The sequence below is a fragment of the Vulpes vulpes genome, chromosome 11 (assembly GCF_048418805.1).
Source record: "Vulpes vulpes isolate BD-2025 chromosome 11, VulVul3, whole genome shotgun sequence".
Classification (NCBI taxonomy): Eukaryota; Metazoa; Chordata; class Mammalia; order Carnivora; family Canidae; genus Vulpes; species Vulpes vulpes.
Genome location: NC_132790.1, coordinates 7,320,823 through 7,392,911, shown reverse-complemented (window position 1 = coordinate 7,392,911; position 72,089 = coordinate 7,320,823). Strand labels below are relative to the sequence as shown.

The following is a 72,089-nucleotide window of genomic DNA, read 5'->3' as shown; positions in this document are numbered from 1 at the left end:
AAAATTGGAATGATACAGGAAAGATTAGCTTGGATGACACACAAATTTGCAAAGCATTTCCTATTTTTTTTTAAAGTTATGTAAATATTAAACGGGACTCTCTGAGTGGAAAGGAAAGACCAAAAGTGACAGAGACAGGAAAGAGATAGAGAAAATCTACAGAAACAATGATGAAACAAGTAATAGAATGTCATATACATGGACCTATACAGCATGTATATGTAATCAGCCCTTTCTGATTTCTTTGACTCAGCATGTTGCTTTTGAGATTCATCATGTCGTTACATGTATCAGTAATTCATTTATTCTCATTGCTGAGTAGTATTTTTCATTGTTGAGTGGTTGGATTTAACAAACTTTGTTATGTATTCACCAGTTGATAAACATATGGGTTATTTCTGACTTTTAGTGACTATGAATGAAGTTGGCAGCAACAGTCACCTATAGGTTTTATATGAATGAATGGTTTCCTTCCGTTTGGGTAATAGCTAGGAATGGAATTGCTGGGTCATGTGATATGCACATTTTTAACTGTATATGAGCTGTCCAGTTGCTTTCCAAAGTGACTGCACTGTTGCATGTATTCACCAGCAATGTATGAGAGTTCCATTTGCTCCATATCCCCACTTGCACTTCCTATTGTCAGCATTGTTTTCTTTTAGCCATTCCAATAAGTAGCATCTCTTTGTTGTTTTAATTTGCATTTCCTTGGTAACTGATGATGTTAATTTGTTTACATGTGCTTATTAGTCATCCAAATCTCTTCTTTGGCGGTGTGAATGTTCAAATTTTTTGCTAATTATTGTTTTTTCTTATTATTGAGTTTTAAAGAGTTCTTTAGACATTCTGAATGGAAGTCCTTTATCAATTTTTTTGCAAATATTTTCTCTCTGTGCCTTGATTTTTAAAATTTTTCTTAGTAATGTCTTTTAGAGAATAGAACCTTAAATTTTTTTTAAGCCCATTCAACCAATTTCTTCTGTTGTGATTCATGGTTTTTGCGTCTTAAATTTAAGAAATATTTGCTTAATACAGAATCATAAAGATATTTTCCCATGTTTATTCTAGGAATTCTGTAGTCTTAGGCTTTACATTTGGGTCTATGACCATTTTGGGTTAAATTTTGTTTATATGGTGAATAAAAATTGAGATTTTATTTAATTTTAATTTTATTGGCATATAAATGTTCCATTTTTCCAGCACCATTTACTTAAAGTACTGCACTTTGTCCGCTGAATTACCTGGATAGGTTTATCAAAAATCAGTTGACTATATCTGTGGCAAATATTTAGATCCTCTATTCTGTTTTGTTGTTGTTGTTTTGTTTTCTAAAGATTTAATTTATTTATTCATGAGAGACAATGTGAGAGAGAGAGAGAGAGAGGCAGAGACACAGGCAGAGGGAGAAGCAGCCTCCATGCAGGAAGTCTGATGTGGGACTCGATCCTCAGACCTGGGACCACACCCTGAGCCAAAGGCAGACGCTCAACCACTGAGCCACCCAGGCATCCCCTCTATTCTGTTTTATTGATCTGTATGTCTATATTTGCTTGGCTAACTCACTGCCTTTATTACTGTAGCATTATAGTAAGTTTTTTAAAGTATAATTGACATACAGTGTTACATTAGTTTTCAGATTTAAGAAGTTCATATGTTATATTCATCTTAAATGTAGCTACCATCTGTCCCATCACACCCTATTAGAATATCATTGACTGTATTCCTTCTACTGTGCCTTGTATTCCTGTGACTTATTTATTCCCTTACACGAAGGCTATATCTCCCTCATCCTTCCCCTATTTTGCCCACTCTCCCACTTCTCTTTACCTCTGGTGACCATCAGATTGTTCTCTGTATTTATAGGTCTGATTCTGCCTTTTTTTTGTTTGTTTATTCGTTTGTTTAATTGTTTTTAGATCCCACTTATGAATGGAATCATTTGGTTTTTGTCTTTCTCAGTCTTATTTCACTTAGCATAATACTCTTTAGGTCCATCCATGGTGTTTCAAATGGCTCGGTCTCATCCTCTTTATGGTTGCATAATATTCCACTGCCATTGTTTATATATACCATGCTTTTCTTTTCCATTTGTCTGTTGATGGACACTTAGGTTGCTTCCATATCTTGGCTATTGTAAATAATGCTGCAATAAATATAGGAGTGGGGCAGCCTGGGTGGCTTAGCAGTTTAGCCCCATCTTCAGCCCAGGGCCTAATCTTGGAGACCTGGGATCGAGTCCCACGTCAGGCTCCCTGCAGGGAGCCCGCTTCTCCCTCTGCCTGTGTCTCTGCCTCTCTCTCTCTCTATCTCTGTGTCTCTCATGAATAAATAAATAAAATCTTTTTAAATAAATAAATAAGTAAATAAATAAATAAATAGGCGCATTTATCTTTTCAAATTAGTGTTTTCTTTTTCTTTGGGTAAATATCCAATAGTGGAATTATGGTCTATGGTCTATTATATCTATGGTCATATGATATTTCTATTCTTAATATTTTAAAAAATACTCTTTTTTTACAGTGGCTATACCAATTTACATTCCTACAAACAGTGCATGAGGGTTCCTTGAAATCAGTAGATATTCTACTTTTTCAAAGTTGTTTTGGCTACTTTAGTTGTAAGGTTTTCTATATTAATTTTAGAATAAGCTTTTAATTTATAATTTAGTATCCTAAAATAAAAAGGATAAAATATCCTACTGTGATTTTTATTGAGATTGAATTAAATATATAGATCGATTTGAGGAGAGTTAACATCTTCCCAATATTGAGTCTTATAATCCATGAATATGGTATATCTACTCATGTAGGTACTTAATTTCTCTCAACAGTGTTTTATAGTTTTCAGCACATAAATCTTGTACATATTTGGTTAGATTTATTTTTTTCATGTTTTTTGATGCTATTACAAATAGCATTAAAAAATCTAATTTCTGATTGTTCCCTGCATTTTATATATTGATTTTTGTATATTGACTTGCATATTGCAATATTGCTAAACTCGCATTACTTCTAATACCATTAAAAATAGATTATGTGGATTTTCTACTTAGATGATCATGTTGTCTGCAAATAAAGAGTTGTATTTCTTCCTTTCCATTGTTTTATTTCTTTTTTTTGCATCTTTGCACTGATTACAATCACCCAGTATAATGTCAAATAAGAGTAGTAAGAACAAATATCCTTGCTTCCTTGATTTTAGTGAGAAGAACATTCCATTTCTTACCACAAAATATGTTAGCTATAGGTTTTCATGGATAACTTTTATAAGATTAAGGAAGTGCTTTTCTATTCCTAGTTTGCTGAAAATGTTATCATATCATTAACGGTTGTTGGATTTTGTCAAATACTTTTTTTTTGCATCTATTGATATGAGTACAGAGCATTTTGTTTTTAATTCGCTGACATGATTGGTTAACTTTCAAATATTGAGTCACTTTGCATTTGGGGATAAACTCTATTTGATCATGATGTATAATCTTTTATATATTGATGGATTCAATTTGACAAAATTTTGTTAAGGATTTCTGTATTAGTATGAGATTCTTTTCCTATAATGTCTTTTTCTGGGTTTGCTTTCAGGATAATGCTGGCCTCATAACATGACTCAGGAAATGTTTTCTCCTCTTCTGTTTTATGTAAGTGTTTGCATGAAATTGGTATATTTCTTCCTTAAATATTTGGTAGAATTTGCCAGTGAACCCATGTAGGCCTGAAGTCTTGTTTATGGCAAAGTTTGGATAACAAATTCAGTAGCTTTAATCAATAAAAGATGGGTGCCTGGCTGGCTCAGTCAGTAGAGCATGTGACTCTTGGTCTCAAGGTTGTGAGTTCAAGCCCCATGTTAGTCATGATGTCTACTTAAGAGAAATAGATAAATAATTAATTAAAATTTTTTAAATGGCACTGACTAAATAGATAACTAAGGGCCTGCCATAATTAAGACATTGTAGAGCTGTGGGAGACACCAAGAATATAATGTAGGGTCTGCAATAAGCTGGATAGTTTTGTGCCTGAATTTTCAGAAAGTAATAAAGGACTATTACGAAATAGTCCTTAATACTTAAGAAATTAAGACTATTTCTTCTTGAGTAGTTTATATCTTTCAAGGATTTTTGTTTATTTCTCCTTCTAAGCTATCGATTCATTGGCATAAAAATGTTTATAATATTATCTTATTATCCTCTTAGTTTCTGCAGGGTCTATTTTGATGTCCTCTTTTACATTGTTAATATTGGTAATTAATGTCTTCCTTCTTTTCTTTTTTCTTGATTAGCATGGCTAGAAAGTTTATCAATCTTATTGATCTTTTCAAAGGATAACTTTTAACTTTATTGATTTGTCTCTATTTTTTTAATTTTATTGATTCCTGCCCTTTACTATGTCCTTCCCTTTGCTAGCTTTGGTTTAAATTTGATCTCTTCTTTTAAATTACATAAATGGAATCTTAGATTATTGATTAAAGAATTTACTTGGTTTCCAGTATAAACATTTAATGCTGTAGATTTTCCTCTTGGCAACATCAATATTTAGTTTTTAATGTGAAAAAATGGACTTGCTTCATGCTTAGGCTAAATTTATAGATTTCTAAATGCTTAGACAGTGTCTGCATTTCTTATCATGGATTGGTCATAAACATTTTTGTCAGCAGGTCACATTTGCATATCTCTGCTTTAGATGATGGGACCTGGGTTCTAACCCAGGTTTGCTCACCACAAGGATTCAGAGATGAGGGCTGGAAGAAGAGTATAGTACCTGTGACCTGTGGGCCAGTCAATCAAAAAGAGAAAAGGACAGGCCTTGTGAAAACAGCAACCTTTAATGCTGGATACCACCCAACAGAGAGAAGTGGCTGCAAGGAATCAGACTCAAGCCCTCTTCCACCTTAGGGAGCAGTCATTAGAATGAAGGGCTAACTGTTGTTCTAACATCCAGAAGAAAATAGAAATTCTGGTTCTACAAACCTTGATAAATAAAGAGAAAGAAAGACAATGTTTCTACTCTCTTTATCACTTTCCCATTACCATCCATTTTCTTGATTCACTCATCTTAGACATAAACTACATTTGTTAGTTTCCTAACTAAACTCACAGAGCTTAAGTGCTATCCATGCATAAACTCAACCAGCTTGTCAGTGTTAACGACAGAGAATGAAAGATTTCCTGACTCTTAATCTAATATATTCTTCCTGCAGTGGTAAGTTTAGATTATCTTTCCCTTGCCTTTTAGTTTATAATCAAAGTGAAGGTGTGTGTGTGTGTGTGTGTGTGTGTGTGTGTGTGTGTGAGAGAGAGAGAGTGTGTGTGTGTACACGTGCACTTGTGTGAAAAGAGAGAGAAAGAGTGAGACGTGGATTTTCATTATTTAAAGGTTAAGATTAATCAAAGTCTGGTTAATAGAGATAAATGTCATATCAAAGATTTCTGTATTAAGAAGTAGGAATTTGAATATGACATATTGTCAACAGTGATATATGTTAAAGTCACTGAATTTTGGAGCTGGGATCTGTCTGACTCAAAATTCTGTGCTCTTTTCAGTTTGTCTCATTGCTTCTCACATGTGATTACAAGCCCAAGTCATAAAGGCACTTGGCTTTCATGTCCCAAAGGCATAATTTTCTTGCTGTTTTCTCAATTGCAAACACTTGCCCCCAGAGTACTGACCCTGGGACATAGGGCTCTAATTGCCCTTATTTTCACTTTACAAGAGGAACGAAGGTTTTCATGGAGTAGTGTTTGAAGTTGAAACTCGTGTTGAAAGAGCAGTTGCTCCTCTTACTAAATTGTCCCAAGAGCAAGGAGTCAGTTTGCTCTCTCCTCCCGGCCAGCCTCCCACCCCCAACCCACACCCCTTTAACCAAAGCAAAGGAGTATGCATCTATCTGCATAGTCATTAAAATGCACCAAGTCTCAGAACTGGCTTTCTCTCCCCCCATTCTACTGCCTGACAAAGGATTTGTGACAAAAGACCTTCTTCCCGGTTTGTAAAACAGTTGTGTAAAACTCGGACTGTAAAGTCACAGTTGACTGCTTTAATGTGGAACAGCTGGGAGGGTGTAGACGCACTGGCAGGTTGAGACAGGGACTGGGAATGGTCCCCCATTCTGCGAAGGGTCGACTTAGTCACACCACCTGCTGCCCCTATTATTTCAAGAGCAAACCAGTCATGACAGCCTCAACAGACGGACACACGGCACCAGACGGTGCAAGGGAAGTTAAGAAAAGATAAATTAAGTGATCAATAAAGATAAGGGACCTGCTCAGCAGTAAATGGTGCTGACAGACCAGACAAAACATGAAGCAAACGGGCATTTGATAATGTGGGGGTGTGTGGAGCTTAGCGTCAACCTTCATAGTATTGACATTTCGGAGACCACTGGGACATTGGCAGTGGATTTTCCTGACTGGGCTGACTTGAGTTGGAGATGGTTGCCTTTATCTTTCCATTGTACATGTGGAAGGGTTCAGGGTCCGTTTTAGAAGTGTACTAAGCCATATACATGGAGGAGGTCACAGCTGGCTTTGATCTAAGCCAAACTAGATAGTGCATGGGGTTGAAATTTGAAGTCAAACGTCCACAAAGATGGCTCTTCTTTGGACTTATTTGTTGAACATTCACCAATTTCTTCATTGCATCTACTCTTGAACAAGCATCTATTACGGATGCTAGGCATAGTGCTAGGCCACATTGGGTATGGGTGTATGATGGTTGTAATGATGATGATGGTGCCAAATTGCAGTCATTTCCCTGGAGAATGTTATAAACTAATGAGAGATACAGCTGTCCCACTCCCAACACCCCACCCCCAAACCAGTTTAGACATAATCTTTAAAGTATTATACTGGAGGGATGTACAGCATGCCAGAGAGTGACTCAGTCTGCTTGAAGGAATCAAGAACATGTTTACAGAGGAGGTTATGAAGGAGAAATTTCAAGGAAAAACATTTCTGGCAGAAGAAATAGCACAAAAAACACAGAGATATGACAAATGTGGCCTTCCTTCCCAGATCTGGATATGAGTTCTCAAAACCACAGGTTACTCAAGGGTAAGTGATTTAAATTGTATAGTTTTATTAACATAAACATGAGTATATAGTAAAGGAGAACAAAAATTCAAACTAATTTTTTGAGATAATATCTAATGCTTCCAAGAAATTCTGGGCTTTTCTATAAGGTGTCTTCAGGATTTGTCCTCAGATATTCCTGGGGTTTGTGCTTATTCTTCTCTGCCATAAGTAGAAAAAGTTGAGACTAATGCACGAGATGTTCAGTTTGGTATAACTAGAATATGAGATGTCTGAAATGAGAGGTTAGGATGGACAGGAGAAGAGAGCAGGAACAAGGCTGGTTGGAGGGGGTGCTGCCATAGTGAGAAGGGTCTCCATGCCTCCTGTTTAGATGGAGTTTTACAATGTACAAAGTACTTTTACAAAAGTATTTCATCTGACCTTCATCATGACCCCATCAAAGACTTTGAAATGAGCATATCTGTGGAATTTGTTGTTTAATATTTGAATTTAAGAAAGGCTTTCTAGCTTTTGTAAGAGGAATGAACTTGATGGAAAGATAAGAGAAGGAAATTAAAATTATCAAGGGCCTACAACGTGCCAAGCACTTTAATATTCATTATCTTATGTATGTTTGGCCACAGTTGACAGAAAACTCAAAATAAAATTAGCTTAAACAGGTAGATTATTTTTAATTAGTCATTTTTAATTAGTCATTATTTTTATTTAGAGGTAGTCATGGGTGCCACACTGTCTCAGGATTTAGACTCTTCTAGCTCTGTTCAATCATCCTCAGGGGCCAAGAAGTTGTTGAGTTCCAGCCATCACGCCTTTGTTCTAAGAAATAGGAAAAATTAAAGGGCCTGGAACACTCCTAATTAGATATCAATGGCCCAAATTCAGTCATGTGAACACAGATAGCTGCAGAGGAAGCTGGGAAATGTAGTCTTCTAATCAGGCAGCAATATGCTCAGATAAAAAGGAAGAGTATGGATCCTGGGGTTGACAACTAGAAGTTTTGCCACACAATTATCATCTAGGTGAGAAAGCAATTCAGAGAAGGTAGATGATTTGTTCCAAAGCACAAAGCCTTAAAACTGCAGAGCCCAGGTCCAATTCTAGTTCTTACTGAATCTAAGTCAGTTGCTACTTCTACTGTAGTGCTCCACTTGGACATGGGGTGGTGGTGGGTAAAGAATGATAAACGTAAAGATGAAAAATAGGAGTACATTGAATAGCATAATGAAGGTATGAATTGATGATAAATTCTTATACCATATACTTGATAATAACAATGAAGTGCCATGTCTGAATCTTGGTCACCTATAAAACTTTATTCTGCATTAGCTCATTAATTCTCCCAAATTTGAGAGCCAGTTAACATTAGTTCTTATTTAAAGATGGGGAGACTAAGATTCAGAGAGGCTAAATTATATGCCCATGTAGGATATTTTTGTCATGATAGCTCTCAATGTATCCCTAGAAAATGAATTTTGATTTATATAGGTTTTTATTTATCTACAGTTTTTCTGAAATATTGCTATAATTAATTCAGAGCTGAAAGGAACCTTAGTCCTTACAATTTAATTTCTTTTCCACTGGTAGTGGGGACACTAGAGCACAGGAATGCAACAATGGCAACCGCTGATTATAGTTATAGTGTGCTTGGTGCCATAGGGTAGGTGAGTCTCAAACCTTGTCCTCAATGCCTACCTCCACTCACTGTCTTCCATTTCCTCTGACAAGTGGTGAGCAGACCCAGACAGGGCCCGGCACATCAGCATGGGCTCAGTCATTTCTGTTTTCCTCTTTTTCTTCTTCTCCCTGCCCCCTCCTCCTCCCTCTGCTGCTTCTTTCTCTTTCTTTCTCTCTTCCTTGTTTCCCCCTCTCTTCTTTCCAAATCTGGGCAACTTTTTCTTTCTCTTTTTTTGACTTCCTTTTCTTTTAACCCCTCCAGAAGGTAGATGAGTCTGAGATTGGGAGGAGAGGAGAGTGCAAAGTCTCTCATTGTCACCCTCTGAAACTATGTGCTCCACCAGAGCTTTTCTGGAACTCAGAACAAGGGTGTGCCAGCAGGTAAGGCCAAACGGGCCCTTTGATTTCCATCTGCTTTTGTTCCTTATGTGGTTAGCTACCTCGGAAGGAAAGGAGATTGCAGGGCAGGATTGGTGATGCCTAGGTCCATCATTCTGATATTATCAATTCTTCCTTCACCAATAAGAAGAGTTTACCATGTGCCAGGCACCATGCTCAGCACTTTATGTGCAGGACTTCGCACACTCCACACATCAGCCATCTAAAGGTGCTCTTACTGCTGATGAGGAAATCAAGATTCACAGAGTGAAGGACTTGCCTGGTGCATGGCCACGCCACCAAGATCAAAATCCAGGTCTGTCTGACTCCAACCCTGCTCTTTCTGATGGCATGTATTGGTCCCCTCCAATGTGCAGAGGAGCCCACATGTGCCAGCCAACCCTGGACTAGAAGCTATGGCAACCCTCAATTAAATGGAAGATCCCCAGTTTTTCTAAAGCTGTTCTAGTTATGACTAACCTAGTCTTTGATTTGCTTTGCATCTGCGAGCTGATTACAGACCAAGCTGGCCATGGAACTGTTTCCCTTTATGAACTGGGCTCCATGACTAGTCCTGAAAAGGCTATGATCCATTAATGTTGTCATGGTCCAAGTCCCTGCTCTGCTGTGTTGGGTATACTTGGACCCAAGCTCAAGCTTGTAAATAAACCCTCGTGTGTTTGCATTGGTGTCAGCTCCTCGGTGGTTTCTCGGATTCACGATCTTGGGCACAACATTTGGGGGCTAGTCCGGGATCCGAGAAACCCCCAGGACCCCATCCGGAGGGTTTCAGGCGTGGTGAGTGCACTCAACTTTTTCCACCTTTTGTGCGCACATGAATGTTGTCATATCTGCTCAGTAGGTGTGCCATCTCCAAACAGGATCTCAGCAAACAACTGCACGTGTTATGCCAAGGAGTGGAAGGCACCAGAGGCAGCCATCCTATGCTTCATTTGGTTGTTCTCCCTTCAACTAGCCACATTTTTCTTAGCAATTTCTGGGCATCTTTTTCTTCCCCCACACGACAATTACCTGTCTAAGTAAGTGAGACTTTGGGATGTCATGGAAGAGCTTATAATGGAGTGCCGGAAACACCAGTCCTCGTGCAGGCTCTTCTCTGTGCTAGCTGTGGACCTCTTTGAGGCTTAACTTCTCTGTACACCAGTGTCTTCAGCTACTTACTGGGGGTGACAAAATGCTGTTGAGCCCCAGGGAGTTAGTAATGCACAGCAGTGTCTTGTGAAATAACCAAGCAAATGTCATTTTTTGATAGTGATTTTCACTCTAGAATCTCAGCTTTTTAAGAAAAGAGATCATGTCTTATTCACCTTAGTTTACCCATCACACCAGAGAGAGTAACACTTAAATGACCAGATTCTTACCAGGATTAAATGAAAAACTTTCTGTAAAGCACCCAATGTGGGAAATGAATATTAAATGGGAAATAAATAGTAAATCTCTCCCACTCAACTCCTTTGTTTTGTGTCCCCAGCTCTTAGCACATACTGAACATTAGCAAATATTGAGATAGGCTGTACAACATGTGGATTATTAACAACAACAATTATCATCAACAATATTTGTACAGACTCTGTATTAGGCAGTATTCTAAGCATATATATATATATACACATCCACTCATGTAGTGCTCGTAACTACCCTTCTAGGAGAGTCCTATTATTATTATCCTCATTTTACAGATGAGGAAACAGACAGGAAGAGTTCAGTTACGTTTCCCAAGGCATCAGGCTAACACCTAGCAAAGCCAAGATGTAGACATAGACTCTCTGGCTCTAGAGTTAAGAGCACAGATCGCAGACCCTGTGTTTGATTGCAAATGGCCAACAATTCCTTACAGCTTTTCCCCTCAAGAGGTAGAATCTATTCCCCACCCCACCCCCCACTGAGCCTGGACTGGCTTTGTGACTTGCTTTGATCAACAGAATGCAGGCAGGGAGGTAACTATGAGTTCTGGGTCTAGACCTCAGGAGGTCTAGGAACTTGGAGCTTCTGTTCTCACTGTCTTGAGAGGCTGCCACCATCTGAGCAAATTAGCATTAGCCTCCTTAAGGGTGATGTGGAGAGAGGACCAGATATCCTCGTCATCCCAGTTGAGGCCCAGACCTGTAAGTGAGGCCATCCTAGACCATCTAGCCCCAGCCACCCCGGCCCAGAGCAGCATAACCTCCCAGCCAAACCACAGAATCATGAGAAATAATAAAATGGCTGTTGTTTTAAAACATGAAGTTTGAAGTGGTTCGTTACGTAACAGCAAGTTGATCTGCTTAGAGGGTTGTGTGTCCTTGGGTAGGCTGCTTAGCCTCGCTGACCTCAGTTTCACTATTTACAAGTGAGATGATTGTTCCCACTTCACAGGATAGTACATGTTGGCATGCTGTATGGTAAATAGATGTTCAAAAAATGTTAAAATTTTCCCCGTGAAAAATATATTATGCAAAGATAAGCTTTAGTGGGACGCAAAGTGGCTTGAAGATTAATTTGTAGGTCAGGATTACAAAATTACAAAAATGCAAGGACATAATAGGACACAAGTGCTTGGAACAAGTAAGGGGGTATATTGAATTTTTGCTAAGAGGGGATTTAGTGTTGGTTGCATGGTTGGATTTGAGGACCTTTAAAATTCATTTTTCCTTGACATTCGATGAATCTCTGGCATCAAGGATCATCTGAGCCAGGTTAAAACTTTTTCCTCTTCTCTTTAACTCTCTTTCTAGCTACATTTCCTTGAAGACACACTGGTAATCCCGATTGTAGCATGCTTTGTTGAGTGAGTGCGCTTCTCCTCCTTCTCCTACTCCTCCCCTTCCTCCTTCCTTCCTCCTTCTTTCTTCCTCCTTTTCCTCCTCCTCCTCTTCCTTCTCCTCCTCCTTCTTCTTTTTTGGAGATTTCATTTATTTATTTGACATAGAGCAAACAAGAAAAATAAAGAGAGAACATGAGTTGGGGGTAGGGACAGAGGGAGAAACAGAGTCCTGGCTGAGCGGAGAGCTGACACAGGGCTCAAGGCTCAGTCCCAGGACCCTGAGATCATGACCTGAGCCAAAGGAAGATGCTTAACCGACTGAGTCACCCAGACGCCCCAGAGTGAGTGTGTTGCTAACTATAACTTAAACTCGAATTGAGCGTGTAGCCCAGAACATCCATGCTTTTACTAACAATGTTACCAGGAATGGACAGAATAATTAAAATAATAAAGACAGAGGGAGATAGAAGTGTAGAGTCTTGTTTTGCAGATTGGTAAAACACACAAAAAAACGTGTCCATAAGATGATTACGTGTTTTTAGTCATCTATTTGTTTTTCTGTCTGTCTTGTTTTTAAAGGTTTGATTTTACTATGGGAAACTTTTTATAATGACTGGTATTGCTGATTCTCTGTTGCTTATGGGGGTCTCATTTGAATCCCTTACTCTTGCTAAACAGTTTATCACTAAAAACCCTGTTAGGGACCCACCTCAGACACTCAGACTTGCATTTGGTGGATATTTTAATGTGTCCCTTCAGTAAAGGCATATAATAGCATAAACCCAATTGAAATGGGGTATTTCAGCAATTGATAAAAGTATTTGCACTGCAAGTTTCACATCAGGATTTGGGGGTGGAGTGGGGTGGGGGGCTCTGTGTAGGGGCTGTAGCTTTTAATGAAGAAAACTAAAAATATAAAATAACCCTTCATAGAATCTAAGTAAGTTGAAATATTCTCTTATATTCTCCAAAATTTCTGCGGAAGACAAATGAAATGCTTCATCCACATTTCCCTCCTAGATTCCCTGGCTTCAAACTCTGGCCTTGTGATCCGCCCACATTTCCCTTCTTCACTCTTTGCTGGTGCAAGTCATCTCCTGGCTTTGCAAACCCCGGCACTGCTGATGAATAAACATGGTTCTGTCTGTGGCGCCCCATACACTTTGGAGACAATGTTGAGCTTCAAAGTTTTCAGAATTGCCCGGTCCGGTTTTGTTAACGACATTAGTGGGACCGCATTGTTGGGGTTAGGGGCGACACAATGGCGCATCTCTTACATCATCAAGTACAAGGAGCTCTGTCTCCAGCTGTACAAACAGCACAGGAAATGGATTTTTTCTTGGTGTTATTTTTCGTCTATTAAAATTATGCAAACCCGGCAAATACAACAATTGCTTTGTTAAGACTCCCGAAATGTCTAACCATTCATTTCCCAAGTAAGAGCCTGCGGTGCGTTTGATGCTGAGGATTGTTAATCCCAAACGAGGAGAACTAATAAAATAATCAAAAAAGGGCCCTAGAAGTGTTGATAAATTTCAATTATCTCTTGCTCTGTATCCCAGGATTGGACTAGCAGGATGGGACTGCCTTCAAGTAGTACTTGAGTCGGGGCTGCATTTTCTCCTCCTCGGGCCCCTGGGCACCACCACGTCTGTCCTTTGTGGCTGAATCGCCTTAGCCAGGCTGGGTTGGGAGGTGCTCAGGGCCGGAGGAGACAAAGCAGGCCCGCAGCACAAAGGCGAGGGAGCCAAAGAAAGCAAAATTGAATCTCTAGCACCCTGCTCCTGAGTAAACAGACAAAACTAATGGGTCTGCCATTTCTCCTCCCATCCAATTACTGGGTTCCAGTAGAGAGAATATGGCAACATCAGCTCACACAAATCCTAATGCTCTTAATCCCTTCCATACATATAAACCTCACATCCACCCACATGACTTCATTACCCAAACCACCCAGGCAGCCAGTGTGAAGGAATGGGCCCACCAGCTGCAGAAACCTGCCTTCTTCAGGTTTTAATCAGCTAATGAGGGATATGCAAATGAAAAGCTTATGGGATTATGGCTTGTCCGACAGCAGTTCACCCCCAGTGATAGAGGACTAATACAGGTGTTAGTAAACGGGTTATTAGGCCCGGCCTAATTTAGACCCATTCATGCTGCGCTGGCACTCTTAGCCCCAACATTTGTCCTCGTCCTGGGGGCCCAGCAGGAGCCATCTTTAGGCCTGTGGTAGGTCTGACATGAACTCGTCGCTAAAGATATGAAGTTAATAAATCCGGCCATTGGGTGTTTAGGCATACACAGTGACATGAGAGCGGCCTCCGGTAGGGGCTTTCTTCTTTCCCCACAGGAGGAAGGGCCTGAGAAACTGCCTGGGAGCAGTGAGAGGGAGTTTTGCTCAACATCCTTCACCGCTTACCCTGATTCACAAAGAAATAGGAACCTAGACAGTGGTGCCCTGATAGACCTTTGACAATCAGCTCTCTGGAAGACAAAAAAGACCCTGATATGTAAGTCCACTGATTTCCGTGGGGTAAACGCGTGTACCATGGATCATGGCAGATAGCTTATGTGACATCAAGCCGCATGCAAAAATTCTCCAAAAAATTGACCATCAGCTCTTGCAAGCCAGTATGAGCTGGCTCCGGTGAACCACCAGACACAGGTGTTGCCCTCATGTTACCCACAGTCTAGCACAGTCATTCGAAGTGAGTCTGTGAGGTCAAAACTATTTTTACTTTATGCTAAGATGCTGTTCAGCTTTCTTCCCAGGTTGACATTTGCCCCGATGGTGCAAAAACAATGGTGGTAAAACTGGAGGCTTAGCACAAAGCAACACACAGCATGGCTAGAACAATCTGTGTGTTCTTCACCACCACTCACAGGAAAACCAAAAAATTCCAGCCTCTCTTAAGAATAAAGAGTAAAAATCATTAATTCTATCAAATCCTGACCCTTGAATACATGTCCTTTTAATATTCTGTGCGATGGCCTGGGAAGTGTACATGGAGCACATTTTCATACCAAAAACATAATGGTTACAAGCACTGTGTGGTTGTTGCTCAAGTTCTGAGCTGAACTAGCAACTCTTGCATGAAATGTCATTTTCACTTGAAAGAGCAACAAACTATGTTTATTCAGACTTGGGTATTTGACAGACGGTTTCTTGCAAAGGAATGAGATGGGCCTGTAATTTCAAGAAAAACAACTCACAGTATCTGTTGCTAATGGTAAAATTTGAGATTTTAAGCCAAAATTAGACCTTTAGAAAGCTGTATCCCCACATTGTGAATTTGACACATCCCAATATAAAGACTTTTTCAGTGAGAATAGTGGTGATATTAATGCAAGTGGTATTTTAATGTCGTATAATGAAATGTGTGAACATTTGGAAGATTTGCATAACTAGTATGAACCAATATTTTCCACACGACCAGTGCATGATGTTACAAAATCAGGCAGTGATAAAAAAAAAAATCCAAACAGAGTGCCAGATAGACCAATGAGTTTTACCGTAGCAGAGTATGAAAATCCATTAAAATAGTTTTGAATTCCATGTTGCAACTAACCTTTAAGAAATCGCTAGTTGTTGGGATGCCTGGGTGGCTCAGTGGTTGAGGTCTGCCTTTGGCTCAGGCCATGATCCCAGGGTCCTGGAATTGAGTCCCACATCGGGCTCCCCTCAGGGACCCTGCTTCTTTCTCCCTCTGCCTATGTCTCTGTCTCTCTCTCTGTGTCTCTCAGGAATAAAATAAATAAGTAAATAAATAAATAAAAAGAAATTACTAGTTGTTTAGTTTAAATATAATATTAAAGAATAAAGTTCAGTTGTCCAGAAATGGTTATTAAAATCTCATTTTAGTATCTGTGAGGCCAGATATGCTTCATATACTTCAACCAAAATAACATGTCCCAACAGATTGAGTGTAGAGGTAGATAGAAGAATTCAGCTATCTCCTACTAAACCCAGGCACTATTGGGATTTGCAAAAATGTGAAACTCAGTCACTCTCTTTACCAAATATGCTTTGTTTTAAAAAAGAGTTGCTTTTCATAAAAACTTGCTATTTGTTGTTCTTATTTACATTTTTAATATTCAGAAAAGCTTTATTAACAATAGTAAAAAATAAAACAACTCCAATGTCTACTGACAGAATGGATAAATTGAAGCATATACATAAAATACGATACAGCAAAGCAAACAACTCTCAGATGTAATGTTGAGTGAATAAAGCAAGCCCAGAAGAACATACATGTTTATAGAAAGTTCAGTTATGAGCAAAGATGAGCAATATATGGGGTAAACCAAATATAAAATACTAAAAGGTCTAGTGTAACATCAATATTTGGCTCAAGCCAAATATCACCATCATGGAACAACCTTGTGAGATACAAAAATAAACCCGAAACTTCAGTTTTAAAATTATTTATTGCCACATTTCCATTTGTAAGCGTTTTAATTTTTTAATTTTTTATTTTTTGTAAACGTTTTAGTATTCAAATTTGGTTAGTTTTACATTCAGAAGAGGAAAATGATTTTTTTAATATGGATAAAACACTACCAACTGCCAGTTTCTGCCTGTGGACACTGAACTACACGTTTATGAAACCACATAGATGCTCACTGTCAACTGAGGTCAGTGCAGAAACAAGATATGTTTAGGGTACCCTCATTTTCTTTAGCATCTTCGTCTTCATGAACTTCTTTATAGTCTTTATTATATAGGAGATTGAAGATGATTTGCCGTGGATGTGTTATATTTTTTTAATGAATAAACATTTTAAAACTTTTCAGTTTTAACTTTTAATGCTGCACCTATCAAGAGATATAACCCTTACAAACAAGAACCTTTGGGAGTCTCAATAATTTTTAAGAGTGTACAGGGATCCCGAGACCAAAAGTTTAAGAACCAATGGTCTGGGGCGCCTGAGTGGCTCAGTTGCTTAAGTGTCTGCCTTCAGTTCAGGTCGGGATCCCGGAGTCCTGGGATGGAGCCCCATGTTGGACTCCTTGCTCAGCGGGGAGTCTGCTTCTCCCTCTCCCTCTGCTACTCCCCCAGCTTGCCCTCTCTCTCTCTCTCTCTCTCTCTCAAATAAATAAATAAAATCTTAAAAAAAAAAAAAAAAAGAACCAATGGTCTAGTGCACCATTACTTTTTGTCTTGGAGAATGAGTCAGAGTTTGCTTGATGGAGATGATAGGAGGGGGAGGTCGACAAGATGTGTAGTGTAAGGCCAAGAAGAAATGTACTTGGGCTTCCATAGAAGAGTCAGCATGGCTGGACTTGAGATATGGGGCAAGCACAGCTGCAGGAGTATGTGGGAGCCTTGTCCCCAACCTCCATATTTTGTGGCCTCCAGGAACCACAGGAAGCCTTTAAGCAGGGCCATGACCTGATCTACAACTTAAAAAGATCACTCTGGCTCCAGGCATTTTATCCAGGGGCCAAAGGCTAATGAGTGAGAGCCCAACCTCAGAAATTTTCTTTAGCTGGCACTGCGTTTTGAAAGTTTAGGATTTGACAACTGGAGTGTTCCCCCCACTTCCCTGTGGTCTCACACTCCCCTGCCCCACTCCCATGTTTGTGATCTATCTAGTCCTGAGGATGGGGTAAACCTGAGAACACCCCCAAAGGGCAGATGGTGAGGTCCTTAACCACAGGTACGCTCTTGACTGGGCAAAACTGGGAACCTCTCCGTTCTTTGCAAGGGTTCTCTTTGGCCTGAGGGCTTTTGAATTGCCAGCAAAAGAAAAGGAGGGTTTGTGTAAAGAGCAAAATCAGGCTGGGAGATTTTTAGATGTCTTTAAGATTTCTCTCATTTTCTCTTAGTGAAGAAAGACCTTTACCTGTTATGATTTGATTTTCTCCAAACTCTTCTGGGAAAATAGTAAATTTACATGCCTGTTATCATAAGGGATATCTCTTATTCTCATCATCCTACATTAAGTTATACTTTTAAAAATTGTAACTCCTTTTTACTTTCCAGGGTTCAGTGGGACTTAATAAAAACCCTAACGGGGGCGGGGGGGGGGGAGAGAAGAAAAGGAAGAAAAATCACCTCTAATCCCCCTATGCACAGTTCTTATTATTTTTTAATGGTCTCTCTCAATGTTGGCCCAAAAGCATGCATGATCATTACATAGCTGTCATCACAGCATGGAGATAATTTTATATTCTATCCTTACTTTTCTTGAAGGCAAAGAGAAAAATGAACCTAGCGAAGTGCCTGCGGGGCGCCAGAGATTGCTAGAGGTTGTAGCATCCTTTCTCTTATGGGTGCTTACAGGTACTTGTTAAAGTGGGTATTAGTCAGACTTTGACACGGAGATTACCTGACATAAGTAGAGGCTACGCTAATACTAATTGGTTATCAAGTTAAACAGCTTGTGAATGACAGAGGAAGGATTCGAACCTCCTTTCTCTGGCTGCACTTCCCCTTCTTTGCATTGCTCCATCATCTCCACTGTAACTGGTGTTGGCTTCACTGTAATCTAGTGGATTATAAACTGCCTGAAGGCAGAAACCGTGCTTTACTCGTCCTTATTCCCGGAACCTAGCGCGGTGTCTGGCAGGTCTTAGGTCTTTAACCAATATTTGTTGAATAAGTGCAGCCCCTGCACCCACACTTTCCCAGGCCTCCTGAAGATTTTAGGGCTAATGAGGGCCTTCTCCTCCTTGTTTACTTTGTTTAACAAAATTTAATCAAACTGATGCAGGCAGGGCAGTCCGAGGACCCAGGGGAGGGTCTCCCAGAACCAGCCAACAGGGATAGAAATCAAATGCAAGCCAGAGAAAGTGGAAGCAGTGTATTGAATAGCATGAGTGATAGGGAATAGCACGAGGTGTGTGGGAGACTGGGAAAGGAGAGAAGAATGAGTCTCATTATTGTTTGGGGTTAGGGATTTATATTGGAAATGTGTCCTTTTGGGGATTTAGGGTAGCGTCCCATCAAAGGTGAGGTGTTATTTCATAAATTGCTGAAGGTAGGGGTGTTGGTGTCAGTGTCAGCTAAGGTTTGTTTGAAGCTAAAGTCTTGGTACATGTTTGGGATCTGACTCTTCTTAGGTGTTACCAGGTGTTTGGGGTTTAGGACAAAACTCAGAGAATGATTAACTTTCTCGCTTCCTGCTTGATGTGGGAACATCTTCTGTGGCTTATTCAGAGGCAAAATATGGAACATGAGTAAATGGGGCCTAGCAGAAAAACAGCAGAGATGGAACTTTCCTTTCCTAAAAGGGGAGTCCCTTCAGCTCTGTACTTCAAAACTAGTATGTACTGGGCCCTTGACCATAGGTTTCGGGGAAACAAAGACCAAAACCCCCGCTGGGGGTAGGAAGGCAGGATCCTGGGAGGGAAGTGTTCTGTGCAGGTCTCTGTAGGCAGCAACAAAGGGAGAAAGCATCTGGGACGGCTCTCCAGGAAAGGTGGCTTTGTTCCATCTTCTACCTCCACCAGCCATCTTTTGAAAATGTGTACTTGGTTACAAGAGGCCAGAGATGAGAAGGATTTCGTGTTGCTAAGGGTTGGGTTTCAGGCTTGTCGTTTGCCTTTGAGGCATTTTATTTTATCTTACACAGAAGGGCATAATTCACATTTTTGTTCCCTATATACCATATTTAAATCCAATAAGGCATCTTGCAGTCTGAAAGAATTCTATTCACCGTTCCTTCTGTAAACTAAATAATCGCTACCACCACCACCCCTCTGCCATTTACCTTTTTTTGGATCTATACACTAAATTTTCTTTTTATTTTAAGATTTTATTTTCTTATTCATGAGAGATACAGAAAGAGAGGCAGAGTCATAGGCAGATGGAGAAGCAGGCTCCATGCAGGGAGCCTGATGCAGGACTCAATCCCAGGACTCTGGGATCACACCCTGAGCCAAAGCCAGATGCTCAACTGCTGAGCCACCCAGGCGTCCCTTTACACTGAATTTTCTAAATTTTGTAGTTTATATAGTTTGGAGCGAGTGTCATGTACAAAAACTTTGTTTTTTACATTTTTCTGGCCTGTCGTTGCAAAATCGAGGTAAACTCTTATTCGATTGGTGGCAGTTTCGTGAATTTGCTAATGTGATTCTTTGTGTTTTATCTGTGCCAACATCTTCAGAGTTCAGAGAGGTGATATGAGAGTTCCGGTGCTAGATGAAATTGGCCAGGCGCCTTTTCAGAGTATGTGGTACAAATGCCTGAAGAAATACTTTTCTCTCCCTTCAAAAATGTCATTTTGCAGGCACATGATCTCATTGCTATAGAATTCCATCTTTGAATAACAACATAGCCAAAGCCAGTGCTTGAATACTTTGCAGGATGACTGTAGAAAATTTTTCCGGCCTTTGGAGTGTGTGGGGTTTTGGGATGGGGGCAGGTGTCCAATTACACTCCTTTCCTCCAGCTCTTAAATTGTCTCTTTCTTCCTGCCCTTGCTCCCAACCTGGATTTCACTGGAGAATTCGTTGTCCTAAAATACAGGAAGCATATTGGAAGTATTTAGAGGCCAGAGTATCAGGCGATCGTGGGTACTTCTTGGTGGTTCTACTTGGTCTTGGTGGAAGAGTAATTCCAAATGAAAGTTGTTGAACAGGGAGCCATACCAACTGATGTTCATTCTCAGAACACAAACCAAGCTTTATTGTTTTTGTTTTTTTTTTTAATTTGTAATCATCTCCTTGAAATAGGGGGGTGGTTTTTAACATTTTCGTTTCCCCTGGAGAAGGGAGGACCCAACTAGATTTCTTGAATTCTTCCTTACAAAAGTCTTTTTTTGTTCTCTAAATACTTTTGCTGTTGGAAATAAAGAACTCTGCAGACTTAAGTCCTTCAGCAAATGTTCTAAACACCTAATTTGGGCCAACACCTTGTCCTGGGATTGGCCTGTTAACCTTTCACCCTTTACCCGGGCTGCCATGAGGGAATGATCCTCTTAGAATCCTCCCCAGGCAAGGCCACAACATGGTATTCTTAAGTCTATTTAACCTGGGGATTTGGGGAGGCAGCTTTTCCACCCTGCATTGTTCATCATTGCCATTTGTTTTCTATAGTTCCTCCCAATTAGTTGGCCAGGGCTTTGAAAATGCATGTGATTTTAATGCCTTGTAGATCATGCCTCTGTTCTGACCGGGGGAAATGAGAGCAGGCTCATGACACTTTATAAGATGTTGTCATGCTTACAGATCCAAACATAGTCCATGAAGAAATTATCCCACATACTGCAGCATATGTGGACAATAACTGACACTTGTAACACCATTTAGAATTTACAAATTATTTTTGATGTCTAACTTCCTTACCTACTCACAATAAACCTGTGGAGTAAATGGCAGTTATAAATGCCAAGTTTACAGACGAGCAAACTAATGGTGAGGGAAATAAAGGATATTTCCAAAGTCACTTAGTTAGGTATACCTGACTGTTTTCCATTTCCTTTCTCATTTGAATAATAAACTTTTAAAATTTAAATAACTTGCTGTTTCACATGACTCACTCATTTTTCTTAATAAATAACAACCAGCCAAGGAAAGTAGGACTTACCCTAAGTCTACTGTTCTCACAGTGTAAGATTGGCAAGAGCGTAGAAAAATGAAAGGAAAAGAAAAGCATCAGAGCCAAATGGAAAATATATTTTTAAAAAAGATCTAGTACATTTAAGAACCTAAGATATGAGATGGGTGGTGCACCTGGGTGGCTCAGTCAGTTGAGCATCTGATTCTTGATCTCTGCTCAAGTCTTGAGCTCATGGTTGTGAGTTTAAGCCCCGTGTTGGGCTCCAACACATGCTGGGTATGTTGCTTACTTAAAAAAGAAAAAGATTTGAGATGTGGCATTCTATTTCAGGAAGAATAGATGTTTCATCTTATAAATGGTATTGACTACCTTCCTGGAAGAGAAAGACCCCTTAACTCATACCTTATTGCAAAATTACAGATGGATTAAATATTTCAATGTTTTAAAATAAAATTAATATTTTAGAAAACTTGGAAAAATATATGTAGAAACCTATTATGAAGGAAACCTTCCTGTTCACAGGAAACCCTGAAGCCATGATGGTAGCGAGATGTTTTTTAATGTGACAAATATACCATGACAAAATTAAAAAGCAGTGGTAGCCTAGAAAAATATATGAAATGCAAGGCAAACAAAACAATATTTTTACTATACTTTATGCTCCCATAAATCTTAAAAGGCAAACATTAGAATTGGGTGAATAATATAAACAGAAAATTCGCATAAGAGGAAATCCAAAAATTCTGAAACATGAAAGACTTAATCTCAGCAATCAGGGAGGTGGCAAATATGGTAACATTTTGACTCATCAAATTGGCAAAACATAGAAAGAGCAATACCATTGTGAATTGGAGAGGATGCTAGAAAACTGCTATTCCCATAAATCAATGGAATGTGGGAATTTGTCTATTCCTACAAGCTATTTGGAAAGTAATCTGGCAATATATATTAAAATGTATTTCATTTTAATGTATTAAACTTTCACTAGCTGTGGCAATCCTGCTTAAAAAAATATATTCCATAGAAATAAAAACATTAAAATAAGTTTCTAAGTTCACAGGTGCTTATTTTAGCAATTTTTATGATCATAGAAACAAAAATAAAACAAAGTATTCATTAATAGTGGTATCTGATAATTGAAAAAATAAATGAGTATATCTGCTCTATAGAATATTTTTTAGTCCTTAAATTACATTATATCTTTATCTCTTAACCTAGATGGATCTCGTGTATTTATTAAATGAAAAAAAAAAAGAGAGAGAAATGAATCCGGTATGATACATTTTTACTTTACAAAATTTTACAAGTGTGTGCGCGTGCACATGCACGCATGTGAATCTATTTGTGTGTACTATGAACTTAGATAAGCCAATTTAGTCATGCACTAAATATGACTAGCGTCACAGTAGTAAATATTAACCTCTTAAAAATGTTAGGTAGGTTTGGGGCACCTGGGTGTCTCACTTGGTTAAGAATCCAACTCTGGGTTTTGGCTCAGGTCGAGATCTCCTGGTTGTGGGATGAAGCCCCACAGCTGGGCTCTGTACTCAGTGCAGAATCTGCTTCAGATTCTTGCTCCTCCCCCTGTTCCTCCCCCTTAGTCCCTCCCCACTCAAGCAAGCATGTCCTCTCTCAAATAAATAAATAAAATATCTTTTTTAAAAAAGAAAGTTTTAGGCAGGTTTAGTTAGCAAGTCTGAGACTCAATCCCACCGCATATATGAACATTTATAACAACCAAGCACACACAGGTCACATCGCTAGTTCTGGAAGCTCAATCCAGCTCATCCTTTAGTTGTTTTACTCACTGTCTTGCATGACAGGTTCCCAGAACCAGATGTGACAATTTGGCAGGGGCAGCATTCTATTCTCCTTATGGTCTATATCAGGCCATCAGAAATCCTCCCAAGCAAACTGAACCAGTACTCTTTAGGATTAAGTCTTAGACACCATCCCTAAGGGAGCAGCCTACAGACTTTGCTTGACTTTTAAACCCTATCCATGAAAAAAGTGGAGTGTCTCTTAAAGAGTTTAGATAAGTCCTATATAATCGAATATCACCAATTTCACCAGTATGAACCCGTCTTAAACGTCTGTCATGCTAACAAGCTTCTAATTTCACCTCTGAAAAACCCACTTCTGACATTGACTCTACTAATCAACAAAACATCTTTGTGTTGATCAGAGATGAAGATTACTGATGCAGTTATAGTAGCCACATCTGAATTAGGGCAACTGACTTTTCTTGGCTTGTGACTTAAACCGACTAACACACACTAATATCCCATTTTCTGGGTTCAAGCGTTTTGAAACAAATTAGCTACATCCTAACAGCATTATGGGGAGGAGGTGGAGTGTTCACACAAGAACAATTCCCACTGGTTGAGTAGAAATGGGATGAGGATGGAGCTAGAATATTGACTTATTCTTTATAGACCTTTATATCATTTCCTTTGACACAACACACTCATTTTTGTACTTTAAAACTCTTAGTAGAAACATATTTTTAAGAGAGGCAGTAACTTTTTAAAAGTAAAAGCAAGGATCACCTTTGCACATGCTCTTATTTCTACATAGAACATCTCCCTCTTGTTTTATGTTAGCCGTGGTCTGCTTTTCCTTCAGTTCTCATTTTGAACACCATGTCCTTTGGGAAGGCTGCAGATAGTCACATGCTTGCTCTCGATGCTCCTAAAGCACCCTAAATATTTCCTAGCATAAGATTCATAATAATTCCTATTTGTTTTTCCTGTTATGTTATACATTTTATACATTGCCTCATTCAGTACTATGTCTCCTAGCACCATGCCTTGCAATAGGAAGTGCTTGCAAAATCTGTGCTGAATTCATGAATGAATGAAGGAGTGAGTGAACCTTGAGATCCAGCATTTAGTTTGCTTGTGGGACTTTTGCCTTTACGATGCTTATGAAATAGGTTCAATAAGATTTCAACTTTCTTGCTCAGCCAGTTTCTTATCATCATTTCGTGCAAGAATATATGCGTCACTGGCATAATTTTCAATACTAACATCTGCAATCCATAAGGAAGGAATAAAAATCTCCTCCTATAATAAGTTGTCAGGCATCATGGAGGTGAAATTATACTACTCCAGACCTACATTTTGAGTCCTGGACTCACCATTTATTAAGTGTGGAATTTTGGAAGAGACTTTTAACAGCTCAGTCTGAGTTTCAATTTCGTCATCTGTAAAATGGAATAAAAATCGCTGCTTCAAAGATTTATGGTAGGGATCAAATGAAATAATATATGTGAAAACACTCCGTGAACTATAAAGTTAGAGGTACATATTTTTGATTGTAATGAAGGTAGGACGAAGTCACATTTCCTTCTGGAGCATTAAGGTTTTTCCATTGTTAGAGCTAGGTGCACCACATTGACTCTTTTGGGCACCTCAGACTCACAGGATCATAAACTATTAGAGTCTGAAGGGATCACAAAATCCTAGGCCACCCTCCCCATTCTGTAGCTAGGAAAATTAAGGTCCAGAAAAATGTTCTGACTTTACTCGGGTCATAGGGCAAGTTGGTTCAACTGAGGTCATCATATGCAAAGGATCGTCTTAACATCTTTTCACCAACTTACTTTTTTTGTGCTGCAAAAAGAAACTCATTTCAGGCAGAATTTGCCTTGCTTTGACAGAAAGAAGTACTCTTAATCCCAAGCACAACACAAAGACTTCTTTGAGGAATTTATTCATGTGTTGAGCAGTGAATTCAATTATTGCAATGACAAATGCAAATTTCCTTGAAAAAAGATGTGTCATCTGTTGGCCAATTCATAAACGAGTCTTACTGCACAGTCTCCATGAGCTTGTGCAAGCCTTGTGCAACTCCAGGGAAACAAATATTAATGGCTATGAAAAAAAACCACAAAAACTCTAAAGTCCAACACAATAAAAAGAAAGACTGTGAACCACAACTCTGCCTTCCCATTGATGCTGTGTTTGGGGAATTGTTTTGGGACGAGAGCTTGCGGTTTTGTTTTTAGTATGGTGACAATAACGATCCCTTACATTTCTGAAGGCCTTCAGAATTTTCAAAGCGAGATCACGCACATTCCCACTTTGATCCTCACAACAGCCCTGTGATGGAAGCATGCAATTTTCTAAGAAAATCCACTCATGTTTTTCAACTGATCTCCTCTTTTGTTTCAGGCATATTGCAACTCAAGGAGCTACAGGTCTCAAGTGCGAAGAGTCAGAATAATTCAGAAAGACAAACATAATAGTTGAGTTTTTCTAAAGGAGTTGTGTGTGTGTGTTTATGTGAATGATAAAGAAATAATAAGCAAATGTGGGAGGGAGTGGTAGAGAATAAGAATTCCAGTAGCCTATGGGAACAGAATACCCACAGCAACTGGATTTGCTCTTTTAAATTTTCTGTTTATATGCTTTTCTTCAGACAAGGCCACAGACTTTGTTGTCTCAATTTTGAGGAACTTTTAAGTTTGTCATGGCAGTGGTAGCTGTGGTTGGATGATTTCTTCAGTAACAGACATCACCAGCTATGTGACAGCAACGTTTGGGACAATATAATATGATGGGCAGGAGTGTGGTGTCTGGAGACAACCTGATTTCAAATCTTAGATTCAAAACTTACTGGTTATGTGGAGCTTTGGGTAAGTCACTAAACCTCCTTGCTTCATTTCCTCTTCTGAAAAAATATTTATAATGATAGTACTTATAGTGTTATTGTGAAAATTGAATGAGTTAGTATATACAAAGTGCTTGGAACAGTGTCTGATACAAAATAAGTACTATATGAGTTTGTTATCATCATCATCATCATTGACCAACAATATTGTTTCTGAATCTATGTCCTCAACCTCTCTTTTCACTAGGTACTAGAGTGCAGGGGGTGTCTTATGATGTGCAAGGCTTTATAGTTTGGGATCGATATTTTCTGAACCTTTTCACAAAATAAATTGATGTGAAAGGATTTTGCAACTCATTTTGAATTTCATTTTTGAATTACACAGAGATTAGGAGTCCTGGCTCTTGGCCAGACTACATGAACAAAATCTCTCCTCTACCACTTGCAAGCTATGTTATCCTGGGCAAGTTATTTAATATAACTGGAGCTTGGTATAATAATGGTACCTACCTCACTGAGTTGTTTGAGGCTGAAATGAGATAATATATGCAGAAAGCTTACTGAAAGAGCTCCATATAATTGTGGAATTATTATCCATCAGCATGAGAGAAAGAAGAGAAATATACTTGCACTCAGAAGCTAAACTTCCAGGAATGCATGGGTGGCTAGGTTGGTTGAGTGCCCAGCTCTTGATTTGGGCTCAGGTCATAATCTCAGGGTCCTGGGATTAAGTCCTGCGTGGGGCTCCACGCCCCACATGGAGTCTGCTTGAGATTCTTACCCTCTTCCTTTGCCCCTCCCCCTGCTCATGCTCTCTCTCTCTAAAACAAATAAATAAATCTTAAAAAAGAAACTAAACATCTATTTTTTAAAAAAGGAATTAAAAGAACAGCTAAAATGTAATGAGAACTTGCTATTTGTGCCAAGTCTTATACTAAGCTCTGTATGTGCATTATCTCATTTAATAATGATTTTATATATATATAAATATATATATTTATATATATATATTTCTGGTATATTTATCTCATATTTTATTCTATGACACAGTTTTGAGATGATTTTTTCTTCTCTTTTTCTCCAATCACTGTCAGCTGGCCTGGACTTACAACACTTTAGTAAGAATGCTGAAAAAGTGAGACCTGTGTCCGTTTCTTCAACAGTTTTCATCAAGACATCAAAGTCCCCATCCTAAGGTGCTCAGAAAGGAGGAACATCATACTCTGTACTGCTAAGTCTTGCTTTCCATAGTCAGCAATGTGCTCAGTTACTGGCACGGTAGAAAAAAATACGCACAAGGGGAATGAAAATAAAGAAAGTCTCATTTTAAGTGCTAATGCATCTTGGACTGATCTCTTTTTTTATTATTTGTTATTAATGCATAGTTGACACACAATGTTACATTAGTTTCCAGTGTACAACATAGTGATTCAACAAGTCCATACCTTATGCTCTGCTCACAAGCGTAGCTACCATCTGTCACCAGACAACTCCGTTACAACATCATTAGCTATATTTCCTATGCTGTACATTTTATCCCTGTGATTTATTCATTCCATAACTAGAAGCCTGTACCTCCCACTCCCTTTCACCCATTTGGTCCATCCTCTCATCCCTGTTCCCTCCGGCAACCACCAGGTTGTTCTCTGTATTTATGGGTCTGTTTCTGCTTGTTTGCTTGTTTGTTCATTTGTTTTGTTTTTTAAATTCTGCATAAAAATGAAATTATATGGTATTTGTCTTTGTCTGACTTATTTCATCTAGTATAATGCCCTCTAGGTCCATATAGTCACCAGTGGCAAGGTCTCCTCCTTTTATGGCTGAGTAATATTCCAATACATGTATCTATACATCACATCTTATTTATCCATCCACCCATCGTTGGACACTTGGGCTGCTTCCGTATCTTGGCTGTTATAAATAATGCTGCAATAAACATAGGGATACATACAGGTGTTCAAATTAGTGTTTTCATTTTCTTTGAGTAAACACCCAGTAGTGAAATTACTGGATCGTGTCATATTTACATTTTAGTTTTTTGAAGAACCTATATATTATTTTCCACAGTGACTGTACCAATTTACATTCCCACTAACAGTGCATGAGGGCTCCTTTTTCTCCACATCCTCACCAACACGTTATATCTTGTCTTTTTTATTTTAGCCATTCTGACATGTGTAAGGTGATAGTTTTTTGTGGTTTTGATTTGCATTTCCTTGATGGCTAGTGATGTTGACCATCTTTTCATGTGTCTCTTTGCCATTTGTATGTCTTATTTTGACAAATATCTATTCAGGTCCTCCACCCATTTTTAATCAGATTATTTGGGTCTTTTTGGTGATGAGTTGCACAGGTTCATTATATATTTTGGATACTAACCCATTATCAGATGTATCATTTGTGAATATTTTCTCCTCTTCAGTACATTGCCTTTCTGTATTGCTGGTGGTTTGCTTTGTTGTGCAAAACCTTTAATTTGACATAGTCCCAATAGTTTATTTTTGCATTTATTTCCCTTGCCTGAGGAGACATATCTGGAAGAATGTTGCTAATGTCAAAGAAATTACTGTGTTTTCTGCTAGGAGCTTCATGGTTTCATGTCTCACGTTTAGGTCTTTAATCCATTTCGAGTTTATTTTTGTGTCTGGTGTAAGAAAGTGGTTGGACTGAATTCTCAAGAAGATGCTCAGTTATAATCCCTGGTCTTCTTTGAGTACTAAACAAGACTTAAATGGATAAACTGCTAGCCTCAAAAGCAACTTGGTTGTTTGATGGTATTGATCATCCTTTTGCTCTGAAGCAAATCGTGGGTTGTATGTATGCCTGTTATAGGTGAGTTTTGTTTTTTTTTTAAAGATTTATTTATTAAAAAAAAACAAAAAAAAAACAAAAAAAAAAGATTTATTTATTTACTTATTCACAGAGACAGAGAGAGAGAGGCAGAGACACAGGCAGAGGGAGAAGCAGGCATCATACAGAGAGTCCGACGTGGGACGCGATCCAGGGTCTCCAGGATCATGCCCTGGGCTGCAGGTGGCGCTAAACTGCTGCGCCACCGGGGCTGCCCTAGGTGAGTTTTTTTTAAGATTCTACTTATTTATTCATGAGAGTCACAGAGAGAGACAGAGACATAGGCAGAGAGAGAAGCAGGCTCCCTGTGAGGAACCTGATGTGGGACTCGATCCCAGGACCCCAGGATCACGACCTGAGCCAAAGGCAGATGCTCAACCACTGAGCCACTCAGGCAGCCCTTGGTGATGTTGTATATTTAATCTAATAATTAGATATTATGAAAACATTGACATAGACATTATGCTTTATTTTCAAAATCAGTATTGGTAAGGCAGACGGTTTTTGCTGAAATTACCTAGATCAGCATTACAATGACAGAAATGTTCCTTATCAGCAATATTCTATCTGGTTGTCACTGTCCACATGTAGCTCCTGAGCACTTAAAATGTGTTTAGTGCAACTAGAGTATTGAATTTCTAATTTTACTTATTTTGACGTTACATTTAAATAGCCAGGTAGTACTATTATCTGTGGTTCCATGGCTGCTTCTTTTAAGGTCTGACCACCGAGAGAACCTGGGAGCAGGAAAATGCCTGGAAGAATCAAAACCCAAAAGCAGTAACAATCTAGTGCCCAGGTCTTGGCTTCTCCATACTGTTCTCTACTAAGAGGAACCAGAGTTCCTTTTAAGAAATGACTAACTCAAGGGCTGGTGCAAGGAAGATATAAGATGAGCCCAGAGTATCTTGTTGAATCAGAAAGCAAGAGTGTGTTCAAAGAATAAGGGAGACATGTTGAAAAGACACAGAAGAGTTCTGGTTTTGATCAATATGGAACAACCATACTTCACTCCACTGCTCCCACTGACTACAGCTAAGACCCTGGACAGAATGCATAAAGCAACTATCAGAGGATTCTGGGAGGGAGGTGGAGCAGGGGACTGTGCAGGGAACCTAGTGTTTGAGGGACAACCCACAGTGAACCTCCTAGATTGTTTCTCTTTCCCCTCCTAGATATCCTGTCTTGGGCTCTAGGGCAGCCTTGATTAAGAATAATCATGCCTCGGATAGACCTCATAGGCTACGATACTGCCACTGCACAAAGCTCTAGGGCAACTTAAAACCTAGAACTACAAATAGGGGCAGAGAGGAAAGGCTTTAAGAAAAGCCCATGCTTTGTCACCAGAGGACCTAGAAGGAGGGGTCCAGTGGGATACAAGTCTTTTAACTTTTCTCCTCTGAATGAGAGCTGGCAAGGAAGCAGCAGGTCCCCCCTCCTCTTCAGTGACAGCAGCAGCAGTGGAAGTGCCCCTTAGAGTGTTAAGCTTCTGAAATATCCTCTCCTTTACCAGGTGAGCTCCACTGGCGTGGTTAGAGGTGCCCACCACAGCGCTGAGCCCTTGTGAGTTTCCAACATATACCAGTGAGCACCAGGGTCATTACTGAGATACTCTGCTGTGGCCAGTAATTCAAGATGGTTGTGTCTGCTTGAGTTGAAAAAGCTGAACCCTTTACCAACGCTCTGGTTAGTCCAAAGAAAGGAAGGAGAATACCGAATAGAAAATAATATTATTATTTTGCTTGCAGAGGCCAAGGCGGCACCTAGTGATCAGAGTGGGAATAGAGTAGCAATATTGTAGCTAAAAGACACAAACCACAAGGGCAGTGTCTACTTCAGGGATCATGAACAGGATTTTTGGCTTTGGGCCTCCAACCGCTGTCCCTAACAGAATACTAACAGTCTAGCAGCCTACCATGGTTTTAAGCGTTGTCATTGCCAGAGAGAGATTGCAAGCTGGCAAAATAATGTCGTGAAATGGATTGGCTTCTTTTGCGATCCCTAAATGCCAGAGCTCAAAATACTAGGAGAGAACTGCTGAAGCCGTGCAGCCTGCAGAACAGCAATTCCCCCAGAATATACCTCCCTGCAGCAGCCACGAGGCAAAGGACAATAGAGCTTCTATCACTTGCAAACTTAACATTTACTAATACAAACAGACGTTTGTTTCTCTCTTTTCCTGGCTAGGATGTCTCAAGATGCATATACTCCTCCCGTATCTTCCCAGGCCCAAGATATCCTCTGGGGTCGTCCCTCCAAGTTCATCCCAGCCCTGAGATTAGAACAGAAAGCAGAGAAGGACGAACCATATTCTCTTTGGACCCAGCTGACATCTGAATGTTCAAACCTGGCCTGATACATTTTTCCCCACTTTAAGAAATACCCCAGCTTTGAGGAACTTCGTCACTACTGATGGCAATTTCCTTGCTATCTGTCAAATTGGGAGTTTGAACTAGATGAGTATTAAAGTTTTTTCTTTTTTCCCAGATTCTTCTGGGGCATGAGACTCAGGCATCTCATTAACTAAAGTGCACCCTATTTAAGGAGCCATGGCATATGAATGGGTCCCTCTAATTCCCTGGCACAGTGCCACGGTTGCAGTAGGTTTCTTAGTGACTATTCCATTGATTACTAATCTGGGGCAAAGCCAACACAGCTAAACCTTTCTCCATATAGGTTCATTTTGCCTTACTGTTCTTGCCTTGGGCTGTTGTAGTCTTTTGATGAAGGTCTTAAATTAACAAGCTCATTTCACATCTAGAACTAAGACAACCCTTCCTGTTCTCCCCATTCCAAACGAGAACAATTTCATCCCTATCACTCCAAGATCCCTTGTCCCCAAAAGCTCAGATACCAATTAGCCCCCATTGGAGATTAATAAACAATACAATAATGACAGATAAAAAGACTAATTCTTTGGCTGAGAGAATCACTTTAATTAATTTAATCCCGGCTGAAAGATCAGCTGTGCTCAGGCCTGCTCACCAGCAGGCTCCATTTATCCCAGTCTGTCCCTTCCTTGAAACCCAGGGTGTGCTCGGGAGCTGGCACTTAAGCAACAATGAGAAACAGATTGTACTGTCAGGCTTCATTAAAGGTCATCATTAGTATTCCAATTTGAGGACCGTCGCTCTAGCTCAACCTTTTACCAATCCTTCCCCCCTGCGCATTGTGAAGTTTGGTTCAGCTGTGAAACGCAAAAATTCTCCCCTGGCTCCCCGCGTCAGGATGGGTATCATTTGATGCCTGTCGCTCTGCAGCTTAAAGGGCAAATCCCCCGGGGAGAAGTGACAGTCCCAGGACTCTATCTGAAAAGCAGGTCCTGTGCAGCTGCCTGGGATGCGAACATTTCAAGGGATGGAACTTTCGGGGAGTCTGCCCTAGCAAGCAGAAATAGGACGGCCTTGTCATCTTCTCTGGGAATCTGCTCCAACTGATCTCTTGCAAAACAGCTGAAAAAGACTTCTTGGGGGAGCCCATGCTAATGACAAATAGGAATCACCCACCAAAGGCAATTTCCCACTGGAAAACTGCTCTGGGCCAAAGGCTCTGTAGAGGGACAGGAACCTACCCGCCACTGCCGGCCGGTCCAGCCCTCCACGCACACGCTCAGCTGGCTTTGGGGAGACCGTTTACAGGCTGCCCACTTCACACAGGATAGGATATGGTCATTTTCCTTTTCTGCAAACAGCCAGTTTTTAACTACTTTCCCTCTGCTGAAGCGGTTTTTATTTTTAGGTGATTGTGTGCACAGGGGTAAAATTTTACATACTTTTTACCCCTTTTCTCAGTAAGTAGAGCAACAGCCTAGTCTCTGCCTGTTTTTGGAATTAGGTCACCTCCTCTGGGTGCTGCTCTCCATCACCTGTCTTCTGACTTGCCTCTGTCGGTTGTTTTCAGCAGCTTATTTTGGTCGTTATTCTCTTGACTCTTTTAACCTGCTTGTCTCACATCTCATTAGGGGCCGGGCCATGCTGTTTCTTTTTAAAACTAGTGGACACAGAAGGTGCACGAATATTCATCAAACGAACAAATTAATGAAGTATTTACTGATCATGTACTGAATTGAATATACAGCTCTGTGTTAGGGAAATGTGTTTTTTAAAAAAGTATTCGATATAGATCTTTGCAAAGTCGGCTGAGGGGGCCCTCAGCAACTCTGTGTCCTGCCCTTCTGCCCAAAAGGGCCCTACTGCCTTCACTCACCTGGACATCTGTGCTCTCTGTGCTTAGAAGTCCTACTAGTTATAAGGAGAACAGACCAAAAGTCATTCATACTTTAGTGTAAATTAGTGACAAGAGCTCATACCATATGTTGAATTCTGTTTCTCAAGTGCCCAGTGTAGGACTGAGCACTGAGTAGACAGCCCATAAATTTGTAGAATTTGACTGAAATAGGAGCAGAGGAAGGGGATCCAAAGGAAGGTATCATTAATGGAAGGATTTGCAACATATCCTAAGGCAGCTTAAACTTCCCTTAAACTCTTAAACAATTACTTACCCTTTCTTCACTCAATCCATGCAAGAACCCATGCATTCTGCAGAAGTGTAAGATAAAATAAATGCCCTTTGTTACAAACCCTGGAGTTTAGGGAGTGGTTTATTATGCAGTTTTATCACAGCAAGAGATGATCAACATAGTGTGGCACAGGTGCCTCGAGGGGCTGGTCTGGCGGGGGTGGGGTGGGGAGGTGGGGAGGGAGTGTGTGGCTGAAGTGGCGGAAGCTACCTAGGTGGCTCAGGACTGCACCCCACTCCAACCACAGCAGCCATACTTTTATTTACTTTACATACCAGGCTTTGAAGAAGGGCGTCTGAAGCAAAACTATTTTCAGATCAATGTGCTATTTGATAATCTAATGGTTTTTACAGGTTGGAGTTTCTAGGATCCTATGAAAACTCCCAAGTTCTGAATTTAAGTGTCACTGGAAAGAAATGTGAATCCCAGAAATAAATACTATAGGGAAGGAGAAACAGCCCTCCCCACTGGACCTTTCCTGAACTGCAGAGGTGCCCTGCATCTCACATAAATGGGATGAAGGAGAATTTGGAACTTCATTTGGTCCCTTCCTGGTGCTCATTAGTGGTGTTGTCTGGCTGCCCAAATCATGCTGCCTTTCAAACCCAGGGGAGTCTTTTCCAGATAGCAGGCTCAGTTTTCTTTGTAAATGCTTTAGTGCAGAAACCCCTGTAGTGAACAATTGCCATTATTTGGCTGCCCAGCAATTAATCCCACTACCTTTTAAGAATGCCTTTATTGAGATATAATTCATACACAAAAAAACTGCACGTATTTAATATATATAATTTGATGAGTTTAGATGTATGCATATACCCATGGTACCATCACCACGATGAAGGTCAGTTCTGTGAGCACCTAGTGTTTACCTAATGGACTTCTTTCTTTTTTCCCCTAATATAGCCAGAGTCTGTTTTCATTGCTGCAATAAAAAATGCCAGTGACACTGTCTGTAAGTTCACTTTCCATCTGCCTCTCTCTCTATAGATTCCCACATGAAGTAAATGATATATGCGTCAAATGTCCAAAGGGAAGGATACAGGCAAGCAACCTGAGCTAAATATCATGTTTACAGAGTCTCAGACCTTGGTTTCTCTCTGAGTACCTTTAGAATAAGAATAAATGGACTTGTGCTTTACCAAGTAGTTAGCTAAAGCCCTATGGTCCTTGTAAACTGTGATAGGAAAATCTGGAATAAAATCTGGAATAGACTATGTCTTTTTAACCTTCCTGCTTCAGGGCTATCCAAAGGTTCCCAATCTTCTGTGTGCCTAAGAGTTACTTGAAATATTGTTCAAATATAAACATCCTGGACATCCTCTCCCTACTCTACATCCCAAGATTCTACTACAATAGGAGATTCCGATAAGGGTGCTCTCAGGATTATACTCTGAAAAACACAGGAAGCCAGCCTAAAGATGAAGCCATTACACAAAGAAGGAAAAATTAGAGAAACTCAGAAACAGTGGTAGAGCCCTATTCAAGCTGTGCCTAAAGCTCAATCCACCTATATATAGAGTTAAGAAAGAATACATTCCTTGTATTATTTTTAAGATTTTATTTATTTATTTTAGAGAAAGGGAGCACAAGTAGGGGGAGGAGCAGAAGGGTGGGGAGCTGAGCACAGAGCCTGCCATGGGGCTTGATCTCACAACCCTGTGATATGACCTGAGCTGAAATCAAGAGTCGGAAGCTTAGCAGACGGAGCCACCCAGGCACCCCCTACTTTGCTTGTATTATTTAAGCCAAAATTAAAATGGTTTTCTGTTACTTACAGCTGAAAGCATCTTAACTAGTATGGAAATATTTTTATCTCATACATATGATTGGATAATCACAACCACCCATGAAGAAGGTTTTAGTTTTATTGCTATTATCAGATGATGAAAGCAGTTTAAAAAGCTGGAATCTTTGCTTAGATTGAGCATAATTTAGAGCCAAATGCATGAAGTTAGGTCTTCTTGAGGCATAGTGACCCTCTACTAAGGAAAATAGAACTTTTGCCCGTATTGATACTGATTTTTTATACTACTACCTTCCTGCAGTCTTTTCTGAAAATTGGGCCCGTTCTGATATTAATTATGTGGCTACCAGTTGGAACAGATTCATTGCTGCAGACATATAATTTAGTTTTTCTTCCATAGTTTTATGTTTCAGTATTTCCCTTTTTTTCTCCAACTCTATTGTAAGTTTCTCAAAGACAAAGACCACATCTTGAATCCTTCACATTCCCTAGAAGATGTCCGACCTAGAAGATTGCTAATTATTGGCTGACTGAATTATAACAAAAGGACAGGTAAACCCACAGGGTAAAACAAACTGGTTTATTCAAATGTGTAACTGAGTTCCAGTAGTTTCTGACACATAGTTTGTCCTTAATAAATTTTTGCTGAATGTAGGAATGAATATCAATTGAGCCTTTCTGTTATAATGATACTCCATGTCCATGACATTGGAGAATGGGCTTTTCAGGCAAACACTGAAAAACAAACAGTAGGTTAATAGAGGGTCTTATTTTGTCTTCAGAGAATAATGCTTTGACTTTGACAAATGCTTTGAGTTTGAGCAATCTGAAGATTCTATGGGATGCTCTTAGCATCAGCGCCAGGAACACTAATCATGAGATGTTTATAATTCAACTTTCACATGATTTAAGATCAGTATTTCTGCTTTGTTGTACAGTACACGGCAAGTGCTGCATTACACTCAATAAAAATTACAGCATACTCAGACCACAGGGTAGGCCCATATGGCAAAAAGATTAGAAACTTAAGGAATCCAACCACTGCTGAGAATCAAAGACTAAGATTCTAGATTTTATATGTGCCTACTGTGTGTTAGTAATATTATAATTACAAAATCTTATATGTTGCCTAAGTCATAAAAGTTCAAAAATCTGCCCTTAACTTGGCATTTCAACGTGGCCTGATAGACTAGAAAGAAATTGTTTTAGACTAGCACACCTGATTCCGTTTCCAGCTCTAACACCTACATGGTGTGGATGGACCAGAGGCAGGTCACAAACCTGAGACTTCTTCCCTCTTCTGTAAAATGGAAATGATGCTAAAACCCACTCCACTGAGTCATTGTGAAGGTGCAATTATGCAATATATGATGCAAAAGTACTTTATTAAATATAACATTTCAGATGATTTGTGCAGCAGCAACAGAAATTTCAAAGTAGCTTAAATACAGAGAGAAGGTATTGGCTTTCATAACTGAATATTTAGCCCTGAGATGGTTAGGGCTCCATCTCTTTTCTGTATACACCTCTCCTCTTCTGTGTAGGTGTATTTATTATTAGGTTGGTTTCATTCTTAGTTTTACAATGGCTGCCAGCAGTAGGCTGGGCTATGGACTTTCTGGACTTTCTTTATTTTTATGGAATAAAAAATGCTTCGTATAGCCATCAAGCAAAAGTTCTAAGTTTTCTTGTGATTGGAGTACTCCTGAGTAATGACAGAGGTCAGGATTATGAAGATTGGCAAAGAGCAATCAGGGCCAACCCCAAGACCAAAGGATGAGGTCAATACTACCAAAAGTACATAGATCCTAGAAAATGAGTAACATTTCCCTAAGGGAAAGTTAGGAAATTGGGGGCTGGGAAGGGGGGATAAATTCTGAGTGGACACAAATCTTCACTCCCTTGTATACAAGCAGCTTTTTATTTTGACTGATATTAGTATCATAGCTCAATTTGGTATACATCTGTGTATTTAATCTGTCTTACAGTTTTGCTTTAAGATATTTAAGTGGTTTAACTCATGCTATTTCCCTCCTTCCTTTTTGTTGCCACTTCTCAAATTACTGACAGAGCTCCCATAATGAGAGTCGTATACACATTTGATTTGTAGCATATGGAAATGCGTAGAAAACTGGAAAGCCCTATGCAAATAGCAGGTACTCTCCCTGCTACTTTGCTTATTACTATGGGCCTTTGACTTTGGGGATGCTTAGTAGCATGGTAGGATTGTGTGATTCTCTGGATGGTCACATTCATTGGAAGCTAGATTTATTCATAAAGGATATGCTTTATAGGTTCCAAGATGAAATTCCTCTGCCCAAGCCTTATTAGACAACTTAGCCTCAGGCTTTTCTGAAACAGGTGGCTCAGTGGCTCTTAGAATAATAGTACTAGTCATTTTGGTAACAGCTTAATTTGTGTAATGACTGGCAGTTCACAAACTGCTTAAAAAGCCTAAGAGCAAAGGATGGATGTGGAAATTCTGTAGAATTTAGTCCAAGGTGTCATATCCCTAGTGAGTGGTATGTCTAGTGTAGACTGAGAACAATCATAACCAAAATTCCTAGTAGCATAATTATTTAAGATCCAAACTCTAAATTTTTATTTCTTTATAAACTTCCTAAATGTCTGCAGCTTTATAATTATTGCATGTTTTCACACCCCTTGGCTCATTTGATTCTCACAATCTCTTTTGAGGTAGGCAAGGATTATTAGTTTTATTTTACAGATGAGGAAACTGAACCCCAGAAAAGATAAAGGACTTGCCGAAGGTCAAATAGAAAGTGTCAAGTTCAGATCTTTTGATTCCAAATTCAATATTCCTTCTCAAAGCATATCAGATTCACTCTGGACTCCAGGAAAGGACTTAAACATTTGTGTTAGTAAGCGCATAGAATCAATTAGTAAGATAGGAATAGGATCTTGGGGAGTTTTACAAGGTCAGAAGAGTCTCCAACCTTAATCCCAACAGAGGCTGCAGGAAGAGCTAACTGACTTAAAAACTCCTCCAACTCTTAAATCCTGAAATTCTGGGATCCATATTTCAAGGGCAGATCATCATTCCAAGAGCTTTGATTACATTGTCAAGAATGACCTACCCGTATTAAAGCATCTGTTTCTGACAATTAGCATGTTTGACTAACAATTAGGTTCACTTTTGAACCATGACCGCAGAATGAGCTAATGTTCTCTGGCAGTCCCTCTTATCCCAGGGCAAGAGTAATGCCAACCACATGAATTCATGTTGGCCCTGTCGGAAGTGTGTGATCTCCTCCACGCAATTCCAAGGGAAAGGGCCATGCAAGGGCAGATGAAGTCATTCATGTGGCCACTAACCATAATTATCCAAGTTGCTGACTATTACTCTCTTGATTTAAATCGCTGGTTTTCCTACAAAGAACATATTTTTTGGTTTTCATCAAATACTCCTGTATACATCTAGTCCTTGCAACTCAGATAGTTTCAGTGCACATTTCATTATACAAGCACAATACATTTAAAATTGTAATTTTCATAGCCATTTTGTAGAATATTAGAACCCTGAATGATGATTTTGTAATAAGCAGAGCGAATTAAAGCAGATGCTTTTGAAGTTACAGAGGAGGGTGGTGAATCATCTCCAGTATAACATGAATGTGTGGGGGTTATTTTTTGTTGGATTAACACAACCAGACTATTGCCAAAACTATCTTCAAATAAATGCTTATTTTTGGATGTTTTATCTTAATAAGCATGTAAAATTATTTTAACATAACAAGCACATGTTTATCTTAAAATTGAATTACTATGTTTGCATTTATTCCAGTCATTTACTTGGAGCCAGATTTGTACCAAAAAGGATATAAGACAGGATGCTACATTTTAGTTAAAAAGTAAGATTTTAAAAATATGTATATAGACACTGTTTCAAATGAACAAAAACCCAAAATACTAGCAGCTGACTTTACACTCATCTTTTTGTTTTTGGACAATTTGAAATTAACTCAAATCTTTCTACTTTTCCATTCCCAAATGAATTCTTTAATTCAACCTGAATGTGTCCAGGCCAGTAGTGATGGTAGGAATCTTTCTGAACCTGCAGAATAGTTACTGCTATTAAATGTCAGACTCCCATGCAACAATCTGTAGGGACTGGGAGCTTCAGTGACCCCTTCTGGTCCTTGGTACCCTTTTCTTTAAGCTCTCACCAGCCAACATTTATTTGCTGACTGATTTATCCATAGTACAGTGATTTACTGTGCTTGACATTATGGCAGGGTGGCTGTGTATGCCCAGGTGAATTCTGTTCACCAATTAAAGCTTTTATGTTGGAAAAATAAGGACTACATTATTATCATTACTACTGTTACTAGATCAGATATTGGGATTTGACGAGAAAAATAGGATTATGAAGTCTTGGCTTGCCGAGCTGCACTCATAAATTTTTCTTTGTTGTTGTTGTTGTCAAGATCTCATCTTTAAGTAATATCTACACCCAAGGTGGGGCTCAAACTCACAACCCCACACACTCCACCGACTGAGCCAGCCAGGCGCCCCTCGTAAACTTTAACATTTTAACCTATAATAGGATACTTTAATCTGCTGTGTCTCTGCAAGAACTCTAATTTCTATATTCAAATGAGTTATATTATACTGATCTCCATAGTCATTAAATGGTTTTGCCACATGAGAATGAATGTGGCAGGCCTAAACTAATTACACTTTTCACTCAGGATGAGGAGGAAAATGAACTGTCTGCCGTTGTAATCAGATTGTGTATCACTTGTCTTGTTCAGAAATGGGAAGCGTTGTGAAAATAGAATTTGGCAATAAGAGTAATCCATTATGCCGCCGCTATTTTGTCCCCAGCGCTTCCCGTGCATTGTCCTTTAATCCTCTCAAGAATCCGGTGTCTCAAGGCATCCATTCTACAGAAAGTTTGTACCCTTTTACCAACTTCCCCCCACTTCCCCTACCTCCCAGCCCCTGACAAATGCCATCCCACTCTCTGTTTTTAGGAGTTTGACTTTTTTTCCCTCCCTGATGGGGTGTTTGTCTGCAAGTCTTTGCAAACAGTCAGCGTGGAGATACTTAGCACTGCACTGCCCTCTTGTGCTTTCCTCTGAGTTTACAACATCTAGATGAGTAAAATCCCCTCACTGCCTTTCTCCCACCCAGTCTTTCCTTTGCCACTTCAACAGTTGAGGTTGCCTGCTAGTTTTACATTCAAATTGAGGTTTTCGAAGGCTCTTCGCAAATAATGGTGTCTTTGTCCACACTGGAATCCTGAATGCTTCTTCCCTTGCACTCAAGATTTTCTCCCTTTCGTTGCTCTCTTAACAGTAAATTGCAGAAAAGTGGTAAAAAATACCCCAAACCAGCCAGTTTATAAGAGCTCGGATGTTTGACACAGAAACTGCAATAGTTATCAAGCTAAGTCGACTGTGTTCTGACAATTCATTTTTATAATTACTCTATTATGAATTCCCATTATAGATAACTAATCGATGTTAAATGGATCTCCTGAGAGGAAACACATTTGACAAAGGGCCAAACTGATGAAAACCCCAACTCAAAAGCATACTTAAAATGACTTAATGGGAAAAGAAATAAGTCTTCAAAATGACAAAAATGGCAAAAAAAAGATGTTAAAAACAAAACAAAACACAAAGCCCTCTCTCCCCAAAGTAAACCAAAAAACCCCTAATTTTTGTAAAACTAATAAGTGAGAAAAATTAATTTGCTCACCGAACCATTGTTTTGACTAAATTGTCCTAGGAACCAACTTAATTTCAACCAAATTGTTTTCTTCCAAATCATATGTGGCTAAATTATTTCCAATTTTCATTTGGCCAAATCCTATGTTACCCTCACAAGCCAATCAAGAAATTCAGTCATCGGGGATCCCTGGGTGGCTCAGCAGTTTAGCGCCTGCCTTTGGCCCAGGATGTGATCCTGAAGTCCCAGGATTGAGTCCCACATGGGGCGGGCTCCCTGCATGGAGCCTGCTTCTCCCTCTGCCTGTGTCTTTGCCTTTCTCTCTCTGTCCCTCATGAATAAATAAATAAATAAATAAATAAATAAATAAATCTTTAAAAAGAAAGAAATTCAGTCATCAAAATGAGATTTTTTCAAGCCTCTTTTACCTAGAAATGGTATGTATGTATTACATTTATGTCTTCCTTTGTATATCTTTCTTGGTTTTTCAGCCTTTTCATAAGCATGTAATTTGATCCCCACAAAAAGCCGAGAGTTCATTCCTATCTTAAACTCACAAATGGAGGTTCAGTGAGGCTAAAGGATTAGTGGCAAGGCTTGGATGAGACCCCAGATCTTTTAGGCTCTATGCTGTGGCCAGTTCCATCACAACAGTGACAAGAATGTAAATGCTTCGTTCTTTGGGATGGAGCCTAGAACAGAGTTGGGACCATTCACATTCAGCAGCAGTGTACTAATCAAGCACTCTGCATTCTGCTGTGGAATCTGAAGGAGAGGAGCTCCTTTTTTTTTTCTTTTTTGGACTATTTTTTTTAATTTATTTATTTATTTTAATCGAAGTTCGATTTGCCAACATCTAGTATAACACCCAGTGCTCATCTCATCAGTGCCTGTCACCCAGTCACCCCATCCTCCCACCCACCTCCCCTTCCATTACCCCTTGTTCATTTCCCAGAGTTAGGAGTCTCTCATGTTTTGTTATCCTCTCTAATTTTTCCCACTCATTTTCCCTCCTTTCCCTTAAAATCCCTTTCACTATTTCTTATATTCCCCATATGAGTGCAACCATATGATGATTGTCCTTCTCCAATTGACTTAACTTCACTCAGCATAAGACCCTCCAGTTCCATCAAAGCAAATGGTAGGTATTCATTCATTCTTTTTTTTTAAAGATTTATTTTTATTTATTTATGATAGACACAGAGAGAGAGAGGCAGAGACACAGGCAGAGAGAGAAGCAGGCTCCATGCCCGGAGCCTGATGCAGGACCCAATCCCGGGACTCCAGGATCGCACCCTGGGCCAAAGGCAGGCGCGAAACCACTGAGCCACCCAGGGATCCCCGTATTCATCCTTTCTAATGGCTAAGGAATATTCCATTTTAGAGGAGCTCCTTTTAAAGATAGAGTTGAAATATCTATCAGGAAATGTGTGTGTGTGTGTGTGTTTGTGTGTGTGTGTATGTGTGCATTTAGCTCCTACGATGTGATGATATGGAAGAAAGAAACAAAAAGGGATTTCTGACCAATGTTGTCAAATGCATAATGTTCTCAAGTAATCTGGTCTCCAAAGTTTTCCATTGTGGTCAAGGGAAGCTAATCCACATTTGTTCATTCATTCACCCCCCCAAAAAAAAAATGTTTCTTTGGTGCCTATGTTGTGTCAGGCATCATCCTAGGTGTTGGGGATGTAACAGTGAACAACATAACGTCCTTCCGTAATGGACAGTTCATTCTAGTAAGACAGTAAATAGGAGAGCATAGTAGATAATCGAGGGATAAAGTTGGGGGCTCTGATAGTGACCTTGACCAATACTCAAGGAAAGGAAAAGTCAGTGAAGGTTCTAGTGATGTCCAAGTGTGTCTGTTACATGGAGCTTCAAATGAGTGAGGTCATACTTCCTTAACATGTTACACCAGTGCATATTTTTGTCATTTCTGGGAATATCTAGTATATCTAGTATATTTAGTATAAGTAGAACCAGAAATGGTTTCAGATCTTGATTCTTCCATTTATAAGTTGTATGACCTTAGATGGGCTGCTTAATGATTTTTACTCTGGTTTCCTCATCTATACAAGGAGAATCATATCAGTACCTATCTCATCTCTACCTCATTGAGCTATTATGAGGATTAAAAGATAAAACAGAAAAGATACGGAAGGTCCTTTGCACAGTAACTGACACAAACTTAAAAATTAATAAACATAGCTGCCGTATCAGTCAGGATTCTTTCAGTTGCAAGTGATTGAACCAAAAGAGAAGTTATTGGCCTGCATGATTATATGAAACAATGCCGTAGGACCCAGTCTCTCTGTCTATGATTTCAGCTGGACTCCCAAGGATGGGTAGCATCTGAACAAGAATGAATAGACACTGAGCTCTTAAACATGACACAGTTCCAAGCACTTTGTGTGAATGATCTCAGTGAATCTTCACAACACACAACGAGGTAGGTACTGTAGCCACCCCGGTTTACAAGGGAGGAAAGTGGGGCACAGGGAGGTTAATTGCCAGAAGGTGGCAGAACCAGGAATCGACCCCAACTGTCTTACTCCAAGGCCTTGTGCTTGTGCTTATCCCTTCCACAGACTTCCTCAGAAGACGTTCATGGGGAATAGAGGAAGAGGATAAGGAGACTTCCAAATAGCATTATGAAAATTTTGACTTGTGACTTACTAATGAGTTCAGTGGAAAATCGTGTTTTCACTGATCGTGGCACCGACAGCATGTAGCCAGCAGGCACACAGCGGCTGATGGGTGTTTGACAAATGAATTAACTCATCGCTAACAATCTCCTTTACTTCTGCATTCTCCAACATTGCTTAATTACCTTAGTTTTCTCATTTGTGAACTACCCGCCTCACCCCCAAAAGTATGAGCCCATAAATTCATGCACATGGTCATTTCATTGAAAAAATAAATAAATAAATAAATAAAAGAGCTAATAGTAAGCCTCATACTACATAAAGATCAGAGAGGATTTTCCAACACTGCAGGGGCAGGTTGGGGGGGTGATGGCCCCGGGGAAACAAGGTTCCACCTTCTCTGGTGCCCCCTGGTGCTTCGTGACGGAAACTAATCAAGGGTGCTGATGCTGGTGGGGTGGGAGCTGAGAGGCCCCAAAGTGCATCTGCATTTGATTCCTACACAGTGTGCACACTCCCTTACAGGTCACACTTTTGTTTTCTCTCTCTGCACGCTGCCCTAACCAGTCCCTGTGTCAGGAAGTGTAAAATACTATGTGACCTGGGGCTTCCCTAGTCCCCCTAAGCTGTGACCTACTCCATCACTTTGACTTTCCTTCGGCTCCTCTTCCTAGAGATTCACGAGGCCAGTAAAAGGCATTTATGGGAAATGTGTGTCATGGGTGTTATCTGGCAAGATTGCACTCACTGGCCTCTCTGTCACTCCCTCTTCCTCAGGCCGAGGCTCTGGATTCCCTGAGAAGTTGAAGCTGCAGGAATCTCTCTTTGGACAGACACCTGTCCTCCTTTTTTCTTTTTGCTTTTCTTTTTCTTTCTTTCTTTCTTTCTTTCTTTCTTTCTTTCTTTCTTTTTACTTAAAGGAGCTTGTCCTTCAGCGTCTTGCAGGGTTTGTGTTTCTTTGCTAATGAAAGAACCTTTAGCTCTTCAAATCAAGGAGCAGCATAGGCCCCTCCCACGTGAGTGCTGGGAACAAACAGTCTCAAGAGGTAAATGCAAGTGACAGATCCCACACTGCCTTGAATCAGATATCCTGCCCCGACAGCTGGAAGATACAGGATTCTTAGACTTGAGCCGGCACCTGCATCATAGTTCCACGTAACCACATAATTAGTGAAAATATATTAAAATTAGGAATAAGAATGGCTGACTTTCATTTGGTGCCAGTAGGTTCTAAATACATTGCTGAGTAACCTGCAAACAGCATCTCACTTAATTTTCACAAGTCCCCTGTGAAGTAAGTCATGTTATAATTCTCATTTTGAGCCAGAAGACTGTTGTTCCAGTGCTGGTGCTATCTACCACTTTCTAACTGTGACTTCTGGTTTGCTGCTTAACATTTCCGTGCCTCAGTTTCCTTATCCATAATACCAAAAATTCCTGCTCCATAAGGATCTTGTGGGTATTAAATGAGCCAATACATATAAAGTGAGTAAAGGTACTTAACATATAATAAGTACTACACTTTTTTAATAGAAGGAGTTAAGCTCAGGATGCTTCAGGTCACTTATGTGGTCTTCTTAAAGTAAAGACTGCGTTTTTTCTCCTTGTGGATATTACTAAGTGGATCCTAATAACATTTTCTGCTGTGGTGTATTTCTCTGTGTAGGAGAGTGATCTGAGAAGCTTTAAAAACCATGGCTCTTGATTCAGTAGGTCTAGGGCAAGGCCCAGTCATCTTCATCTTCATTTTTCTGAAGCTTTAAGAGATGCTTCAGTGTAGTCAGAATGGTAAGTCACTGTCATAGCACTTAGGTTTTTTTTTTTTTTAAGTAGGTTTACAAAGTTCTTCCTTGTAATAAGACACTTATTCAGTGCCTGCTGTATGCTATTTACTAAGTGCTTTATTTGGATCATCTCATTTAAAACCTCCATGAGTTAGATAATATTCTCATTCACACTTTGCAGATGGAAAAACCAAAGAATATAAAGTCTAAGGAACTTGCTGAAAGTCACTTAGCTAACTGGTGACAGAGCCGAGACTTTAAACCAGGTACGCTGATGCCATGGCATGTACACTTAACTACTAGCCTATATTGCCTTCCCACGTTCCACCTAACTGGAACTTTGCCCTAAATCTGTGAAGTAAGCTGGTTTTGCCATACCCCGCCCCCATTAATAGATGAGGAGACTATAAGTAAAGATTTGACCAAATGTACAGCTAGTCAGTGTATAAGCAGGGGCTTATAACTTAAAATCCTATGCTCTTTCTATGTTGCACAGAACTTTAAATAACCAAGGATTAGTTATTTTAGAAAGCCTCGCATATGCATTATTTCTTCCTCTTTCCTGCAGTGATTCTCTGGTCCACACCTTCATCCCATGGGTTACTCTGGGGAGGACTTCAACCACAAGCCCTCTTCTGTCTTTATCCCTTGTCTACATACCCATCTTCATCTTCAACCACTAAATGTAGAGCTCATTGAGCAACTCTTGCTTAAATTTGACTAACATTTTTCTGTTTACATCTGTAGTGGGTTGAATGGTGGCCCCCCAAAAAGATATGTCCACATCCTAACCCCTGTGAATGTCACCTTGTTTGGAAAAAGGACCTTCACAGTGTCACCTTGTTTGGAAAAAGGACCTTTACAGATATAATTAAGTTAAAGATCTCCAGATGAGATCATCTTGGATTATCTGGGCAGGCCATAATCATAATTCCAGTGACAAGTACTCTTGTAAGACAGAAAAGACACAGACACAGGAGAAAGCCATGTACAGAGTGAGAATACTGGAGCCACAGCCACAGAATGCCTGGAGCCACCAGAGGCTGGAGAAAGCAAGGAACAATTGTCCCCTAGATCCTCCAGCCTGAACATGGCCCTACTAATACCTTGAATGACTTCTGGCCTCCAGATTTGGGAGAGAGTAAATTTCTGTTGTTGCAAGCCACCCGGTTTGTGGTAATTTGTTATGGCAACCTTAGAACCCTAGTGTGCCATCTCTTCGCTTCTTGACTTTTAGATCTTTTTTTTAAAATTTTTTTTTAATTTTCTTATTTATTTATTTACGATAGTCACACAGAGAGAGAGAGAGAGGCAGAGACACAGGCAGAGGGAGAAGCAGGCTCCATGCACCAGAAGCCCGACGTGGGATTCGATCCCAGGTCTCCAGGATCGCGCCCTGGGCCAAAGGCAGGCGCCAAACCACTGCGCCACCCAAGGATCCCTTGACTTTTAGATCTTGAGACATCTGTGGCTTCTCACTCATCCAACCCTATGTCTCAAATAAATCCTCTGCTCCGGGCTGATGCCCCTTCATGGCCTTCTGTATGGGACCCTCAGATCCTTAATGCTTCCATGTTGCTTCCTATTTACTGGTAAGTAGATATGCTATCCCAACTGAATTCCCCCTCAAAGGGGAATCGTCTTTTGAGGTGGTGTAATGCAGGGAAGGAGACAAGCTCTACAAGGACATGGGGTGGTGTGGGCAGGGCCCCTTTGTCCATATTTTTGTTCCTTGTCATATTTTCTCCTCTTTTTACCCTTCCCTGTGTTGTCACTATTAAAGAGCACACCTGAAGCTTACTGCTTACATGAGTCATGCCTGGTCCTTGGGCACCATCTATAATAGAAGAGTATTAGACAAGTTGACCTCTTTCTCTCCTAAGTCTCCTATATAAGGTATAGTAAAATCTATGTATGCCAGAAATTTTCTTGAGCACCTACTAAGTGCTAAACATTGCCCCAAGAGCTGGGGCTATAGTGGTAATATAGATGTGTTGCCTTACCTCATAGGGTAGACTCTTCTTGGGTTGGTAGATACTGTGCTTGCCCACTTGGACTTGAGTAAGGCCACATAGCTATTGACAGGCTGTCCAGGATTCAGATTTACTTCTGTCTGACTTCAAAGTTCAGGATTTCCACCATAACTGGTGCCTTAGTCATAGTTTTGGCAGTAGATGATAGTGTATTCAAATGGTATAACTGAGGAGAGTTTAATAAGAGAAAGTTTACAAGGGTGTAGACAAGGTTAAGAAAAACCAAACAAGGGTTGGCGCTGTGTCCCAGTGCTTGCACCAACAGGGAGGTTGCCTGGGTCTGAATAGGTGACATCAGGAAGTGGTTAGCAAAACCTGGGAGAGTACCTGTGCCTGCAAGGAGGGTGGGCAGGCAGGAGTCATGCCCTCTGGTAGAGGGCCAACCCACAGCAACCCTTAAGAAGAGATTTGGGAGGATAAAGACCCTAATTTCACACTTCTCCCCTTTCCATCTCCTGCCCATGCTTCCCACTGGCCAAATTCCACCAGAAGCCAGAGGATAAGGGAGGTCAGATGGTACATGCCTTAGAGGTAGGTCTGGTGTCACAGAAAAGGATGCAGCGGTGAAAAGTAGATCTGAGGGGACAAATGAAAAATGCCCAGCACACCAGTGCTTTTCAAATATTACTCATTTAAATACTATCTTCGTGAATTCATCATATGCCACATGTACTACACACTCACTTGTTCTTAATATTTTAAAGATATTTAATAAATTTTTAAAATTTTCCCATTCTTGCTGTATTAAACGTATTGATAGTAATGAGTATTAATAAATGTACTAATAGTAATTAAAGTAAATGCCACTACCTTAAATTGAAGAAAACTATTGAAAACTCACTGGAAAGAAATCAAGTTTAGTAAGCTTTTTAAAAATTTTTTAATTTTTGTTCTTAAGTTCAGTAAGCTTTTAAAAATAAATACTAATTTATCTTATGAGGTCCTGTATAGTCTAGACCCCACCTGCCTCTCCAGTGTCCTCTGCCCCACCCCTGCTGCATGCTTTCGTCCCTCCATTTCAGCCACACTCCCACCTACCACATTCCCTCAACATAGATCACTGACAGACTACAATCCAAAATGCCAGGGAGCCTGAGTAACACAACAAATATAGGATAATCAGTTAAAAACAAGAACTATGCTTTCATGAGAAAGATCCTAGAATTGCAGTAGTATCACTAAAGGTTTTGTCATTGATCTGGATAACTAGGTTCTTGTCCTGACACCAAAGTTTAATTAAGTCTCTGGTCTTAGATCAAATATTTAGCAGATATGTGACTCAGTTTCTCATGGAGGCAGGGAAGGAAATGTGGGCACATATGCCAGCAGCTCTCCACCCCCACAACTTTCAAAAGGGAAAATAATTACTGCCAAGAACATAATAGATGTACTAAATCAGCTGCCTAGATCGTTGAATGCAATTCATGGTTGCATTTGTTCTGTGATGGGAATATTGCAAAATTTCTTCCAAAAACATACCTCCACCAAATCCAAACTCTCTATGACCAACTGGATGTCTCAGTCATGCTACATTTATTTATAGCTCTCCTTAGCAGAAAGAAAGAAAGAAGGAAAGAAAGAAAGATAGAAAGAAAGAAAGAAAGAAAGAAAGAAAGAAAGAAAGAAAGAAAGAAAGAAAGAAAGAAAAAAAGAAATATCCAGTATAGATATTTATGGACAAATGGGATAACACATAGAGAGGTATGGCACTTCGGATGATGTTTACTTTCCTTGGGGGCTTTACCTCTTCACCTCCTCTCAGATGTGTGGGAGGAGTTGGACCCATCCAGGCTTCATTCCATTGGCCAGTGATGTCACGAAGCAATCAGAATCAGGAGACAGAGCTGGGGACATTTGCTTCCAATTGTGCCCTTTTCTGCTAGACTAGAATCTGGGAGGATGAACTTGATATCTTGAATGATCCACGCTCCTCATTTCTGCCCCCTGCTCTATGCCCTGAAGAAACCTGGTCTGCACAGTAAGTTCCCCCTGACTTCTAGTTGAATCCATTCAGTTACGAGTACCAACAGGAGACCACAGGGAGGGAGAAGAGGAAGGTTGGGGTATTATTCCCCTGACTTCTCAGTCAGGGTCTCCTCCACTGAAGATCACAGCTCCTGTGAGATAGTCCTCTCTAAGTTTTGGCGACTTATCCCTTCTCCCACCTTTGATCTTTTTAACACCGTCCATTTAGTACACTTACCCTAGACTGGCTACTTGGAGTGCCATTATCTTTCCTATCTTTGACCCTGGCTAAAAGAGGGTGAAGGGCTGGAGCTGCTCACAGCCTTCAGGTTATCTTGTGGAGTCTGAGAGAAGATCAACGTGAAGGGGACCAGAGTCAAGGGAGCCAAAGGGACTGAGTCTTGCCCTTTTTGGCTGAGACCTGACTTTAGGTTATGGCTGAGACTGTCACATACACTAGTTTTTCAGTTGTGTAAGCCACTTTATTTTCTTTTTCGCTCCAAACATTTTAAGTTGGTGTTTCAGTTGCATCAAACAGAATGACTCTTAATTAAGGTATAACTAAAAATACAGCTGTAAAGTGAAGATGCACGGGTCCCCCATCCTAAAGAATCTCCATTTGACCTAAACACAGAAATACCTTCCAGTTCTGTCTCCCTGAGGCCTGACCCTACAGTAGATGGTATTTTCATGTTTTATAAGATTCTATCTCCCTTACACAATATGTGTATACTTATAATATTCAGCATTTTAAAAAAGATTTTATTTATTTATTCACAGAGCGACACAGAGAATGGGGAAGAGACACAGGCAGAGGGAGAACCAGGCCCCCCTCAGGGAGCCTGATGTGGGACTCGATCCTGGAACTCTGGGATCATGCTGTGAGCCCAAGGCAGACGCTCAACCCGTGAGCCACCCAGACGTCCCCATATTCACCATCTTTATTCAAGTTAGCATGGGTGAGTCTCTGCTCCTTGGAGCAAAATGAACATAATAAAACAGTTCCCATTTTACAGATAACAAAATGGATGCCAAGATAAATGAACAAACTTTGTTTAAGTAAACCTGGACTTGGCAGTTAGGTCTTCTGGCCCAGGACCTTTCTATGTTCCCTTTACCCCCCTCCCTTATGCTTTTCTCTTCCCATCTGCCATAGACTCCTGTGGCCCTGTTGCCCTGGTAGCCTAGGACATGTCACATTATCTCAAGGCCTTGATGCTTGCCAACTGTCAGAGAAGGAAAGTCATCGGCTTGTCTTTCTCTGAGTTTCCATCTCTTGCCTGTATACTCACTTGGCGTTTAGCATGTGCAAAACTCTATGAAGGTCCTGAGGATGCTTAATAATATTAACATGTACTTTTATTGAGCTCCTCAAGTATTCATAACTTGCCTTTTCAGATGAGAGTAAATTTATCTTTGAAAAATCTATAGTGCCTAGCAGAGTATTTAGCTCACATTAAAAAATCAGTAAGTATCCACTGATAAGATTGACTAAAAGGCTTTTATATTAGGCAAATGCTGGCTAAGCTGCTGGAACAAAATTAAGGCAGCTCCAACATGATTGAAGTTTATTTCTCTCCCACTGCCCACAGGATTGCAGGCAGTTCAGAGTAAGTATCTGTTCTAAGGAGTCATCCAGCGACTCAGGTTCTAACTTCTTGCTCTGCTATCTTCTAGGGTATTTTTGTTCCCATAATCAAAACTGGCTCACTAGCTGGCTCACTGGCTTAGAGTGTATCACAATCACATTCTGCCCTAATGATAGGAGGAAAGGTAAAGTGAAGGGAAAGCAGGTAACTTCCCTTATTAAAATATGATTCAAAAATAAAAAATAAAAAAAATAAAATATGATTCAAGGGGTGCCTGGGTTGCTCAGGCGGTTAGGCCTCCAACGTTTTTTTTTTTTTTTTTTTTTTTTTTTTTTAAGATTTTATTTATTTGAGAGAGAGAGAGAGAAAACACAAGCAGGGGCAGACAGAGAGGAAGAAGTAGACTCCCTGCTGAGCAGGGAGCCTGATGTGGGCCTCAATCCCAGGGCCCTGAGATCATGACCTAAGCCAAAGGCAGACACTTACCTGGCTGAGCCACCCAGGCACCCCAGGCCTCCAACTTCTAATTTCAGCTTAGGTCATGATCTCAGAGTCATGGGATCGAGACTTGTGATTGGCTTGGCATTCGGCCGGGAGTCTGCTTGAGGCTTCTTTCTCTCTCTTTCCTTTTGCCTACTTATGCTCTTTTTCTCTCAAATTAATAAATAAATCTTTAAAAAATAAAAAGCAAAAATAAATAAGATAAAACATGATTCAAATGAGCACATATTTCTGCTTGTAGCTCATTGACTAAAACGTTGTCACACGGTCACACTGACTTGCAAGTGATACAGGGAAATATAGAATCTAAATGGACAGCTATGTGGTCAGATATAACTTAGGATTCTATTGCTAAAAGAAAGACGAGGAGCCATTTGATCACTAAATGTTCGCCAAATGACTACGCAGGAAAATAAAATGGTACGTTCACCCAAGTGAGCTTTTTGGTCATTCCTCTCCTAGGTATTTACCTAAGAGTAATGAAAACATGTATCCACAGAACGACTGTACAGAAATTTTCACAGGAGCCTTATTCATAATAGCCAAAACCAAGAAACAAACCAAGTGTCCATCAACAGGAGAATGATGAAACATGTTGTAGGATACTCATACAATGGAATGCCCTCAGCAATACAGAGGAACAAAGTACTGATACCTGAAACAACCAGGGCTGGCTTACCCATTGGGCACAGCAGGCATAGTGCCCAGGCCCATGACAATACTCTAATTTCTTTAAAACCAAGAGGAAAACAAAAAAGAACTTTTAGGCTGAAGAAAAAAACATTTTACTAACATATATTACAAATATATTTGCTGTTATAGTAACATGGTTATATGATATAAATTCTTTCTTTCTTTCTTTTTTTTTTTTTATTAATAAAGGGGCCCATGGGATGCTTGGGTGGCTCAGCAGTTGAGCATCTGGCTTCAGCTCAGGGCATGATCCTGAGTCTGGGGATCGAGTCCTGCATCGGGCTCCCTGGAGGGAGTCTATTTCTCCTCCCTCTGCCTATGTCTCTGCCTCTCTCTCTCTGTGTCTCTCATGAATAAATAAATAAAATCTTTCAAAAAAAAAAAAAGGAGGGGGTCCATGAAGTCACTAGGGTTCATGAAGGTCATAATGTAGCCCTACAAACAATACTGATGAGTCTTTAAAGCATTGTGTTGAGCAGAAAAACTTGAGGCATGAAAGAGTATGTGCTGTATGATTTTATTTAATGAAGTTCTGTCACAGACAAACCTAATCTGTATTAATAGAGATCAGAAATGGTTGCTTCTGGGAGGGAGAGGGATCGCCTAGAATGAAGAATGAAGGTATGATTGCAGGATGACAGAAATGTTCTGTATCTTGGTTTAGGTAAGTTACCTATGTGTATACACAATTGTCTAAAATCATGGAACTGAAATGTTAGGACCTGTGTGTTTTATTGTGTTGCAATTATAACTAAATTGTGTAGCAATTATAACTAAGAAAAAAGGAAGAAGGGAAGAAGGGGCACTACAGGAAAGTTAATCTCTGCAAGAGATTTGATGAATGAATTCTTGAGACAGCTGGCAAGATATTAAGCTGGCAAGATATTAAGTTGCATTTTAGTAGAAGAGATTTAGGGACTCAAAGGGAAGGGTCTAAGCATTCATTCCCCACTGCAGGGAATGAATCACCCTGTATCATTCAAGGCTTTTATTGCAAGCAAGAGAAAGTAGCTCTGGTTAGTTTAGACAGAAAATGAAATTTTTGGAACAGAAACTAGAAATAATAGGTTCTGAAAACAGGCAGGAATTAAGGAGGCCATAAAGAAATGATCACATCGTCAGTTGGCTGACAGATCGGGGATGCCCTTGTCATATGCCTTTGCCCCACCCAGCCCAACCCTATCTCAGGCTTCCACCCTATTACTCCTCCAAAAGTAAAAAACCTGGAAGGCAGTGTCTGATGAGCTGATCCCAGGTCTCACCTGCATATAACAATTCCCAAGAAGTTGGATGAAGGAACAAACATTTCACTTGGCTTCTAGAGTAGGAGATGGGGTCCAGTCTCTCACTTATCTTGGAATTCCCCAAATTAGGGATAGAGTTTGAATGCAGGACAGCTCCAAATAACCAATGTTTTCAGCACAATCTATCTCTGTTCAGATTTCTATTGTGATTCTGACTCCTGTTCAGAACTTCCAAGATCAGGGGCAAGCCCAGTATGCATTGTTACCTTCTAAACACCATTGATCTGGGCTTGGGAGAGTGAACCACAGGATCAGGTGTGGAAGATCAGCCTGGCTCACCCTCTGGGACCTGGGCAGGGAAACCAGTTATACTGGTGAGCAGTAGTGAGTGCAAGAATCATTCAAGAGAAATCTGAAAGGCAGATAGGATGACAGGACTTGGTGATGAACCGGGCTGCGGAGAAGCCAGGAAAAAGGAGTCAAAGGGCACAGCCCAAACTTCTGACTTGAGAGAGGAGGGAGTGGGGTGAGGAGTGTGACAACCCATGGGCACAGCGAGACCACTCAAGAGAGGCAAGGAGTAGGTTTGTTTCATTTCTGTTGGGGGTGCTTGGATGGGAAAGGTTAAGGTTTTGAACGTGGTGAACTTGAGACAGAGATGTCCAGTACATGCAACTGAAAGGACACGTTTTAGAGAGACCAGCGGAGGTCAAGCCTATTGGCTGAGGCCATGGATAAGGGCGAGCTTAGCCTTGGCGGGGACACGAAGGGCAGGCAGAGGGTGGCGGGGAGCAATGACCTTTAGGGAGCGCTCTCCTAGCGACCCACCCTGGCCCGCGCTGCGCACGTGCTGGTGGCCCCGCCCCCAGGCCCCGCCCCATACTCCAGGCCCGCCCCTCAGACTCGGCCCCGCCCCCAGGCTCCCAGCCCCACTGTCAGGCCCCGCCCTCCCCAGGCCCCGCCTCTCATGCTCAAGGCCCCGCCCCACGCTCCTGGCCCCGCCCCCACGCTCCAGGCTCCGCCCCATACTCCAGGGCCCGCCCCTCGGACTCTCGGCCCCGCCCCCAGTCTCCCAGCACTGCCTGGCCCCGCCCCTCTCCAGGCCCCACCCCAGGCTCCCGGTCCCGCCCCCAGGCTTTAGGTCCTGGCCCCAGGCTCCCGGCCCCGCCCCCAGGCTCCAGGCTCCGCCCCTCATGCTCCAGGCTCCGCCCCAGACCCCGGCCCCGCCCCGGCCCCACCCCCGCCCCGGCTTCAGGTCCCGGCCTCAGGCTCCAGGCCCCGCCCATCATGCTCCAGGCCCCGCCCATCATGCTCCAGGCCCCTCCCCCGCGCTCCCGGCCCCGCTCCCTCCGCGAAGTCCCCGGAAGCCGTGAGCGGGTACGCGCAGGCTCAGCCGCCCGAACCCCCCGAGCCCCGGGTCGCTCCGGGAGGGGCGCGGCCGATGGGGCCCGGGGGCCAGGAGCCGCGGGGGAGGGGCGAGGCCCTGAGGTCCGGGCCCGCGGCGCTGAGCGCGGCGGCGGCGGCGGCGGCGTTGGCCCTGGTGGCCGCCCTGCTCCTGCTGCGGCGTGAGGACGCGGGCCCGGGGACCGGCTGCAGGTAGCCCCTCCGCGCAGGGCCCCGGCGTGCGGTCGGGGGCGAGGCTGTGGGTGCCGTGCACCTGGGCGCAGCTCCCGCTGGGGCGGCCGGGAGGTGGCGGGCGGCTCGGCGCCCCGCCCTGCAGGTGCTTCTGCACCTTCCCCGGGGAAGCAGGTTCCCTGCCGAGAACACTCGGGTCCCCCAGGGCACGCCGCGGCCACCCCTTCCGCACCCCCACGCCAACCCCCCTCATGTCATTTCCGTAGCATGGCCGGGACCCCGGCGCTGCCGAAGCTTCGAGAAGACTTCAGGATGCAGAATAAATCCGTCTTCATCCTGGGCGCCAGCGGGGAAACCGGCAGAGTGCTCTTAAGAGAAATCTTGGAGCAGAACCTGTTTTCCAAAGTCACGCTCATTGGCCGGAGAAGGCTCACCTTCGATGACGAAGCTTATAAAAATGTGGTGGGTACTTGAGCTGGACTCAAAAATACACTTGGCGATGATTCTGGGTGAATGTATGTTCAGGCCTTACAGCTGACGGTGCCTGGCCGGTGGCGGAGGAGACGTGATCGCAGCCTGGCCGGGAGGGGGGTGTGAGAACCCGGCCTGGAAGCTGCAGCCCGGGCTGGGCAGGTTGGCCTCCACCCCGACCTGGAAGCTGCAGCCCGGGTTAGGCAGGTTGGCCTCCACCCCGACCTGGAAGCTGCAGCCCGGGTTAGGCAGGTTGGCCTCCACCCCAACCTGGAAGCTGCACCCCGGGCTGGGCGGGTTGGCCTCCGCCCCGACCTGGAAGCTGCAGCCCGGGTTAGGGCAGGTTGGTCTCCGCCGGACCTGGAAGCTGCAGCCCAGGTTAGTCAGGTTGGCCTTCGCCCCCACCTGGAATCTGCAGCCCGGGCTGGGCAGGTTGCCCTTTGCCCCGACCTGGAAGCTGCAGCCCCGGTTAGGCAGGTTGGCCTTCCCCCCCGACCTGGAAGCTGCAGCCCGGGTTAGTCAGGTTGGCCTCCACCCCAACCTGGAAGCTGCAGCCTGGGCTGGGCAGGTTGTTGGCCTCCACCCGGACCTGGAAGCTCCAGCCCCGGCTTGGCAGGTTGGCCTCCACCCGACCTGGAAGCTGCAGCCCGGGTTAGGCAGATTGGCCTTTGCCCCCACCTGGAAGCTGCAGCCCGGGCTGGGCAGGTTGTTGGCCTCCACCCCGACCTGGAAGCTGCAGCCCGGGTTAGGCAGGTTGGCCTCCCCCCGACCTGGAAACTGCAGCCCGGGTTAGGCAGGTTGGCCTCCGCAGACCTCGAAGCTGCAGCCTGGGCTGGGCAGGTTGTTGGCCTCCACCCCGACCTGGAAGCTGCAGCCCGGGCTGGGCAGGTTGGCCTCCAACCGTCCTTGAAGCTGCAGCCCGGGCTGGGCAGGTTGGCCTCCACCCCGACCTGGAAGCTGCAGCCCGGGTTAGGCAGGTTGGCCTCCGCAGACCTCGAAGCTGCAGCCCGGGTTAGGCAGGTTGGCCTCCGCAGACCTCGAAGCTGCAGCCCGGGCTGGGCAGGTTGTTGGCCTCCACCCCGACCTGGAAGCTGCAGCCCGGGCTGGGCAGGTTGGCCTCCAACCGTCCTTGAAGCTGCAGCCCGGGCTGGGCAGGTTGGCCTCCGCCCGGACTGGAAGCTGCAGCCTGGGTTAGGCAGGTTGGCCTCCACCCCAACCTGGAAGCTGCAGCCCGGGTTAGGGCAGGTTGGTCTCCACTGGACCTGGAAGCTGCAGCCCGGGTTAGTCAGGTTGGCTTTCACCCCGACCTGGAAGCTGCAGCCCGGGTTAGGCAGGTTGGCCTTCGCCCCGACCTGGAAGCTGCAGCCCAGGTTAGGCAGGTTGGCCTTCGCCCCGACCTGGAAGCTGCAGCCCGGGTTAGGCAGGTTGGCCTCTGCCGGACCTGGGAACTGCAGCCCGGGCTGGGCAGGTTGGCCTCCACCAGACCTGGGAGCTGCAGCCCGGGCTGGGCAGGTTGGCCTCCACCAGACCTGGGAGCTGCAGCCCGGGCTGGGCAGGTTGGCCTCCGCCCTCACGCTGTGACCACTGGCACACCTTTCTCCCAATCTAGACCCCTAGAAGGCCGGTCTGGTGATGGGGCCTAGGAAGACGGTAAAAAGCAAGCTTTGGGGCCGTTCAAGCTGGGTTCTAGGGACAGTCCTGTAACCGTGGGCCATTTTCTCAACCACTTTGCTTGTTTTCTTGACCAGGTAAGGTCTGTGGCAATACAGGTGAGGTTATTCTGTTGCAAGAATTGCCCGGCCTAACTTCCCAGGGCTGCAGCCTTAGTGGATGTAAGCGGAACATTGTCTTCACTGTCACTTACACTTCCATGGTTAACCAAATGATATACTAGATCTCCCCTAAATATTTGAAATCTGCACTTTGTCAAGATTCCTTTCCCCATTTTTTAAAAAATATTTTATTTATTAATTAATGAGAGACACACAGAGACAGGCAGAGAGACACAGGCAGAGGGAGAAGCAGGCCCCATGCAGGGAGCCTGACATGGGACTCGATCCTGGGTCTCCATGGTCACACCCTGGGCTGAAGGTGGGCACTAAACCGCTGAGCTGAGCTCCCCGGGCTTCCCCCTTTACCCATTGAAAGGGTGTTGTGAACTATAGTAAATGGAACTATAATGTAATCCTGAGACCCCACAACTATAGAAGCCGGTCCCATAGGCTTCACAGGTGGAATATTCCTAGAAACAAGTGGTCTCACAAATAAATGTTCTTCACCCCTATAGGTCCATGGTCAGGTGATTTTTGCATTTCCCTTATGTCCATCAGGACTTTCCCGTTTTAAAATGGCCCTCTTTGCTCAGGCTTGGTTAATACGTGGTGTTTATCGTCTGGCTTCATGGAGTGTGTCAAATACCTTTGGTAATTAGAAACTGAAATTGAATTGTGTGCTTTGATAATCCAGTTTCGGTGGCATGTCTTTTGGTTATGCACTTAATGGGAACGTATTTTTTCTTCAGCATGAAGAAAATGCTGTTTGAAAGTGCTGTTTCCTCACAGTGCCAGGGAAATCCTTTTCAAAGAACTGGTGATCGGGAAGGAAAACTACATTTTATTTGAACTGCTGGATGATGGGAACTTCTCAATCTATCTTAGAGTTCCACAGTAAACTTATGAGGTTACATAGAGGGTTTTTTTTGTTTGTTTTGTTTTAAGATCTATTTACTTATTTGAGAGAGAGAGAGAGAGAGAACAAGAGGGGGGTGGGGAGGGACAGAAGGAAAGGGAGAAGTAGACTCCCCGCTTAACTGGGCTCGATCTCACAATCCTGAGAACATGACCTCAGCCAAAACCAAGAGATGAGGACACTTAACCGACTGAGCCACCCAGGAAGGCACCCCTCCGTGGAGGTTCTTAAATTGGGGTCAACATGAGACTTACAGAAAGACGCTTATTAAAAATGCATTTTCTGCTTCAGAAGTATTGGTGCGACACCTAGGAATATGCCTTTTCATCAAAGATCACTGGCTGATTCTAACACAGGTGGTTCATGAATTGAACTGAAGGAAAGATTATCATTCACATTTTATGGCTAAAAAAGCTGAGACATGATTTGGCCAATAACTTGACCAGAATTACATGCTTATTTAGTAAGTAGAAGGCTCAGGAGTTGAACCTAGGTCTGAGATTCCAAACACCGTTCCTTGCCCCAATATTAAACTTGATTGGTATCCCTCATGATAGTATAGATCGGTCTTTTATTTTTCCAGAGAGAAAATTATAATTGAACCTGACCTTAAAGATCTGAATCACTTATAATTCAAGCATGTGTACCGTGGACCTCTAAGTGCATTGTTGATTTTGAATTCAGATTATTTGCATTTTAGTGGGAAAAAATGAGCTTGCAGAAATTTTTTATGATGATGCGTTTTCCTTAATTTAATTTCTGTTTAATTATATTGCTAAACTTGATTTGTCTCCCAGCAAAGTATCCATTTGGTAAACAGTATCTATAACAGTCACTTGATCATGGGTTTTAAAAACCATTCAGTGCCTTATTAAATTGAGTAAATTATTAAGCATTTCCATGCTTAATATCTAATGCCCCAACTTTCTGCCACTCTGCACCAGTGCGGCTCTAACTCTCTCAGAGGTTTCTTACTAAGTAGAAGAAGCACAATGTGGAATCGCAATTCCCATGCCCTAGGAATCTGTCCCACTAAATAGACTAACATGGAAAAGATAGGAGACTCGCAGGAGAAAGAGATGCCAGAGCAAAGAGCTTGCAAAATTTGATGGTAAGTGGGGCAGCCTCTTCAGTAATGTTCTCTAATTTATTCTTTACATTTAGAGGGTTTTTTTTCCCTCTCTTTTCTAATAACATCAAGTTATATACAGCTGTATTCTTGTTGTCTAGAATCAAGAAGTGGTGGACTTTGAAAAGTTGGATGACTACGCTTCTGCCTTTCAAGGTCATGATGTTGGATTTTGTTGCCTGGGTACCACCAGAAAAAAAGCTGGGGCGGTAAGGAAGAAATCAACTCCTTAGCCTTTCACTGACTGGTCGTGTCAAAGATTCCTTTCTTGCTTGCTTTCTTGCTTACCTTTCTTTTTCTTTACATTTGTAGTTCTTAAATGTAAATAAGTTCTGATCACTTCAGATTTCATATGCCTCCCTAGCCTTTGCTATACTTTGAATGGTACTGATAAATTCTTCTTTCCCTCAAACTAGTCCGTGAGTTCAGGCCTTCGTCCTGGAGACATCAGAAATATTTTCAAGGTCTTGCCTTTTGCAAATATTGCTGTCACCACATCCCCTGACTAAGGCAAACCACGATGTCTGAGTAAAAGGAACTGGCTCATGCTGTTAGCAATACGCTTTTTTTTTTTTTTTTAATAAATGTTTTAAACTTAAAGCGTTCTCTCTCACATAAGTGATTTGCTTCAACCTATTTTCATGCCAAGTTTTAAACTTACGATATAAAACGTCAGAAGAGCACGATTTAGCTAGCCTTTAGTGATGAGTCAGCCTTCAGTGATGATTCAACCCCAGGGGTGATTCAGCTTTGACTGACGCACAACTGTTCTAATCCACATTTTTATTTGCTTTTTAATGGTATTCTAAATTGCATTGGCCTCTGTCCAGAAGTCATAGTTTACTATCTGGGTAAAAGTCATCGCTTACTACATAGATCCTCAGCAAGTGTTAATACATCTTAATTTACATCTTGACTGTAGTTTATTTCTCTGGTACAGGATTGTTGGAGCTAAAAATACCTTTTTTTAAAAGAAGGTACAAGAGACAAAGTTGGGGGTGAGGGGAGATGGAAGGGATAGAGGGAGAGAATCCCAAGCAGGCTTCATGCCCAGTGAGGAGCCCAAGGTGGGGCTTGATCTCACATTCCTGAGATCATGACCTGAGCTGAAATCAAGAGTCAGATGCCACCCAGAAGCCCCTCAATGTGTCTGTTAAATATGCAGGTCTATGATGCTGCCATGGAACCTTATCATAGATTTATAAACAGGCCCATGCATCAGAATCATTAGAAGGGCACATGGTTAAGAACTACTGGTTTATACCAACTAAGGAGTATAGCTCAGATGTATTTCTCTGGCCTTGCTGGTGATCCAAAGAATAATTCTATTTATGCTTTTGGTAGGGATGTATTTCCTTACCAGAGTTCTGCAGTTCTGTTATGTCCACTTTGGAACCCAGCTGGGTTTTGAGCTCTGTGCTGGGAAGCATGGATTATAGAGAAGTCTGACTCTCCCAGGAATTGGCATATTGTATCTCCTAGAAAGGGTCATTTTCCTGCTCAGCAACTAGTACAGTCATTTCTGTCCCAGGGACAGTCACAAGCAGTGTGCCCTCTAAAAAACATTGCAAAACTATTGTTTAGTACACTGCAGGTTGAACTGTCTCAAGTGCCAGCCTGATTCTGGCAGTGACTCAGCAAAATAAAAACCACTGCATTAGGCCTCGAGCAGTTCCTTTTTGTGCAATAAGGCAAATCTCATTATGGGGCACTCCAAGAAAAAGTCTAAATTGCTTTGTTGCATTCAGATTGTGTAAAGCAATTTTTTAAAAATTTAAATTCAATTAATTAACATAGAGTATATTATTAGTTTCAGAGGTAGAGTTCAGGGATTCATCAGTTGCATAAAACACCCAGTGCTCATTACATCACATGCCCTCCTTAATGCCCATCACCAGGTACCCCACCCACCCCAATCCCCTCCCCTCCAGCAACCCTCAGTTTCTTATGATTAAGAGTCTCTTATGGTTTGTCTCCCTCTCTGATTTTGTCTTGTTTTATTTTTCCCTTCCTTTTCCTATGATCCTGTTTTGTTTCTTAAATTCCACATATGAGTGAGATCATATGATAATTGTCTGTCTCTGATTGTCTTATTTGGCTTAGCATAATATCCTCTAGTTCCATCCATGTCATTGCAAATGGCAAGATTTCATTTTTTTGGATGGCTGAGTAGTATTCCAATGCACAGAATTTTAATCAGAGGAATCGGGTGTCTTCCCTATCCAGAATATTTTTTTTTAATGGAGCTGGTTCCCCACCCTTCAGGCTATTCAATACCTTTTGTTCTCCAAAATCAGTCTGAAAAGACAAAAGTATTAATGGGCAAATAAGAGAAAAAAACTAAGGAGCCAAAGCCAACTAATAAGTTGATACTAATTTAAATTGGATGCAGTGTAAAGTTTGGAGGTTGTGATAACTTTAGGCAATTTAAAAGAGATGACAGTTCACAAGTGGCTGGGTACTAAGGTACTGATAGTTGTTCGATGGGGTATTGTGAATTTCCAAGCTCACCCTACCTGGTATTCTGGTTGGCAGCCCTCTCTAGAAAAAAGACCTCATCTGATGGATACCGCAAGGTTGTGCAAGCCTGGTGTCATTCTGTAGCTGTTTCATAACTGGAACGTCCCATGTTTTTCCTCAGCAACATGATTTTTCAGTAGAGAAAAACTTCAAGAAATTCAGGTTTCTGTCTCATTATCCACACCCTCTGGGTAGCCATCTTATTTCCCTTTGATCTTCAGTGTGTGAATTTGGCTTAAACAACGGAAGTTGAGCGTCTCACAGCTCTAGGAGCTACAAGTATGAGATAAGGTGTTGGCAGGTCTTGTTCCCCGTGAGGGCTGTGAGGGAAAGAACTGTTCCAGGCTTTTCTCCTTGACTCATAGATAACCACCTTCTCTCCGTGTCTCTTCAGTTAGCATTTTTCCTGTGTGCATGTGGTTACGTCCAAATGTCTCCTTTTTATAACGACACTAGTCCAAGTAGGTGCAGAACCGCCCTACTCAGTATGACCTCACCTTAACTAATAAGATCAGCAGTGACCCCATTTCCAAATAAGGTTACATTATGAGGTACTACTTTATATGAGGTCACGACTTTACATGAGTTCTGGAGAAAACATTACAACGCGTAAAATTCAGTCTACTCGGATTATCCCTGAAACTTGGTGCTAGGGATAGGTCTGTTAGCTTTTCCAGCTGTTTGGAAAACCATTCCATTTAGCCCTGTTAGATGCTGATCTCCTTTTTCACGCTTACAGGCCCCAGTTGGCCAATCAGTGCAGCAGCTTCCTCACTTGGCCCTAGTCCAGATCTACTGGGTCAGAATCTCTAGGGCTGAAGCTTGGCAACTATTTTTAGCAAGCTCCTTGGGAGATTCAGATGCAGCCAACCCTCCTCTTGTTGGACCTGCTTTTCAGGAGGCATTAGGATGTGTTAGTCTTCCTCTCCAGCTGCTCTGCTAGGTACCGGAGTCCTAGATGGCCTTCACTTGTATGGGTAAGTAACCTGTGTGCTAGTGAAGGGTGAAGTGCCCTTTGAAAACCAGATCTACATTGGCCTGGGGTGTGGAGCAGAAACTCACTGATGTCACTGAGACTCTAGTGCTTCCCCCTTATTTGTATTCAGAGACAGACGTGGTTAGTGAGTTTGAGGCGGTGCAATACAATTTCATCTCTCCACGAGCTTCCTCACAGTCCAGCTTCTTGGATTCTGTTGAATGGATAATGTTGTTCATGTGCTCAAAGCAGCCATTGGGCATTGTTAGGATCTCCTGGCTTCTGATTCTAATGAAACATTCTTCTAATCCAGGGGCTTGCAGACCATAGGCCATGGGCCACATACAGCCCACCTATTTTGGGGTAGCCCATTGAGCTGAGAATGTTTTTATATTTTTGAATGGCTAGAAAATGTCAAAAGGAGAATAATATGTCGCAACATGTGAAAATATAAGAAATTCAGGTTTCAGTATCCATAAATAAAGTAAGGAACCACAGTTGTTCTCACTACTTTGTTGCCTGTGGCTGCTGTTGTCCCATGATGGCAGAGCTGCGTAACTGTACAAGAAGCCTGCAAACCTGAAAGTATCTGCTCTCTCATCCTTTACAGGGAAAGCTTGATGTCTCCTGTTGTAATCTGTACTGTTTGATTCGATGTCTTGGATGGGGCTTGTGAAGTCATAGGGCCCTGAATGGTTTGAGGCTCTGTTTGGATACCAAATAGCTGTATCCAGGGACTTTGGAGGTGCTAGGTAGCTCCCATGGGCCGGTGCTGCCTTCTTCTCGCTACTGAGAAACAAGTGACCACTGCATCCCCTTTGGCCTGTAGAATTCTTTGACTTCCATCATACAGAGAAAAGAATGCCCCAAATGGAAACATTTTGTAAGAATGTAGAGATGGACTAAGGAATCTCAGTTATCTGTTTTATTTTTCTATCCGGATTTTTCTCTAACCAAGATCTGGGTTCCGCTGCTGTATGTCAAACATATAGAGATGCTCTCCAGAAACACAAGCAAGCGGGGTCTCACGTACCATTTGTTGTTTGTCTGCATCTGTCTTCTAGTCTAACTTACAGGGCTGGATTGAAACAGGAATAAAGGAGACAGAAGCTGAAGCAGAAATATGGCTAAGTGGGCCTCTTTACAGGGTGACAGATCGCCCCTCCTTGGAGAAAGATCCCTCGGATGTTGAGTCATCGTGACGTGCTCTCTGGTCATGCCCATCAGGGCTAAAATACCTCGTTAGGAGAGGTTCTTAAGCCAGCATGTCCCTAGTTTTCAGGCATGTGTAAAGAAGATTAGAAGAAATACTTAGTAGCTTTGGATTTTAATAAGATTTAAAGAGTACTTAGAGAATTTATTTCCTTGATATTTATGGAGCCTGTGAAGATCTCTCTGCTGAGTCGCATTATATTGTGCTTAATCTTTTGAGCGGGTGCTGGCAAAGGAAATTCATAGGGGGAACTTATTTAATCAATCCCTTTTTCTAGAAGGAATTCTGATTCCTAGCTTAAAGTAAGACACACTGACTATAGAATCATAAAGACCCTGCAACAGAATGAACATAATGCCCTCAGAAGAGATGTCTTTTCCCTCGCCATATGGTTAGGGAAACTAAATATGGTTTTTCTGAAAAATTGTGTTGTATGAAGTAGCTTGTTTTTGCTTGTTTCTTCTATTGTTTTTTTATTTGCGCCGTTAGAGAACAAGAAAGGATGTTAAGATTTTAAAGATAGCTTCCTTCCATCTCTAAATGGCATCTTCCTCGCAGCAGAGAAAATTCGTGTGTGCTGGTATGTCCAAGTCTGTCACCGGGGTCCATGTTTAAGTTTGGTTTCTAAGTCCCTGAAAGCCGTTGACCCCTTTGCTTTTGAGTTTCATTCACCAGCCAAAAGGCCATGCCTCGGGGTGGGGGAAGTGAAATTCAAAATTTATGGGCTTGGAAAAAATGCGTATTTATAATCAGCTTGGGGGCTCAGAGGATTTGTGAAATCATTTTGGATTAACAGCCATTGATTGCTAATAAAACAATATTTAGCTTTGTCCAGAGAACAGCGGTGGAGAAAGGTATGGGCACCTTGTCAACGGAACCCATTGAGCAGGGATGACGGGCTAAGTGTGGGGGTCTCCGCAGCAGCGTGGGTGCTCGTCCTTCACCGAGTGGCTGTCAGTTGTTAGCCAGGCCGGTGAAAGGAAGGACGCCAGAGGCTGATGGCTAGGGTGGTATTGATGTGCTTTAGCTGACTAATCAGATTGAAAAAGTCCCATGGCATTTATGTCACTTTAATTTTCATCAAACAATTGGAGATGGCAGGACTCTATTAAGGAGAGATTGATCCAGAACTAAAGCCAAATAAATTAGGGTCTCCGTTTAATCAAATTATCCCTTTACTGGCCCTGGATTAAGCGAGAGAGACAGCGTCGGTCCAGGGACTTGTGATTGGCTGAATCTTTCCTTTATTTTTAAAGAAGCTGATGAAAGAATACGCATTTTAACAGAGACAACTATGATACCGCTTCTAAGAAGTAGTGCTTCAACAGCAGCAAAGACGAAAAGGAATTTATTTCACTAGTCAGCTCTGTGACTTCATTGTGAATAATGAACCTGTTCTTGAAATCAGAGTTTGGGGAGTTGGAGCAAGGGGAAGAGATAGATGGGGAAGAGAAGCCGAGGGCTTTAGGATTTTTCTGTGTCCCTTTGGACTGTTTTTCTTGGCACACTTTCAGCACATGTAAAATCTCAATTCGGAAGATGGCTCTAAGGAGAATCCCATCCCTCTCTCAGGATGAGCTGAGTAGTAAACGTGGGTTGCCTCACACTGGCGTAAAAGCAGCATCGTGAGCTGAATCACAGTGTAGGCGGGTCTGCTGTGAGGATCCAACGTGCAGGTGTACAACAGGGAAGGAGATGGTGGTGATGTGTGGGTAAAGCGTGAAGTTTGCGTGAAACTAACCCTGCCCTGCAGGTAGTAGGTGTGGTTAAAAAATGGCACTGATGACAGAGGAGGACAGGAGAGGCTTTTGGGGTAAGGGTGACATTCTAGTTCTTGATCTGGGAGTTGTTTGCAGAGGCTGTTCAGTTGATGAAAATTCATGAAGCTCTGTATTTAGAATATGTTTTCTTTTATGATCTTCCATGCAGGTTTGAAAAAGGTTGCTCGGGCCCATTGTTTTAAAACTGAAAACTCTTAGTTTCATCTTGCCTTTGTAACAAATGGTCCCAAATTTAGTGGCTAAAAACAGCATGAATGTATCATCTTACAGTTCTCTAAGTGAGACATTGGAAATGGATTTCGCTGAGGTAAAATCAAGGTATTGGCAGGGCTCTCTTTCCTTCTGGAGGCTCTGGGGGGAATCCAGAGGCCGCCTGCATTCCTTGGTTCATGCTCCTCTTCTTCATTTCAGGGCCAGCAACAAGGGACTGAGTGCTGTCACTCTGTACATAGCTCTTCCCCTTTCTCCTTCCCTTTTCCACCTTTAAGGACTCTTGTGATTACGTTGGGCCTAGTTGGATAATACAGAATAATCGTATTTTAAAGTCCTCTGATTAGCAACCTTAATTCCACCTGCAGCCTAAATTCCCCTGTGCTGTGTAACCTGACGTATTCACAGGTATGGGGATCAGCACGTGGACATCTTTGTGGGGCCACCCCAGTTATGAATGAGTCCTTCTCGTTAGCTAGAGGCATTGTGAGATAAGAAGGAAGAGGGGTCCAGTAGAGAGCACTGCTCAGAGTCAAGAATATGCATTCTGCTCTCAGCTTTCTCTTATCCAGAAGGTCACCAGACCACTGGTCCTTGTTTTCACATCTCCCTAATGAAGGAGTTGGATGTGATGATTCCTGAGGTACAAGACACACATCTTCTTATGAAATAAAACATTTAGGATCAATAAGTACCCTAGGACAAATCATTGGGACGCCTGGGTGGCTTAGTGGTTGAATATCTTACCTTTGGCTCAAGTTGTGATCCCAGAGTCCTGGGATCAAGTTCAGCATCGGGCTCCGCCCCCCGCAGGGAACCTGCTTCTCCCTCTGCCTGTGTCTCTGCCTCTCTCATGAATAAATAAAATCTTTTTACAAACTTTTAAAAATAATTAGGGTGGTAAAGTCTTCAGATTTGGAACCGTCATAGAAAACCTCATTACATAGTTAGTTGTGGGTATTTATGAAGCTCAGCTTCACTAGGCTTTAAGACTCGTCCCAGCACTCTGGAATTGGAGGATGCCAGCATTTGTGGTGGTCCTGAGATGCTGTTGCTTAGTAGCACTCTCTTGTTCCGGTACACACGTGTCCCCCATATTAGGTCCTGGAGATGAGTTTACGTTCTATTGTTTGTACCATCCTCCCCATTCCTCCTATTTATTGCCATTTGGCTCTTTGTTTCCCCCCTCTCTAATTGGATTTGCCTTTTTTCTGCTTTCATTGGACTTTTAATTCATTCATACTTATTTTTAGAGTACTTATCATGTCCTGGGCATACATTGATGCTGAGATATGAATTAAGAAGAAAGACCCTACTACTAATTACCCTCACTGGACTGAGTCTAGACCAGGGGTCCCCACACATTCTTGAGTATATATCTGCCATTTAAAAAAAAGCGAGGATACACTCTTTACTGATATGTGAGGTATGTTGTAAAATATACACAAAAATTAGAAATTAAATAGACTTTGTTCTGATAGTGCTGGGATAGAGTTCTTGGCTATACCCTGAGACCCCTGCCCATTAGAGCTGACGCAGAAAAAGTCAAGAATTGACAAGTTATGAAAAGACATAGAAATGTGTAATTTAAGGCCATTTCTCAGCCTGATCTTCTTGTTCCTTTCTCTCCTTGCAGATTTGTTTGGTGTCTATATCTCAATGTCACTGTCCTTGTTTTTTTGTTTTATTTTTCCCCCGTCCTTGTTTTTTTACTGGCTTTGCTGCCAAAGCTGGTCTGTCTATCCTGAGGATTACACTTGGAACCTTTCCCAGGGTCTATGCTTGGATGCGTTTTATTTAGATCTCCATTCCCCCTCAGGCTTCCTAGCCTGCCACCCAACCTGAGTAGTAATCTTTAAAATGAACTCACAGCTTTCTGGAAATAACTCACATCCTTCTCCCCTTCAGGAAGGATTTGTTCGTGTCGACCGAGATTATGTCTTCAAGTCTGCGGAGCTGGCAAAAGCTGGAGGGTGCAAACATTTTAACTTGCTGTCCTCTAAAGGAGCTGATAAGTCAAGCAACTTTTTATATCTGCAAGTTAAGGTTGGTGCACATTTCTATCTTTCAAATACTTTAGAGCACCCTGGCTAATTGGCAATACTAAATAATGTAAAATGCTAAATAATACAGAAATAAATGCATTAAGTGCATTATATTATGCATTTTTTATAGGGCAGGGACTGATTTTTGCAGGGATATATTTAGTAAACAGGAGTGATTTGAAAGATAATTTCCAACTTCTTTCCCCCTGTTCTTTATCTAGTAATCATGAAATGCGTTGTGACAGCTCTGATCTTGAATAGCAGCATGGAATCAGTATTAGAAGAGACTTTGAGGCAATGATTCTTAAACTTTTCCAGAGTAGATGATTGTTTATTATTGGGTATGGCTCTTGCCCTCAAGGTATCTCTAAGCTGCTTGTTTGGGGATTCCCCAAGCCTAGCCCCAAGTGTGGTAATTTGATAGGTTTCACAATACTCAGCACATAGTTATATTAACAGCAGTGATTTATTACAACGAAAGGCTATAAAGCAAAGTCAGTAAAGGGAAGGGGTGCATGGAATGAAGTCCAGAAGAAATAGATAAGAGCTTCCCAGAGTCTTCTCTCAGTAGAGTCACACATGCTTAATTTCTTCAGCAATGAGTGTTGAGAAAATGAGAGAAATTTCCCTGAGCCCCGGAGTTCAGAGTTTTGATGGGGTCAATCACATTGTCACCCTGAGCCTGGAAGAATTACAAACTTCCAAAAGGAAAGCAGGTGTTCAGCATAAGCCCATTGTACAGATAGTTTAGGCACTGTAAGCTACCCTATCTGTTAGGTAATGATGGGGATGGTCCTGAAATCCAAGTTCCCAGACACAAGCCAGAGGTCAACTTTGCAAGCAGGCAGAGTCTAGCCTGCTATGTTAACTCTTCTGTGAACCTGCTAATAGAGACAAAACATATCTTTGTAAAAGCTAAGGGATTTGTCCAAATAAACACTTGTATATGAAATATTCATAGCAGCATTATCCATAATTGCCAGAGTAGAAACAACCCAAATACCCATCAGCTGATGAATAGATGAATAAAATCTGGTATATGCATAGAAAAGCATATTATTCAACTGTAAAAAGGCATGATACATGCTATAACGTGGGTGAACCTTGAAAACATGCTCTTTTAAGAGAGAGAGGCCGGTCACAAAAGGCCACAACTTGTATGATTCCGTTTATATGAAATACCCAGGATAGGCAAATCTATAGAGACATAAAGATTAATGGTTGGCTAGGGCTTGGGGGAGGGGAACGGGAGTGAGTGCTAATTGGTTTTTGGGCGGTGGGGAGGGGGGTAAAGAAAATTCTAAACTTAGATTGTGGTGAAGATGGCACAACAATCTAGAAAATAATTAATTTTTAGAAGGTTTTTTAAAAATCTACCCAAGATTATGTGATACATCGGGTGAAATGCCAAATGAATAATATGAACAGGCCAAGAAAGAGGAGAGCATGCCACTGAATTCACAAGGCCCCTATGGCCTGAGCTCCTCGGGCATTTCTGTTCTTAGAGATGCCTGGATGAAGATTCATAGTTTAACAAATTTAGTTTAAAACCATCATATGGATGTAATCTCACTGTTTCTTGAAATTTGATGGGAATTTGTTAGGAAGACATCTGTGGGTCTTCTGACCCCTTGGAACTACCAACAAAAAGTTGGTGTCCATCAACTTGCAACACTAATTCTAGACTAAGGGGAGGTTATTCATTTATGGTTGCACTCCTAACATGTTACTTACTCACTAGATCTGTTTTATTTATTTTTTTTAATTTTTATTTATTTATGATAGTCACACAGAGAGAGAGAGAGAGGCAGAGACACAGGCAGAGGGAGAAGCAGGCTCCATGCACCGGGAGCCCAACGTGGGATTCGATCCCGGGTCTCCAGGATCACGCCCTGGGCCAAAGGCAGGCGCTAAACCGCTGCGCCACCCAGGGATCCCTAGATCTGTTTTAAAATCAGTTACATGAGAGGCTGGACTATGTAGCCATCCTCTCATTCAGGACATCATTTTTAACTCTCTACTGCCTATCAGGATAAACGATCTCTTCCTTAACTTCCCAGAATCTCAAATTCTAGATAAGGACACTTAAAATTATTGAGACCCACAGAAGCAGATTATCTTCAAAACCCCAAGTTATTCCCTCTTAAGCATTACAGTAAATTGGTCTTCTTGATTAAATACTAAAATGTGGTTTTTATTACCAGGGAGAAGTGGAAGCTAGGGTTGAAGAGTTACAATTTGATCGTTACTCTGTGTTCAGGCCTGGGTAAGTCTTCATACTGCCTAACAGCACACCACTGTTCGTTGTTCCCTAGAAGTTAGTTTTCTATTTGAAGAGGCTGACAATTAAGATATCTAAGATATGAAAGAAGTTGGCTGGAGGTGGATTGCTTCTCTGAAGAACATATTTTCTGGCTTTGGAGGAAAGAGTAGACAGTTTGTTGGTGCCAGGTTCAGGGTAATCTGGAATTTTCTGGGTGGCGTTTGCTGCCTTGAAAAAAAAAATCCTCTTCATTCACCAAATAAAACCATTCACCCATTGTATGAATCTGTTCAGGCTGCCATAACAGACTGAGAGGTGTCAGCAACAGAAATTTACTTTCTCACAATTCTGGAGGCTAGAAGTGCCATCAGAGTTAGTGTCTGCTGAGGCCCCTCTTCCTGGTTTGTAGATGGCCTTCTGTGTCCTGACATGGTCTTTCCTCTGTGTGCATGTGGAGAGGTATCTGATATCTCTCCCTCTTCTGTAAGGATACCAGTCCTATCAGATCAAGGTCCCACCCTTAGGACCTAATTTAATGTTAATGATCCCTGTAAATGCACTGTGTTCAAATACACCCACACTGGGGATTAGGGCTTTACCATGAATTTGGCCGGGTGAGTACTTAACAGTTCAAAACACTGTCTATGGTCTGAAGACAATAAACCATCTCTTGCTCTGCTTTTCTTTCTCTCTTTAGAGTTCTACTGTGTGATCGGCAAGAATCACGCCCAAGTGAATGGTTGGTTAGGAAATTCTTTGGCTCCCTACCAGAATCTTGGGCCAGTGGGCACTCTGTGCCAGTGGTGACTGTGGTTAGGGCAATGCTGAACAACGCAGTGAGCCCAAGCGGCAAGAAGAAAGAACTGCTGGATAATAAGGCCATCCATGACCTGGGGAAAGCCGACAGCTGTCTCAAACCATGACCATGCCGGAGAAATGCTTCCTGTGTAAAACGCAACACCCACTGCCTAATTGGTACTTTCAGGGTCTAAAAAAAGTTATTGTGTTTTTTAACTGTGGTTTCACTAGTCTCAGCTGCCCAGATCCAATCAAAAACTATTGTGAACTGCATCAGCAGTTCAGAGCCTGGTCTTACATCTATGTATGTCACCCAGGGAGTTTTCCAAAGTAGAGATTTGTAGGCTCTCCCTCAAACCTCTGGAGCAGAATCTTCAAGGTATGAGTACAGGAATCTGTTGGCTTTTTTTTTTTTTTTTTTTTAAAGCTTCCTCTAGTCGTTCTAGTGGTTCTGGTACCACTGGTGGGGAGGCCTGCTTTGAAAGGCTTGTCTGCAGTCAGAGCAGCAGCACAAACCTTCTATATTCTGCAGATGAGGTCTGTTATAAAACTGTCCTTCGTGTCTTTGTGTTACCTGGTGCTGACTGCTGTATTTGTGTAAGTTTAACATTGTGCCTTACTACTTGTTCAAAATATATAATAAAAGTTATATTACTGAGCTTGTATAATTCATGGGAGAATTGAATATAGGAAGAAAGATAAATGGACAAGTCCTGGATGATCATTAGAAAATTGGTAGAAAATGTCTGAGTATCAGTGGTAATATGCTGCGTCTTGGCCAGTGGGATGCTATAATGGTGGCTAGTATTTATCAGGTGCTTGCTAAGTGCCAGCCTTTACCATGCTGTCTTGTAACCCTCAACAATCCTTATAATCCTTATAGGTGCTATTATCATCCCCGTATCTTAGATGGGGAAACTGAGGCTCACTGTGGTTAAATGCCTTGCTCAAGAGCCCAACGCTGAAGACCTGAAGCTAGGAAATGGCACAACCAGGATTCTAACCCAAGTCAACCTGACCCATAGCTTACATTGTTTTTAACCATTCTGCAAAAGCCTCTGGTTATCTGTATTTCCAGGAAGTTCTAGTTAACAGTGACTGGATTAGTACATGCTACGGATGAATAAAATCCAAATACTTGTTTTCTTTTATAGGGTCTAGTATCCCAGAAGTGATTAACCACAAAATGTTCAC

The 72,089-nt window shown here is 41.7% G+C and overlaps 1 protein-coding gene and 2 pseudogenes across 2 annotated transcripts; 2 read left to right on the top strand and 1 right to left on the bottom strand.

The window, feature by feature from the left end:
• The window catches only part of LOC112934734 (U6 spliceosomal RNA), a 94-nt pseudogene extending 26 nt beyond the window's left edge, over nucleotides 1-68 (top strand).
• Nucleotides 69-30,018: 29,950 nt separating this feature from the next.
• On the bottom strand, nucleotides 30,019-30,080 carry LOC140594542 (U4 spliceosomal RNA; annotated as a pseudogene).
• Nucleotides 30,081-54,540: 24,460 nt separating this feature from the next.
• HTATIP2 (HIV-1 Tat interactive protein 2) lies at nucleotides 54,541-71,563 on the top strand. Of its 2 annotated transcripts, none has more exons than XM_072725399.1 (6): nucleotides 54,541-54,603; nucleotides 55,068-55,263; nucleotides 59,191-59,298; nucleotides 67,698-67,835; nucleotides 70,039-70,100; nucleotides 70,795-71,563. In XM_072725399.1, the coding sequence occupies exons 2-6, from the start codon at nucleotides 55,069-55,071 to the stop codon at nucleotides 71,018-71,020; spliced, it is 729 nt and encodes a 242-aa protein (XP_072581500.1). In that variant the 5' UTR covers nucleotides 54,541-54,603; nucleotide 55,068; the 3' UTR covers nucleotides 71,021-71,563. The 2 variants fall into 2 exon arrangements, with proteins under 2 accessions (XP_072581500.1, XP_025873978.2); XM_026018193.2 differs by lacking the exon at nucleotides 54,541-54,603 and adding an exon at nucleotides 54,610-54,822.
• The last annotated feature ends 526 nt before the right edge of the window (nucleotides 71,564-72,089 follow it).

What these genes read in the sequence shown, in the direction of transcription:
- HTATIP2 (XM_026018193.2), top strand. Translation starts at nt 54,668, where the DNA reads ATGGGGCCCGGGGGCCAGGAGCCGCGGGGGAGGGGCGAGGCCCTGAGG. An exon ending in GGCCCGGGGACCGGCTGCAG is followed by an intron (nt 54,823 to 55,067) that starts GTAGCCCCTCCG and finishes TCATTTCCGTAG; the next exon opens with CATGGCCGGGACCCCGGCGC. An exon ending in TTTTATATCTGCAAGTTAAG is followed by an intron (nt 67,836 to 70,038) that starts GTTGGTGCACAT and finishes TTTTATTACCAG; the next exon opens with GGAGAAGTGGAAGCTAGGGT.